The sequence below is a fragment of the Peromyscus leucopus genome, chromosome 8b (genome assembly GCF_004664715.2).
Source record: "Peromyscus leucopus breed LL Stock chromosome 8b, UCI_PerLeu_2.1, whole genome shotgun sequence".
In the NCBI taxonomy this organism is placed as follows: domain Eukaryota; kingdom Metazoa; phylum Chordata; class Mammalia; order Rodentia; family Cricetidae; genus Peromyscus; species Peromyscus leucopus.
Window position 1 is genome coordinate 63524843 of NC_051086.1, and position 72089 is coordinate 63596931.

A 72089-nucleotide genomic window follows, 5' to 3' on the forward strand; every position below is an offset into this window, starting at 1 on the left:
GATCCAGGACAATCCATACACATTAACATACATTTAAGAATTCTGGAGATGAAGATGTCTGGAGAAAGTGACTCATCTCCATTCATTCAATCCACATTTATGGTGCATGTGGTCCATGCAAGGACTATGCAGGTGTGAGATGGGACAGAACACAAGCATGTATAAACAGCCATTTACAAGAGAAGAAAATGCCTGAAGCCACAATAAACCTTTTTAAAATTTTCTAATAAAAATCATATTAAAATTGGATTCATTATACTCACACACGCACGCACGCGCGCGCGCGCACACACACACACAAAATCCACAAAACACACACTGTTAACTTTTGATTTTTTTATTTTGTTTCAGAAGGCTGGATAAAGGCACCTACACTCTAGAACTTCTTATTAACATGAGAAAAGGCACTTACTTATACAAAACAAGGGAAGGAGGAAAGGTCATGATTGTCAAAAAGGGAACATAAATCCCAAATAAATTATCTTACAAAAATATCACACTTGTTTTTCCACTTTTTTACTACTGGTAAAAACAAAAAGAAAAAATTCACATTAACAATCATCTGTACGCTGGTACAACAAGACCGCATTTTTTACATATTAAGTAAGTCAAATAAATATTTTACACAAATTTAAGTTTTAAAAAAATAGGTCAAGTATTTCCCCTATATTTCTTTGGTCCATCGAAAGACCATTTCTCAACCTGGTATTACACTGGACTATCCACTCTGCATGGGCCCATGTGCATGGCTGAGGCGAGATGCACATATGAACTGGCTAACACTGCTGTGGACTACTGTAAGCGGCTTCACCGTGAGGAATACAGACCCTCCATCCCATCCTTCTTTTTTTTGTGGGGTGGGTGGTTTGAGACAGTGTTTCTCTGTGTAGCTTTGCACCTTTCCTGGATCTCGCTCTGTAGACCAGGCTGGCCTCGAACTCACAGATTTGCCTGGCTCTGCCTCCAGAGTGCTGGGATTAAAGGCGTGCGTCACCACAGCCCGGCTCTCTCCATCCTACTTTGTCTGGCACTGCCAGGGAAGAGGGAGGATGCTGACACTGGCTGTCACAGACGCTTGCTCAGGCACTGTGAACATGCAGAAACCACTAAGCTTTCTGAGCCAGAGACTACTGAACCCAGGAACAGTCAGCGCACTCAAGGGGTGGGGGCCGGAGGAGCAACAGGACTGACAGTACTCCAGAGCCCTGCTCTCTAGCTGCCTTCTTCTGTTGTTCTTACGGCCTTTGATCTTGAAGATTTAATCATGTGACATTTTTCTGTCCTAACGACCTGCTTTAGGAAGAAGAACAGTGGAAAAGTATGCAGTTTTAAAGCTAGTTTGGTATTTATGCTAAAAATAAAATTGAACTATGGTTTTGTCCACCCCATTCAGCTCACTTCTTACTGAAATATTACTTTTTTTGGGGGCGGGGGGTGAGACAAGGTTTCTCTGTGTAGCCCTGGCTGTCCTGGATCTTGCTCTGTAGACCAGGTTGGTCTTGAACTCACAGAGATCCACCTGCCTCTGCCTCCTGATGCTGGGATTAAAGGCTGCCGCCACCGCCACAGGCCCCTTACTGAAATGTTACAATGCAAACCCAGCCACGCTCTCTATTTCTGGTGGTCCCAGAGGTAAGTTCACCTTTTAAAAGTCAGACACAACTAAACTAGGCTGAGGATAGGGACGCTCACCCCAAAGCTGAGGCCTCCCGATGCTAGAACACCAGCACCTTCCACCCCGGGTAGAAAAAGGAGCATCCGAAGTACAGAGAGCCACAGGCCTGGTCAAGCAGCCAGTCAAACACCACCTCCCTGTTACTGGAGCTAATGGTCACCCGGAGCTTGACGTTTCCGCCTTCACTGTTAGCGGTTCCCAGAGTCACAGCTTCAATGTCAAATGTGACAGTGGATCCAGAGGTAACTGCAGGCAACTGATTAGTCATTTCTTTTCCATTGACAAAAACTGCACCTGAAACGTTAAGAGACATTCACCTGTGAGCAATGACTGAGAGAATCAAAACTGACTCCTATTTCAGAAAAGGAAACACTCCAGAATCGGGTATTGATAATGAATTAAAATAGAGATTAACTCCCATTCCCACAGCCAGAGGACAACTGTGGAGTTGGTTTTCTCTTCACACCTTCATGTGGGTTCCAGGATCAAACTCAGGTTTTTGGATTTGCATGGCAAGTGCTTTATCTACTGAGCCAACTCACGATCCCTAACTTGTGTGCGTGTATGTGTGTGTGTGTGTGTGTGTGTGTGTGTGTATGTGGTATGTATGTCTCTATGTGTGTATGTGTGTGTGTATGTGGTATGTGTGTGTGTATGTGTGTGTGTGTATGTCTGTGTGTGTGGTGTGTGTGTATGTCTGTGTGTGTGTATGTGGTATGTGTGTGGTGTGTGTGGTGTGTGTGTGGTGTGTATGTCTGTGTGTGTGTATGTGGTATGTGTGTGGTGTGTATGTCTGTGTGTGTGTGGTGTGTATGTGTATGTGTGTGTGTGTGTATGTCTGTGGGTGTGTATGTGGTATGTGTGTGGTGTGTGTGTGTGTATGTGTTATGTGTGGTGTGTATGTCTGTGTGTGTGGTATGTGTGTGTGTATGTCTGTGGTATGTGTGTGGTGTGTATGTCTGTGTGTGTGTGTGTGTGTGTGTGTGTGTGTGTGTTCTCATAGCAGAGCAGGACTGTTGGCTGTTCTGCTCCGTTGTGGGCTGGCATGGTGCCTTCTGTAGCAGTAAGGGAGTCCTTGGGGAGGGCCTTCCATCCGGCCCAGTCCGAGTGTCTCACCATTTGTGCTGATGCACACAGCTTGATCCCGCTGCAGAGAGTCGCAGCCGTTCTGCTTCTCCGCACACACTCCTATGCTGTCTCTTCTGTCGGGCTGTCCCACAGTCTCAACTCTACAATTGAGGGAGAAAGGTCATTTCATCTCTCTCTTGTTGAAATGGAACGTGAGACTGGCAAGACAGTACCCAGCACCTACACCAGGTAACTCCCAGCCGCATGCAGCTCCAGTTTCAAAGGATCCAATACCTTCTAGTCTCTACAGGCTTTTGCACACATGTAACAGACACAGACACACACCACACACACAGACACACACACACGCAGACACACACACACTAAATCTTAAAAGCTAGTTCCAGGACAGTTAGGGCTACACAAAGAAACCCTGTCTCAACAACAACAACAACAACAAAGAAGTCAGGCAGTGAGTTATCTACCACCACCTCCTGGTTTCTCTTCCCACTGTAACAGTGTGTGGGGAAGAGTCCCGCTGGGTGACATTCCCATGTCTGTAATAAGAGTCCACCTCATCAGTCAATGTACCTCTAGGGGTATCGCTGTAGCAAAACACAAAATTCCAGCCCAGCTGCACTCTCCCTGGGACTATGGAATGTCTCTCCACAGAGCATATGGAGGAACAGACGAGATTCAAAGATCCTAGTTAAAAACAATTAACTTCATTTCTGTTTTGTGTTGAGATAAGGTCTTACATAGGTAGCCTAATTGACCTTGAACTCATGATCCTCCTGCCCCAGCCTCTCTGGTACTGGGAGGAATTATCATGTGTGATGTGCCTGACTCAAACACTAATTTTTTAAAAATAGTATTTTTTATTTATTCTTTGAGAGTTTTATGCAAGAATCTATTTAATCATAACCATCTTTCTTCCTGCCTCTAGCTCCTTCCAACACTATCCTCCAACATGTTCCCTCTCAACTTTCCTATTTTTCTTTTTCTTTTAAATATCCCAGAGTCCAATGAGTGCTGCCTGTCACCTGGGTGTGGGACCACCCACTGGAGCAAGAGCCACCTACCAGGGACCCCCTAACATAAATACACCTTCCATAGCAGCAGCTTCTCCACTGCGCTCTTCTAGGTAATACTGAATCAAGCTGGCAGTTTGGGTATTTCTCTGGTTCTGGAGATGGAGCTCGGAGTCTTCTGTATGCTAACTGCCCATTGTACCACTGAGTATACCCCCAGTCCTAGACTACTTTTTGAATATAAGAAGCTAACACATATATCTGGTAATGGCAGAAATGAGTTCTGTACACAAAAAAAAAATCTCCTTGAGCTTAAAACAGGGTGAGGATGCCGGGTGGTGGTGGTGGTGGCGGTGGCGGCGCACGCCTTTAATCCCAGCACTCGGGAGGCAGAGACAGGCGGATCTCTATGAGTTCGAGGCCAGCCTGGGCTACCAAGTGAGTTCCAGGAAAGGCGCAAAGCTACACAGAGAAACCCTGTCTCGAAAAACCAAAAAAAAAAAAAAAAAAGAAAAAAAAGGGTGAGGATGCAGCTCAGTGGCAGAGGCCTTGCCCTCAATATGTTAGGTCCTGGGTTTGATCCCCAGTACTGCAAAAAGAAAACAGCCAGGTAAGGTTGGTAGAGTAACTGACCAGCCCCCCATACAAACATAGGGTCTCTCTGTGTAGCTGGAGCTGTCCTGGAACTCACTCTGTAGACCAGGCTGTTCTCGAACTCAGAGATTCTCTTGCCTCTGCCTCTCCAGTGCTGGGATTAAAGATGTGGTCGGTTGGTGCATTCTTGTAATATCAGTATTTAGGAGGAGAGTTTGAGGCCAGCCTGGGCTACATAAAAAACAATGTCTCACCGGGCAGTGGTGGTGGTGGCGGCGGCGGCGGCGGCGGCGGCGGCGGCGGCGGCGGCGGCGGCGGCGGCGCACGCCTTTAATCCCAGCACTCGGGAGGCAGAGGCAGGTGGATCTCTGTGAGTTCTAGGCCAGCCTGGGCTACCAAGTGAGTTCCAGGAAAGGTGCAAAGCTACACAGAGAAACCCTGTCTCGAAAAACCAAAAAAAATCTACGTCTCAGAAACAAAAATCAAGGGCTTGTGAGAAGGTTCAGGGCATGAAAATGGATGCCTTCCGAGTCTGAAAACTGAGTCTGATGCACAGAATTTAGGATGTGGAAGCCGAGAACCCACTCCTGAATGCTGTCATCTGACCTGCACAGGCATGCCATGGCATGAGTGCACCCCCCCACACACACACACAGACACACACACAGACACACGCACGCGCACACACACACACACACACACACACACACATCTAACCTTCACAGGCATGCCATGGCATGAGTGCACCCCCCCCACACACACACAGACACACACACACACACACAGACACACGCACGCGCACACACACACACACATCTAACCTTCACAGGCGTGCCATGGCATGAGTGCACCCCCCCAACACACACAGACACACACACAGACACGCACACACACATATCTAACCTTCACAGGCATTCCATGGCATGAGTGCACCTACATACACACACACACACACACACACACACACACCCCAAACATATGTACATACATCCATACACACACTTGTACACACACAATAATAAATAAAACAAGCCAGGTATGGTGACACACACTTGTAACCCTAACACCAAACAGGATTGCTGAAAGTTTGAAGCCAGCCTGGGATACACAGTGAGTTCCACTCCGACCAACCTAGGCTATAAAGTAAGACCTTTACCGAGGGGTGTGGAGGATAAAGGATCTACTACAAGCAAACACTGAATCAAATTCACTCATCCCAAAGCTATTGGATGTGGTAGTACTTGTCATAATACTAGCACTCTGGAGAAAGGAAAGAGGACTGCTGCCAAGTTCAAGGACAGCCTGGGCACATAATAAATTCTAAACCAGGGTACCATAGTGAGAACCTGTCTCAAAACACAAATGAATGGCCTCGGGGGCATGGGTTAAAAACTGCAATTGGGGCTGGAGAGATGGCTCAGAGGTTAAGAGCACTGACTGCTCTTCCAGAGGTCCTGAGTTCAGTTCCCAGCAACCACATGGTGGCTCACAACCATCTGTAATGAGATCTGGTGCCCTCTTCTGGCCTGCAGGCATACATGCTATATACATAATAAATAAATTAATCTAAAAAAAAAAAAAAAAAAACCCAAAAAACTGCAATTGATGTGAAAGGACCCAAGCCTCTGTGAGATGTGCCATCCCTAAGCATGTGGGCAGGACTATGCAAGAAAGGTAGCTAAGCAAGTCAGTAAGCAGCTTTCCACTGTCCTCTCTGCTTCCGTTCCTGCCCTGGCTCCCCTCAGGGATGGAGTGGGACCTGTAGGATGCAAGAGGACAGAGAATACAGTGCTAAGAACACAGAGTTTGGAGCTACCAAGATTTGAGTCTTGACATGATCTCTGTGTACTTTTGGTTCTTTACTTGAAGAAGGAAGAAGAGCAGCCTACTTCCTAGGCTTCCAGGGTGAAGGAAGGTTGTTAGCACCAAAGGAAAAGGAAGCTTAAAACCAAGTGATGGAGCCAGGTGGTAGGGGCACTCGCCTTTAATCCCAGCACTCAGGAGGCAGAGCCAGGTGAATCTCTGTGAGTTTGAGGCCAGCCTGGGCTACCAAGTGAGTTCTAGGAAAGGCGCAAAGCTACACAGAGAAACCCTGTCTTGAAAAACAAAAACAAACAAACAAACAAACAAAAAACACAGGTGATGGTCTGGGCACATAGCTCAGCTGGGAGACGACCTGCCTGAATTCTATCCCCAGCGCAGCATATGGAGTGTGGTGGCGTACTCATGGCCTCTGCAATAAGGAGTTAGGGAGGATGAGAAGTTCAAGGCCATTCTTGACTTTACAGTGAGTTTGAGGCCAGCCTGGGATACACAAGACCCTGTCTCAAAAACAACAAAACAAACTAAAAAACAGGTGACAGAAAAGAGAAGGTAAAAAGTATATTTAAAAAGTAATAAGGGGCTGGAGAGATGGCTCAGGGGTTAAGAGCACTGGCTGCTCTTGCAGAGGACTGAGTTCAATTTCTAGTACCCACAAGAGGCAGCTCACAACCGCCTGTAACTCCAGCTTATGGGATCCAACATCTCTGGCCTCCAAGGGCACCTCCACTCGCCTGGCATATGCACACCCAGGCATACCCAATTCAAAAGCAGATAGATGATGGTGGTGCCAGGAAAAGGTAAAGAAGCAGAGAAAACAGGAACGTCCAGTAAGGACACCGGAGGCCTGGAGAAGGGCCGTCAGCAGACTCAGGCACCAAGGCAGTCAGACTCAGGAACAACTCAGCATTCAGCCAGGGACAAGGTCTCACCGGCTGCAGACGCTCTACCAAGCACCACTAACCTGTGCCCATAGCCCACACGCAGCCGAGGACAGTTGTGAATTCAGCCCAGTGAAAAATTGTACACTTCCTTAAAATATTTTTATTTAAATTTTTTTTTTTTGTGATCTCCTCCTCCCCTCTGCCCTAACAGCAGTGCTCAGTTCCCAAGTCCACACTTTCTAGATGACAACGCCAAGTCTCAATGCCAAAGGGCTGGCCACACCCGCAAGCCCTCCAGAAAGCACAGCAAAGACCAACTGGCTCAGCAACAGAGCAGTGCCTGCCAGAGTACAGCGCCCTTCTCAAGAGAGGTCCTCGAGACATCTTCATGCAGGTACACTCCCCTGCTCCTCCCATCCACCTTCCGGTTTAACAAGGGGTTTAAAAAACTCTCAGTTCACACCCAAGGGGAAAAGGACAAAAATGCAGTTGGGCTAACTGAGCAAAATGGAGTTTCGGGCACTCACTCAGCCCAGAGGGCCTAGGGAAGCTTCTCTGCAAGAGGACAGGGAAGCCACGTTTGACGGAGACCAGTAAGCAGTGGAGTCAGATCACTCTGGATCATTGCAATTAGGAAAGCCATCAATCAAATATTGCTCTGTATCCCTCTGGATCATTGCAATTAGGAAAGCCATCAATCAAATATTGCTCTGTATCCCCAGAGCGGGAATTTAAAACATCAGACAGCATTAAGATGAAGTATATGGGGAGGAAAGAGGTCCTGAACTGGAAAGGAGGGATGGGCAGCTCTGTGGAAGAACAGATGCGCTACCTGCCCAAGGTCTGAAGTTCAGCCATAGCACAAGCACCGACACCAGAGTGAGGAGGCAGCGGCAGCAAGAATGGAGACGTCCACCTTAGTGAGACTCACATTCCCTTCCTCATTAGTGAGACTCACACTCCCTTCCTCGTTAGTGAGACTCACACTCCCTTCCTCGTTAGTGAGACTCACACTCCCTTCCTCATTAGTGAGACTCACACTCCCTTCCTCATTAGTGAGACTCACACTCCCTTCCTGGTTAGTGAGACTCACACTCCCTTCCTGGTTAGTGAGACTCACACTCCCTTCCTGGTTGGTGAGACTCACACTCCCTTCCTGGTTAGTGAGACTCACACTCCCTTCCTCATTAGTGAGACTCACACTCCCTTCCTGGTTAGTGAGACTCACACTCCCTTCCTCATTAGTGAGACTCACACTCCCTTCCTGGTTAGTGAGACTCACACTCCCTTCCTCATTAGTGAGACTCACACTCCCTTCCTCACAAAAGACAGGAGATGCGACCACGACACATGCCTAAGATCACCATTTCTCTGGGTGTGGTAATGCATGTCTACCCACACTCAGCAGGGTGAGGCAGGAATTCAGATTCTGAAGACAGGTTCCCTGGATTTCAATTCCAGCTTTGGTACTTACGGCTGTGAGACACTGAATAATTAACTTCTTTGTGCCTCAATTTCCTCACTCCAAAAATGGTTAACTACACTTATTACATTAGGCCATCCTAAGAGGAAAGGCGGTTTACTGTGTAGCTCACTTGGCAGAGAGCTTGCCTCGAATTCACAAAGTCCTGGGTTCAGTCCTCAGCACGGATAAGCCAGGGCGCACAGCCAGGGCGCACAGCGCACAGCGTTTACCCTAGCTCTTGGGAAGCAGAAGCAATAGGATCAGAAGTTCAAGGTTATTCGCAGCTACATAGCCTAGGATACATGAAACCATATGCACTAGTACTTGGCACAGGGTACTTGGATAGCAACTGCAATTATTTGTTTACCATCATTCTTATCTGAGTTCTGTGGCCTGCATCTATCAAGTCTCAGAGGTCTGTTACATTCATAAGTACCTGGTTTTCAGGAATTTCACTAGTGAAAGTATTTTTTGTACACAAAGACACAAGCACAGGAGTCTATTTCAGTAAAGACAATTCACTATGTGGAGTATAAGTAGATTTTAGGTTTCAGGTTCTGTCATAATGAGTTACAGAATACCCCTTCCTGCTTTTTTTTTAAGATTTATTTACTTATTTATTATGTATACAGTGTTCTGCCTGCATGTGTCCCTGCAGGCCAGAAGAGAGCACCAGATCTCATTACAGATGGTTGTGAGCCACCATGTGGTTGCTGGAATTGAACTCAGGACCTCTGGAAGAGCAGCCAGTGCTCTTAACCCCTGAGCCATCTCTCCAGCCCCCCTTCCTGCTCTTGACGGGCAGTGTCAAAGGGTTGGTCCCCGGCTGGCAGTGTCAGGAATGGGTGAAAATCCTGTCACCATATATGCTGGCACAGGCCCCAAAGAAATAGAGCCAACCTGTCACAAACTAAAACACCAGAAGAGGAGCCAGACAACCCTCTTCTCTTTGTGAGCTGATTATCTCAAGTGTTTATTAAGGAAATGGAAAGCTAACACAGACTCCTTTCTCTCCTCTCGGCATTTTTCTGGTGATTCAATCATTCTTTCTCTATGACTTAATGGGTGAGAGGAGACGTCCGAAACAAGACAAGCATCAACAAGCATACCCTGACAGTGGAGGTCAGATCAAATGCTTTGGCTGGAGGGGACTCAGCAACACTGGCTCAGACAGACTTCCAGATGTTCTCCCTGCCTTACACAAGGACACCAGAAACAGAAAAAAAATCCCATCATCTGAGCTGGTGAGACGGCTCAGGAAATAAAGACTCTGGTCACCAAGCTGGAGGGCCTGATCTGAACCCCAGGACTTACATGTGGAAAATGAGAACTGACTCTTGCACATGTGCCCCAACACACACACACACACACACACACACACACACACACACACACACACACACTAATTAAAAGCATTTTTAAAGAAATAAAAATAGGTGCTGGGAGATGGCTCAGTGGTTAAGAGCACTGGTTGCTCTTCTAGAGGACCTGGGTTCAATTCCCAGCACCCACAAGGCAGCTCACAACTATCTGGAACCCCAGTCCTAGGTTTTTGGGTTTTTTGTTTGTTTTTTGAGATAGAATTTCTCTGCATATCATTGGCTGTCCTGGAACTCTACAGACCAGGCTGGCCTTGATCTTAAGAGATCTGCCTGCCTCTGCCTCACAAGTGCTGGGACCAAATGTGCCACCACCTCCTGGCAACAAATCTTATGGAAGGAAGGAAGGAAGGAAGGGAGGGAGGGAGGGAGGGAAGGAGGGAGGGAGGGAGGGAAGAAATTAATGAAATAATCTTGAAAAACATTCGATAATCTTTAACTCAAAACTTAGAGGAAAGTTTGCTACACTGAGCTAATCATGGGAAAAAGCAGGCACACACTCCCATCACTCAACTCAGAACTGGGCTTTGCCAAAAATAAATAAACAAACAAAACATTTGAACTCTGGCTTTCTACAAAGAACTATTTAGCAGTATGACCATAGAACACGATGCTCAGCTAAGAAGAGGGAAATGTTTCCCTACAGAGAAGCGGGCAGGAAAAGGACAATGACGGCGGTGGGAGGGGTTGCCTTCAGCTGTGTTTTAGTTATACACACGGTGTGTTCGTGTGTTAGTTCACAGGAGCAAGCTTCTTTCAGAGACTTACTGACTAACGGACCTGCTCTGCTGCTAAGGCTGTTCTTGAGTTCCTGCATCTCTGAGTTCTGGTGTTACAGGTTGGCATCACAATGCCCCATGCCTCTGATTTTCAAAAATACTTTTATGAGGTATTCTATTTATCCCTACTTACTAAGAGCAAAGAGACAAACATCAAGTCCTGAGCATTTTATATACACCACCCATTAGTCTTCCCAATTACCCCATGAACACAGATGAGAAAACTGAAACAGAGGAAAAACTGAAAGCCTTGCCAAAAACCTGGTGTGGTGGTGCACTCCTTTAATCCCAGCATTTGGGAGACAGAGGCAGGCAGAGTTCACTGAGTTTGCGCCAGCTGGTCTTTATGAGTTCTGGCCAAGTGAGACCTGGTTTTAACAAATCAAAACCAAACCAAACCCTTGCCAAATTGTCACCATCTAGAAGTGATGGACTAAAGCTGAGATTCGTCAAACTCAAACTCCTGCACACACACACCCCCCACAGTCCCTTACACTGCTAGAGACATGGCAGCCATGCTCGGTCTACTTGCCTGAAGGTCAATGTCTGTCCACAGAAGTAGGTTGGAGCACTGGAGTAGAGAACGCCCGAGGACTCAGCGTCATTTCGCAGTGCTATGTTCCTCCGACTACTCAGACTGTACCCTTCAAAGCCAGTTGTCCACTCTTCAAAAGAAAAGACATTAAAAACTAGTACAATCTTTTCAAGAGTATACTGAATACAGACAGTATTAAACAGAATTGAGTCAAAGTAATTACTTAGAGGGCTCCTGACTAAGCTTAATAAAAGATTTAGTAACAAGGTATTGGGGTTAGAGCCACAAATTACAAAAAAGATTTTGGTAAATTCCTATACTTATTGAAAAAAATCAAATGATGATCATCTTCTATCTTAAAAAAAAATCATGTTCAAATTTAATACTTTGAGGTTACCACAACCTGATTAAATAAATAATACAGCATGTATAAACATATAAGGATCTGACTGAGTTCAATCAACAGCAGCATATTAAAAATGAATAAGCAAAGCCTTTAATCCCAGAACTCTGGAGGCAGAGGCACGCTTCTGAGTTTGAGGCCAGCCTGGTCTATAACATGAGTTCCGGGACAGCCAGAGCTGCAAGAGACCCTGTCTCAACAACAACAATAACAACAACAACAACATGAATAAACAAAACAGCTGGAGGGATGGCTCAGGGGTGAAGACCACTTTCAGGGGATCAAAGTTTGGTTCAGTCAGCTCATTGCTGCCTGTAACTCGTGGCTCCCACAGTTATCACAAAACATGTGAACACAAACTCACACATATACATAAATAAATAAATAATAAATCAAATCTTAAAAAAAAAAAAAAAGGAAAACAAACTTTTAAGTGTATCTAGGTAGCCAGGTATGTGGCACATGGCTCTAGTGCAGCTGCCTGGGAAGTTGAAATAGGACTTGATTTCAAGGTCATCCTAGTCAACAAAACAAGACCCTAACTCTTCCAGGAAAAGGAGAAAAAGATTGTGTCTTCTAAAACAGCAGTGGAGGACACGGACCAATTTCAACTTTATAAGACTTTTATGAGGGTTTAGAAAAAATCAGAACCAGCTAGGCGGTGGTGGCACACACTTTTAATACCAGCAGTCAGGAGGCTGAGGCAGATGGATCTCTGAGTTCAAGGCCAACCTGGTTTACAGAGTGAGTTCTAGGACAGCCAGGGCTACACAGAGAAACCCTGTCTTGAGAGAAGAAAAGAAAAGAAAAGAAAAGGAAAGAAAAGAACAGAAAAGGAAAGAAAAGAAAGAAGGAAGGAAGGAAGGAAGGAAGGAAGGAAGGAAGGGAGAAAGAAATCAGTGTCCTAGGTAGGCACTGTTTTCAATGTGTGGTTTTGGGTGATACTCAAATTTAAATTCCAAAGATAAGAGCTGACGAAAACAATTTACATGGAGTGATCTGAGTGAAGGCAGGTTCCCCGCTCTTCTCTCAATTCAAGCTTATCCTTAGCAAAGTGGTTACGTGTGCACTCTCAGCACAGGAGGTAAACTTTCCTACACCCATTGAGCTGCAGGTGTGACAAGGAAGAGCGTACCATGAGGCACCAGAGTGGAGTGGCCTGTCTGGGGGACACTCCAAGGACTCCACTCCTGCCGGCCGTCTCCTCGGGCGCAGACTCTGAACTGATAATCAACATTGGGGTCTATGTGCAACACTATGAATTCAGTTTCAGAACCTACATACGCGTCTTCAAAATGATTTGCAGTGCATTTACGGAACTGGAGCCTGTAATCTTGGGCTGTAAAGTCATCGTCCACCTGTGGAGAAAGATTTTTTAAGTTAGCTAAAAACCATGCAACAAATGGGGCAATATGGATCACTATGAGGAAAGCGCAGGCAACATGTTTTCCTTTTGTTTTTCCTGAGATAGGGTCTCACCATATGTAGCCTTGAGTTCAAGCTGGCCTTGAACTCATGGTAATCCTTCTACTTCAGCTTCCTGGGAACTAAGATTATAGGTATGCATTATCATATCCAGTTGCTTCTGTTTTTCTCCTTCTTCTGTTTCTTTCTGCTTGTTTGTCTGTTTTGGAGAACATGTCTTACTCTTATCACCCAGACTGGCCTTGAGCTCACTCACCATCCTTTTGCCTTGCCATCCCAAATGCTATGATATTACCAGGCCTGGCTCCTTTCTTCCATTTGTGTGTGTGTGTGTGTGTGTGTGTGTGTGTGTGTGTGTGTGTGTGTGTGTACATATATGCATACCACAAAGAACATGTAAAGGTCAGAGGACAACTTGTGAGAATCAGTTCTTTCCTACTATGTGGGCTCCAGGAATTGAACTCAGCTTGTCAGACTTCAAAACAATTCCCTTTATCTTCTTAGCCATCTGACCAGCCTGCCTTTCTTTCTCCTTTTTTTTTTTTTTGTATTGATTACCCACTCTGAAGCTAGGGGTGGTAACACTGCTTCTAATCACAGTATCTGGAAAAGTAAACAAAACACTCAGTAAAGTCCAGCCTTAACTACACAGACCAAGTTCAAGGCTAGCCTGGACTACATGAGATTCTGTCTCAAAAATAGCTCAGCAGGAAGGTACGTGACACAAAGCCTGGGAGATTTGAGTTCAATCCCCAAGACCCACATTGTAGGTGAGAGACAACTCCTGCACAATGTCCTTCGACCTCCAGACGCTTGACATGCATGCACGTGTGTACACACACACACACACACACACACACACACTGTAATTAAAAAAGAAAAAAGGGCCGGGCGGTGGTGGCGCACACCTTTAATCCCAGCACTCGGGAGGCAGAGCCAGGCGGATCTCTGTGAGTTCGAGGCCAGCCTGGTCTCCAAAGCGAGTTCCACGAAAGGCGCAAAGCTACACAGAGAAACCCTGTCTCAAAAAACCAAAAAAAAAAAAAAAGAAAAAAGGGGGCTGGAGAGATGGCTCAGAGGTTAAGAGCACTGACTGCTCTCCCAGAGGTCCTGAGTTCAATTCCCAGCAACAACATGGTGGTTCACAACCATCTGTAATGAGATCTGGCGCCCTCCTCTGTATATATAATAAATAAATAAATCTTTAAAAAAAAAAAGAAAAGAAAAGAAAAGAAAAAAGGGCTGGAAAGATGGCTCAGTGTTTAGGAGCACTGAGTTCAATTCCCAGCAATCACATAGTGGCTCACAAACATCTGTAGTGGGGTCTAATGCTCTCTTCTGGCATAAGGTGTACATGCAGATAGAGCACTTATTTATTTACATAATAAATCTTTAAAAAAAAAAAAAGATGAGGGAAAGAATAGCTGAACAGAGAGGCTCATGGTTATAATCCCAGAACTTGGAAGGACAAGGCAAGGGGATCACACATCTGGGATTAGACTAGACCACACCAACTGTTTGTTTAGTTTATTATTTATTCTGGTGTAAAGTACTAGGAGGATTCATCAGGCGGTGGTGGTGCACACCTTGAATCCCAGCACTTGGGAGGCAGAGGCAGGTGGATCTCTGTGAGTTCGACGCCAGCCTGGTCTACAAAGTGAGTTCCAGGTCATCCAGGACTGTTTTTTGTTTTTTTTTGAGACAGGGTTGCTCTGTGTAGTTTTGGTGCCTGTCCCGGAATCTTGGTCTATAGACCAGGCTGGCCTCGAATTCAGAGATCCACCTGCCTCTGCCTCCTGAGTGCTGAGATTAAAGGCATGCACCACCACCGCCCAGGTTGTTTTTGTTTTTTAATGTACATTGACATTTTGCCTGCATGCATGTCTGTGTAAGGGTGCCAAATCCCCTGGAACTGGAGTTACAGACAGTTATGAGCTGCCATGTGGGTGCTGGGAATTGAACATATATCCTCTGGAAGAATAGCCAGTGCTCTTAATCACTGAGCCATATCTCCAGCGTCCAGCCAGGGCTGCTACAGAGAAATCCTGTCTCGAAAAACATGGAAAAAAAAAAGTACCAGGGCTCAAACCCAGTAGCTTGTATAGGCAAGCACTCTCCCACTGAGTCACAGTCTCAGCTCCACAGCACACCCTAGGCCAACCTGGGCAATAAGGCAATCTCAAGCTTAAAATAGAATTTTGAAAAGGAAAAATGCAAAAAATATGAATAAAGAAATATGAATAGCCAAATATGGAAATACAATGTAAAACCATAATGAGGTAGCATTTGGGCAAAAACATAAGTCTAACAATCCTTAAATACTGGTGAAAACGAAGAATAGTAGGTATTCACATCAGGTGTGGTAGCATGTACCTGTAATCCCAGTACTTGGAGGGTGAGACAGGAGGATTGTGATAAGTTTGAGGCTAGTCTGATCTACGAAGCAAGTCTCTGCTCTCCGTCCAAAACCAAGTCACAAAATCATTTAGGGAAAACATCTGGCATTATTTAATATAGATCCAATACATTAAGATCTCATAATTTGCCAGGCAGTGGTGGCACACGCCTTTAATCCCAGCACTTGGGAGGCAGAGACAGGCGGATCTTTGTGAGTTCGAGGCCAGCCTGGGCTACAGAGTAAGATCCAGGAAAAGTGCAAAGCCACACAGTGAAACCCTGTCTCGAAAAAAAAAACCAAAAAGATCTCATAATTTTACTGTAAGGTATACTTAAGAAAAACTTCCATGTGTGCATAAGGAAACACAAATAAGAACAATTACAGTGAACAACTAAAAAATAATAAGCAAGCAAACAAAAACCTGGAAATAAGCAGAGCCCTTGAGGGTTTCTGTTATGGAGCTTTTGGTGGTGATGGTAGTGGAGAATGTAGGTACCGATAGAGTCCTTGGTTGTTTTTTTTTTTTTTTTGGTTTTTTGAGACAGGGTTTCTCTGTGTAGCTTTGCGCCTTTCCTGGAACTCACTTGGTAGCCCAGGCTGGCCTCGAACTCACAGAGATCCGCCTGGCTCTGCCTCCCGAGTGCTGGGATTAAAGGTGTGCGCCACCACCGCCCGGCAAGGGCAAGAGTCCTTGTTTTAACCCACCAAAATCATCTTCAATTTTAAAAAAAATCATTTAAGGAAATAGCTTGTAGAAGCCATTTAGTGTACACTAGTACAGATATGTGTATGTATGTGTTCCTATGTATGTTCCACAGCATGATGTGGAAGTCAGGGGACAACTTTTGGGAATCAGTTCTCTCTTTTTTTTCTTACTCCCATAACAGGGTTTCTGTGTATAGCCCTAGTTATCCAGGAACTCACTCTGTAGACCTGGTCTGGAACTCACAGAGATCCGTCTGCCAGTTCTTTCTTTTCAACATGTGGATCCCTGGGATCAAACTCTCATCAGGCTTGGTGGCAAGTGCCTTTACCTACCAAATTATGTTGCTGGCCCTGAGTAATTTATCAACAGCCAAGATATGACATGGTTTCTAATTAAACTATATATAAATGAAACTTTAAAAAAAACTTTAAAAACAGAATTCTGGACAATACTAAATGTAAGGGAACTACAGAAACATTTGTTTCATCATTTTTTTTGTTTTGTTTTGTTTTTGTTTTTGTTTTTCAAGACAGGGTTTCTCTGTGTAGCTTTGCGCCTTTCCTGGATCTCTGTAGACCAGGCTGGCCTCAAACTCACAGAGATCCGCCTGCCTCTGCCTCCCGAGTGCTAGGATTAAAGGCATGCACCTCCATAACAAGCCCATACTTCTGAAATCTTATTTCAGAGTTATACAGTGTTAAACAAAAAACACTAAGATGCTGAAAATGCACTATTACCATTTGGCTTTTTGAAGAAATAAGAACGGGAGAAATCCTTTATTTGTTGAGTTACACTAAAAGTACATGCTGTGCGTGGCACTGATGTTTTAAGAACAGGCCTTCCAAGGGCCTGATGGTAGCTTGGTGGTAGAGTAGGTTTGACTGCCAGCACCACAAAACAAAATAAAACCTGAGCTCTTTATTTGACACTGGAAATTCACAGTCCCTGTGATTTTAATTATAAAAATACAGCTGTAAGCCTGTATTTAAAACCTCCTCCCTCCTTCAATAAACGGCAATTGGCATTAAAAAAAAAAAATAAGATGAACATAAGAAATTTAAAAAAAAAAAAAAAAAAAAAAAAAAAGCGGTGGTAGCTCACATCTTTAATTCCAGCACTTGGGAAGCAGAGGCAGGCAGATCTCTCTGAGTTTGAGGCCAGCCTGGTCTACAGAGCAAGTTCCAGGACAGCCAGGACTGTTACACAGAGAAATCTTGCTTAAAATAAAAAGTAAATAGGGCTGGAGAGATGGCTCAGAGGTTAAGAGCACTGACTGTTCTTCCAGAGGTCCTGAGTTCAATTCCCAGCACCCACATGGTGGCTCATAACCATCTGTAATGAGATCTGGCACCCTCTTCTGTATGCATAATAAATAAACCTTAAAAAAATATTAAAAAAAATAAAATAAAAAGTAAATAAATATATATTAAAAGCTCCCCCATCGCACACCCATACTGTTGAGGCCATTTCTGCAATTTGGTACATACCTTACACCATCGCACTATGATGCCTCCAGGTTTCTCTATTAATTCTTCAATCTGCACTGGTGGGCGGGAAGCTACTGTTCCATGCTTAAAAATGTGGTCTTTCACTATGTTGAGAATGGAATCATCCAGCTGAGCCGACAAACAGGGCACATCAACTAGCAAAGGCACTTCTGGTAAGCTAAGGAAACAAAGTCCACGTGTGTAAGACATGCTGAACTTGGAGATGACAATGCAAGGACTATTTCAGATGGTCATATGCTAGAAGAAGCCTAGAGGCCTCAGCAAATTAGTCTCCAGAAGTTGGAGGCTTTTTTGTGAGGGGTTTTCATCTTTATATTACACAAAGATTCTCTTCCCAAATAATTATAAGCAAGACAAAAAACTGTAAAGTGTGTAGTGGCATGTGCCTATAATCCCATCACTCAAGAGGCTAAAACAGGAGAATCACAAGCCAGAGGTCAGCCTGAGCTGTGTACACAGTGATACCCTGCCTTAAAAAAAAAGAAAGAAAGAAAGAAAAGAAAAATTAATAAAATCATAACTTTTGAGTTTGTATCAAAAAATCTCATTTGCTGAAATAAGATTTGGTTTCAATAAGGCATTCAGAATATCTTTTTGTTTTTTTTTTTGTGCAGAGACCATGACAATCCTCTACATATTGCTCCAATTTCATTATGAGTGCTGCTTTGAAGGCAGGCACCAGAATTTTTAGAATTTAACAATTCTATTAACTACTGGAATTGAAAAAGATCTATAATAACACTATGTCAACTATTTCAACTGCAGCCATTTGACAATAATAGTAATGATAATGGGCAGTAAAATCTCGAAACACGGGATTCTCTATTTCCTATAATCAGAATTTTTTTCCCTCAAGACAAGGTTCTCTGTGTTACAGCTCTGGCTGTCCTGGAACTCACTTTGTAGACCAGGCTGGTCTCAAACTCACAGAGATCTGCCTGCCTCTGCCTCCCCAGTGCTGGGATTAGAATTTTTAATGGTGACTTAGGGGGTGGTAGAGTGAAGATCGGGAGGAAGGCAACTTTAAGTCTACAAGGGACAATCCCTTTTACCTGTCCAACTGAATGTGTGCGGCCTTTTTGGTAAAGTTCCACAATTTATCATTCTGTTCTTCTATACCACCAAGAATGGCGATCTCACCTACAATTGAGAGTAAGAAAACTAGCTCAGTAAAAAAAGTCACATTTTAAGGTCGTTATTACACAGTAACCAACACATGTCTACTGTGGATTTCCAGCTTTGTTGCAAGTTAATTCCCAAGTGACACACAATCAAACTCTCAAAATGACTTGGCAAGTCAGAGAGAACAGAGACCAAAGTTCTGTTCTCTAACTGCAACTCCAGCTCAACAACCGATTCTACACAGAGCAGAAGGCAAGGGACATTTCCTCATTCCTCTCATCAATTCTCTAAGGTTTTTTTTGTTTGTTTTGTTTTAATTCTGTTTTTTACATTAATTTACTGGGGAGATATGTGCACATGTGGAAGTCAGGGGACAGCTTGGGGGTTTTTGTTTTTTAACATCATGTGAGTTTCAGGGACTTACCTCAGGCTGTCAGCCTTGGTACCAAGCTCCTTTACCCACTGAGCCACCTGGACAGCACTTTTTTTTTGCTATGTAGATCAGGCTGGCCTCAAACTCATAAGCTACTTCTGCTTCCAACTCCTGAGATTGCTGGGATTCCAGGGTGAGCCACCACACTTCTGGCTCTTCTCTATCAGTACTAACAGGAACAAAGTATTATCCCAAGAGCAGCAAAAGGACACAGGAGCTTAAACAGCTACCAAATGATGGCAGCTGAGGTGGTACATGTCTATTATCTTAGACTCTTGAGGCTGAGGTTTGAGACAAGCCTGTGCTACATAATGAGACCCTGTCTCAAAAAAAAAAAAAAAAAAAAAGTAGAATGATGCAGTCAGATTCTCCTGAAAACACACTATACATTGGATCAGAAATTACTCAACAGGCTGGGCGGTGGTGGCGCAGGTCTTTGATCCCAGCCCTTGGCAGGCAGAGGCAGCCTGGTCTACAGAGTGAGTTCCAGGACAGCCAGAGCTGTAACACAGAGAAACCCTGTCTTGAAAGAAAATAATAATAATAACAAAAAAATTACTCAATAGAACAATAAGAAGGAAATGCTTTATACAGGGCATGAAAATGACCAACCTCTATATCCTTTGAAATGATGACGGATAGATAGTGTTACATCAACCAAGTGCACACTGGTTACTAAAGGTTTTTTTTGTTTTGTTTTTAACTATGGTTACGTTTATTTACTTATTCATTTTGTGTGTGTGTTTGTATATGTGTGGGCATTCATACCATGTCACACATGGCACAACTTACAGGAGTTGGTCCTCTCCCTCCATCACATGATCTCAAGGTCAAACTCATCATTAGGCTTGGCAACAAGTACCTTTACTCAACGACCCATCTTGCCAGCCCTAACTCAAGTTTTCTAAGAGAATACGACCTGCGGGGGAAGGGGGAACACCATAGGGCCAGGTGGTGGCAAGCACCTTTTTTTTTTCTTCTGGAGTGCTCTACCACTGAGTTAAATGCCCAACCCCGGCAAGCATCTTTAATCCCAGCACTCGGGAGGCAGAGCCAGGTGGATCTCTGTGACGTCAAGGACAGCCTGGTCTACAGAGTGAGATCCAGGACAGGCACCAAAACTATACAGAGAAACCCTGTCTCGAAAACAAACAAACAAAAATATACAGACATATTGAACACTGCCTCAAAAGTCTCTAACACTTGGGAGGTAGAGGCAGGATGATCAGAAGTGCAAGGTCATCCTTAGCTAATAGGAAGTTCAAAGCCAGACTTGGTTATGAGGCCCTGTCTTTAATAAAGATCCCTGAGCTGAAGAGATGGCTCAGGGATTAAGAGCACTTGCTCTTACACAGAACCCAGGTATGTTTCCCAGCACCCACCTGGTGGTTCACAACCATCTGTAACTCCACTTTCAGAGAATCTGGCCTCCACAGGCACAGAGCATGCGTGTGGTACACATACACATAAATGCAGGCAAATACTTATAAAAATAAAATGAATAAACTTAATAAATTAAAAAAAACACACAGAGAAGTTTTTATCTTTTCTATAGGGGGAAGGGGGAAGAGTTTGAAATTAAAAATGTTTCTGAAGTATAAAAAAAATTCAAGCATTAAGTGCTATGACAGACAAGTACGTGCCTGAAAGGATTTATTTTCAAAATGAAAGCACAGCCCTCAATGCTATGGGTGTGTACACTGCAGCCCTGTGCTGACCTGCTTCTGGGTCTGTTTCCAAATTCAAAGCCTCAAGGGGAAGACATTCTGTGGTTCTGCTAAAAAGAATTTTCTCAAAAGCACTATTATGTCAGTAAAAAATAAACATGCCTCACTGAGGATTACAATTAGCTACACAGCAACTGGGAGGCCTGGGCCAATCCGTTACATAACTCTCGCTTGAAACAGATCTTTGACATTCACTCCGCTCCTGATGTTACTTCTGCTTAGAATCACAGCCGCCTCTTTTCCCTCTGCTTGATGAATTTCTTCAAGCCTCTTCCAACTCCCACAGAAGGCTGTCCTAAACTTCCCCAGACAGACTCCTTTGTTCTTCAGTAAGATTTTAGATCTTACTCAGCATGACTCCCACTGAATTACAACCCCAAAGAACAGAACTGTTATCTTTTTATTTAATAGACCTAACGAATGGCCTGCCCTGGACGTAAGAAGGCCAACCTCAAGGAGAGCGATAGAGATGAACAACCTAAGACTTGAACAACAAAACCTGCCTAAAAACTGGACTCTAAAAATGGCCGGGCGGTGGTGGTTGCACTCCTTTAATCCCAGCACTTGGGAGGCAAAGACAGGAGGATCTACCTGAATTAGAGGCCGGCCTGGTCTACAGAATGAGTTCCAAGACAGCCAGGGCTACGCAGTGAAACCCTGTTGTGGGAGCCCGTTCTGGGGTTCCTCATGGCTTTACCCAGCAGGTCCGAATAGAGGATGATCAGGACCATGGGCCTGAGTGCAGGTGTCTGAGATGGTCTGCACTTGGCTGTGCTGAGGGAGGAGGTCTTTTGCTCCACCCCTTGGCGTCTCTATAAAAACCCTGGACCAGAGACAGTCCGGGCCCGTTGGAATAGGTTCCAGGCCCTCTCGAGGCTATCCTTTATTTTCTATCTGTTTATCTCCGCAAGATTCTCCGCTATAAATCCTTCTATCTAATATTTCCTGCTGCTCGCACTCAAGAAAACTCTGGGAAGCTGTGGGGGTGGTGGGTAAACGCCCCACAGAATGGCGCCGTGAACAGGGACTAAAAAAAAGGGACTAAAGAGAAAGGGAAAAAAAGGGACTAAAGAAAAAAGAAAAAAAGGGACTAAAGAAAAAAAGGGGGAACAAAAAAAAAGGGGACTAAAGACAAATGAACAGGGACTTAAGACAAAGTAATAGGGACTAAAGATAAAGGAAAATAATAGTTTTATTACAGAGTTTTTAGTGAAAGTGCTGAGTCAGCCCTGCCAGTGGAAAGGCATGCCGGTGTTATGAAAAAAAACATATTTTATATATATATTTTTTGGTGAGGCAGGGGTTTTATCCTCGAGAGAAAAGGAAAGCAGACTGGAAGGATGTCCGATGCTGCAGCGAAATTCTCTTCTGTCAAAATTTTCTATCTTCTATCCCTTTCTCAATTTCTATCTGTGAAAAATAAGTAAGGTATAGGGTAGTAATATAGTTTAGGAAAAACTTAGAAGTGTAAGATTGTGTAGGAAAAAATAAGTAAGGCAACTAGACAGAAAAACTCTTCAATTTTCTAACTTTGGGGGCTTTGAAAGCAAACTGGGGGAAAAAAAAAAAGTTCTTTGCCTTTTGCACAAACTGCCTGCAAAGAGTAATTCCTTTGCAAATCTAATAAGGAGACAAGGAAACAGGCATTCAAAAAAGAAATGACTGCTTTCTAGATGGGAAACAAATTTCAGAAAATCTAGCTGTCTTACAAAAGAGTTGCTTCACCTGAAAGTTCCTTATAAGAAATCAATGCTAAATATCACCGCTGCTAATAACATCAGGAGTTAAAGCTAACGAAGTGAAAATACTAAATCCTGAAACTCAAGTGAAATGGAAAGATCCCTGCTTGGGATTTGGAAGGGTCCAGAATCCTGTTTTAATAGGGGGTTGAGGACATGTCTGTGTTTTTTCACAAGAGGAGAATGAAGCTCGGTGGTTACCGAAGCGTTTGGTAAGGAGCGTGGAACTAAGAAAAGTCAGCTCCCATGATGTTCCTATAAAGGAAGCGGAATGAAAGTGGCTCGATTAGTGTTTCTGAGGTTTTGTCACTGGTTTAATGCAAACAGTGAGGAATAAGAGTTCGGAGCTGTGCCGCTTTTGGCTTTACTAGCTTCTTTAGAAAAATACCTTATATCACCTAATAGCTGTGCAGTATTGGTGAAGAGCTTTACAGCAACTAAATAAGATAATTTCACCCTCAGCGTAAAGTTTTTCAGTAGAACAAACCAAAAGCACTGCTGTGATAGAAACGTTTGTTTGAGTTGAAGTTCTTAGGGGAGCTATTATGAATTTGGGTGAAGGAACAGCCTCTAGTTAAAAACCGTTTACCGCTGACAGTGCATCTCTGCCTGTCCAGAACTGCTGAGAGAACTCGCAACTTTGGGGTGTGGCTTTGTCCTGAGAATGTTAAAATCCCCTAGCAATAAGTATCACAACTCTATAATGACAACACTCACTAAATCCCAGTGCTTTATAACAAAACTGACTATAAACTCTAAACTTTAGAAATGATGTACGCACTTCCTGTCTAGTTAAGAGAATCTTTCTGATAGAGATGGTGATAATAATTAAGAAAGACGAAAATAAGATATGTGAGTTTGTAAAAATTCTGTCTTGTTAGATCTATGTTAAGAAATCTTTAGGTGTTTGCTAAGTTAGATATATGCTAATGGTAGCCTATATAAGTTTGTAAAATAGATCTATAGAGTTCCTTTAAGAATATAAGCTTGTAAGAAGTATCTAAGGTAGTCTTAAGACATGTAGTAATAAGCTTGTAAGATGCTAGTTGTAAATGTAAGTTTAAAATAAGAAATAAGATGGAATGAATATAAGTATATAAGAATTAATAAGAAATATATTTGCTAAAGTAGTTCTATAGTTTCCTTAAAGTATAAATAAGTAGATGTTAATATGTGAGTTTGTAAAAATGTGTAATGTTGAGTGAGTTTATGCTTAAGCACATGTTATGTGAGTTTGTGAAAAAGTGTAAATGTTAAGTGTGAGTCTATTAATGTATATGGTGAAAACACCTGAGACACAGGAGATAGTGTCCTAGTAGACTGCAAGGTAGGCAGTCTGAATGGTTTCAAAAGCTCCAGAAGCCGCTAAGAAGCTAAGAATGGCGGAGGCCAGAACCAGCGCAAGGCATCCGCGGCTGAGATCCGTGGAATATCAACGCAGCACAGAAAAACCTAAGCTAACAGCAAAAACGGTGCGGTTTAAAATATTACTATACTAAAAAGGTCTGTCTTTGAGAACAAAAGTTGCAGAGACGCTTGTTTGAACAAAAATTAACCGCAAAAAGTTTTGGTTGAAAAACGTCTCTTCATATTTGGAAGTGAAAGCCTGATACCAGAATTTATTTCTTGTTTGAACTTTTTGAACTTAAAATGAGATAAAATTACAAAAACATTTTGGTTATGGATTTCTTCAAATTTGGAAGGCTAGTACCAATATTTATCATTTGAATTTTGGTACTTAAATGAAATGAACAATAGAGATTTCATTGCAATGGGACAATTTTGAGCTTACTTATAGTAATGACCTAGGAACGGGTTTCTGGAATTGGGTTAAAAATGGAACTGTTTAAATGAAGAAATGTATTTCTACTTAGAATCAAGATGCAATTTTGTGTATGCATATATGCTTTATTAACTGGAGATTTATGAATTGTTTTGTGGAACTGTTTATGTAAAAATGGAATTACTTATGGAACTGGTTTTGTGTTACAAATGGAACTGTTTAAACAGAAAAGTTTGGGTTTTCTAACTAGACTTGAGAGTTTGCTTAAAAATTATAAAGAAAAGGAGGAGCTATGAGATTGAATTATGTTCGCAGAAACCTATTGATATTAATGCACCCTCGCTTTGTGGAATTGAGGAAATGTTTAAGTTTGATGTGAATACATCGAAGTTTTTCCTATATTCTGTTAACAAGAAAATTCAAATGACTGAGTTAAAGTTGTAAGACGGAGAAAATTGTTAACTATATATAGCACCATATATGCTAATTCTAATGGTTCTGTTAAGAGTTTGCTTTGAGTTGTAAGATTGAGAGAATTGTGACTATGTATAGCAATATTTATGTTAACCTGTTAATGGTAATGATGAAGCTAAGGGATTCTTTAAGTTTGTAGTCGCCTTAAGAGTTTTGGTTTAGAAAGGGCTTGAGGCAGCTAAGACTGCTGTGGTCACCTTGGACCTAATTCAAAAAAGAAATGCCATTTATATCATCCTCTACTCCCATACTGGGAGGTGTAACAGCTATGGAGATTGCTGTAAGCCATTAATAGTTATATTTTTATATATTAAGAAGGGGGGACCTGTGGGAGCCCGTTCTGGGGTTCCTCGTGGCTTTACCCAGCAGGTCCGAATAGAGGATGATCAGGACCACGGGCCTGAGTGCAGGTGTCTGAGATGGTCTGCACTTGGCTGTGCTGGGGGAGGAGGTCTTTTGCTCCACCCCTTGGCGTCTCTATAAAAACCCTGGACCAGAGACAGTCCGGGCCCGTTGGAATAGGTTCCAGGCCCTCTCGAGGCTATCCTTTATTTTCTATCTGTTTATCTCCGCAAGATTCTCCGCAATAAATCCTTCTCTCTAATATTTCCTGCTGCTCGCACTCAAGAAAACTCTGGGAAGCTGTGGGGGTGGTGGGTAAACGCCCCACACCCTGTCTCATCCACCAACCCCCGACCCGCCCCGTCTAAAAAAAAGAACTAAAAATGAAGTTAGGTATGATGGCTTAGCCCAGCAAACCCAGTACTCACACTGCTTCGTCAGGAGGACTGCTGAGAATTAATTCATGGCAGTCTAGACAATAATGAGATTCTGTCTCAAAAATATGAAGCAAAACAGTAAAACAAAGTTGTGAAAATAAATGTGAATTTGCATGCCAAGTAGGTGACTGAAAAGATAATGCATGCGCTGGTCAGGTGGCTCAGTGCGTAGAGGCATTTGCCACTAAGCCTGCTGATGTAAGCTCCATCCCTGGGCTACATGTGGTAGAAGCTGACCCCAACTTTGTTGGCTTTCTCTGAGAATGTAATTTTTAAAATGTAATGCATAACCCCTTCAAAAAAATTGTGAATTAAATACCATAATCATAGAAGCTTCTGAAACAATCACTCTTTGTTTTATAAGTGATCCCCATCAATACTTTGATTATACTTAGACTAGGGTCTTTAATAGCATATCTATGGTCCTGTATTATAAACTGTCTCAAGGCAGAAACATCCCAGAGACCCTTCAGATGGCAAGAAGCCTGCTAGTATCTGAAGAAATCAGCCAGGCATCAGTCTGAATGTAAGGATTTCACAGGTTCCACAGTTCCCACCTTCTCGGACCAGGTCATCTGCAGTGTTAACTCCGTGCTCTATGAGCTTCTGGCAGTCATCTAACGGTTTGATGGTCTCCTGTTCAATGGTGTCCACTTCTTGCAAAAGAGTCACCAATCGCTCATCCAACAGCTTTCCAAGGGTTCCTTTTAAGTCACTGAAATGTTGTTTGAGGACATCTCTTGTCTGTGAAGCACTCTCCTTTATCTAAAAAGAACATGAAAACTTAAATTTAGAATCTTTAAGAAAAGTTAAAGAATAAGCATCATTCATAATTTCTTAATGTACCAAACAACTACCATGTTCCACTCATTGAAAAAAACATGGCATGCTGCGATTGAACCTAGGGCCTCACACCTGCTAGACAAGCACTCTACTGCTGAATTATGTATCCACAGTGCTCACTCCCCTTTCTTCTGTTAATTAAGACAGGGCCTTACTGGGTAACCCTAGGTTGGCCCCAAATTTATAATCTTCCTACCTCCCAAGTGCTAGGATTACAGGATGTATCATCAGCCTAGATCACACTTATTTAAAAAAAAAACGGGGGGGGGGGGATTGGATAAAGCAGGGTCTTCAGGCCTGGAGCTTGCTCTGATCCTGCGATCCTCTGGCCTCAGCTTAGTAGAAAATTTTAATGTAGCCAAGCATGATAGAACATGCCTGTAATACCAGCACTCAGGAGGCTGAGGCAAAGCCTCATAAATTTGAAGCCTGCTCAGATTATATAGCAAGACCCTGTCTTACAAAGAAATTTTTTGGTCACTGAACTATATACACTTAAGATACACAGTGTGTTTTGATATACATATTCACAGTCAGCTGATACTTCCGTCAAGCTAATCAATGTAGGCATCTCTTGACATAGTTAATTATACTTTGGTTTTGGGGGACAAAAAACTATGTAGTGCTGGCTGTCCTGGAACTCACTCTTTAGCCCAGGCTGATCTACTCCATGTTTCTGTAAACTGGACCTTTTCCAGACTCCACATAAATAAGATCATATAACACTTTCTTTCTGTGTCCCCCTTTGCACTTGGCCTCTTGATGATAAGCATGTGTCATTGAATTCAACTCAGTTGCTGCTGCTGCTGCTGCTGTCATTTGTACTTTTATGAATTTGCTTTATTTTACTTTTGTGTCTGTGTGTCTTCATGTGTGCAACATGTGCATGTGGGCATACACAGTTGTCTTCCTAGGTCACTGTCTATCTTATTTTGGGGAACAGGGTCTCTCACTGATCACGGAGCTCAATGACTGGCTAGACTGGCTGAATAATAATTGAAACAAGTAGTAATTATGAAATTCTTTGCCAAGGTATTCTGTGTACTCCCTGATAATTCAGATTGCCAGGGTTCCATGTGAGACTTGCTGAGCCTGCAGCTTAGAGGAAGAGCAGGAAGGTCTTATGCTTACAATTCTCACTTGGCATAGGCACATCTGTGATACTGTCCACAATTTGAGATACACTGTCCTCAGTCCACAGAGCTCAGATTAAGACTTTTCGATCCAGGTTATGAAAGAAAGGTCTTTGTATCTCACATATATTGTCCTTCCTTTTTTCTGGGCATGATTTGACACCGGACAGCCTGGGAACTGAACCCAGGACCTCTGGAACATCAGTGCTCTTAATTGCTTAACTACCTCTTTCCCTCATTTACATTCTCTCACTTAAATAAAGTTAAATTAAAGCAAACACATGAACTGGGATGTGTCCTGGTAATAGGGCACTTGCCCTGCAGTGCTAGGTCCTGGATTCAATCTCCAGCAATAAAAAAAAAACCAAGTTCCCCAAACACACACTTTGCTTTACAAACAATAGTAGTTTCACATGACTATTATATAAACTACCCTAATTCTCTTGCCAGCTTTCTCTTGACTGGAGTGTTAGAAGTATTTACACAGACACATACACAAAATCTACCAAGAATGAACACCCCACCCCCCAAAAAAAGTTTCAAGCTGGGTGATGGCACATGCTTTTAATTCCAGCAGTGGGGAGGCAAAGGCAGTCAGATCTCTGTGAGTTCCAGGACAGCCTGGTCTAAAGAGTGAGTGCCAGTATACCCAGAGCTACATAAAGAAACCCTGTCTCAAAAAAGAAAAAAAAGCCGGGCAGTGGTGGTTGCACACCTTTAATCCCAGCACTTGGGAGGCAGAGGCAGGCGGATCTCTGTGAGTTCAAGGCCAGCCTGGTCTCCAAAGCGAGTTCCAAGAAAGGCACAAAGCTACACAGAGAAACCCTGTCTCGAAAAACCAAACCAAAAAAAAAAAAAAAAAAAGAAAAAAAAAGAGGGAGGGAGAGAAAGAAAAAAACACAAACAAAAAAAACCCCACAAAGAATGTCTAATTTATTTTTTTTCCTTTTTGGTTTTTTTCAAGACAGGGTTTCTCTGTGAAGCCCTAGCTGTCCTAGAACTCACTCTGTAGACCAGGCTGGCCTCAAACTCACAGAGATGGGCCTACCTCTGCCTCCCAAGTGCTGGGATCAAAAGCATGTGTTACAATGTCTAGATGCCTTACTATTTTTTTTTTAAGATTTATTTATTTATTATGTACACAGAAGAGGGTGCCAGATCTCATTACAGATGGTTGTGAGCCACCATGTGGGTGCTGGGAATTGAACTCAAGACCTCTGGAAGAGCTGTCCATTCTCTTAACCTCTGAGCCATCTCTCCAGCCCCGCCTTACTATTTTTATATTGTTAGTAATGTACAGTGTCAGGCTCTAGATGCTGCATTTTAATTTCTTTTTGTTGTTATTTTAATCAAGATCGCAGGGCTCAAAACTCTTAGAGAACTTGATCCCCTTCCACCTCTCCAATACCATGCCCAGCTCCATGCATGCTAGGTAAGTACTCTCTCAACTAAGCTAAACCCAAGCCCTACAGCTTATATTTTTGAAGACCACAGTTGATTTATAAATGCAATACAGGTAAAATAAAGTCATCAAGTCAGAGCACTGTGCTACATTTCAGACCTCCCTCTAAGAGGAAACTCGGCACTTGAGCCCTGGACCAGCAAGGCCCTGCCTGGGTCTTTAACAGATACAGCATATGCAGGAAGTGCACTGGTTAGGTAAAGGCAATTTCCTCTTTAGAAAGAATTCAAAAGCTCCCTCAGACATTGCAAGCCCGTGTTATGTTTGTTTTTGTTTCAGAGCCGTAGGGGGGAAAAAAGGAAGTATGTAACTATTAGCAGTGAGGACTGGGGAAGGGAGAAATCATCTAAACCCACCTCCGGTGTACTCATCATAAGTTTGCTCTTTTGTTCACAGAATACCAACCACTGCCATTTCAAACCTGCTTTTGCCTTAGATCATTTTCTTCTTCAAAAAGAGTCCACAAGTTAAAGCTCAGTCAGCACTAATCCAACCAGAGAAGTAATCAAGTACATTTACTTGGCTTTATGAAGATTTTTAAAATAGAGGCTTTGCTGCTAAGAGGATCTCCTTGTGTTTGAGGTGGTTCCAGTGGTCCAACATGTTCACTCTTATCTAACTCAAGGGCCACGGCACTGTTTACACCATGGAAAGGTAGCGCTAAATAAAACTCAACTTAGCAAGGCTTCCCTCCTCACACCTGATGCCGGAGCCATGCTCTCTCTACTGAGGTGGTTTGTACTTACAGAGTAGATTTTAAGAAGTTTCAAGCATGATGGCACACTTCTGTAATCTAAATACCCAGGAGGCAGAGGCAAGAGCCAGAGGTCTATGGATTGAGTTCCACACCAGCCAGTGCTATACTGTGAAGCATGCATTATGTGGTGCTATGGGTCAACCTAGGGTTTCATGAAGTTAGGCAAACACTCCACCAACTAAATTATACCCCCAGCTCCTATAACACACATTCCTTGTGCTTTCATAAATCATACTGTAGTTAACAACCATCAGCCTCAAATGCTACCTAGCCATCTAGGATGGTGGTTCCCAACCTGCTGGTCAAGAGGCCTATGGGTCAAATGACCCTTTTACAGGGGTTGACTAAGACCATCAGAAAACACAGATATTTATATTACAATTTATAACAGTAGCAAAATTACAGGTATAAAGTAGCAACAAAAATAATTTTGTGGTTGGGGGTCACCATAACATGAGGAACTATATAAAAGGGAACCAGCATTAGGAAGGTTAAGAACCATTGACCTAGGACAATATCTCTGTTTGCAACATCAAAGAAGAACATAAATGGCCAGCTACCACGCCTTTAATCTTAGCATTCATGGGGCAGAGGCAGGAGAATCTCTGTGAACTCAAGGCCAGCTTAGTCTACACGGCAAGTTCTAGATCAGTCAAGAGAGGAAAAAAACATAAATGGCAGGCAAGTCAAGGTCTTCAGGAAGAAACCAAAATGTATACAGTTCATATTCACTGGTCCATTCTGAACTCCTCCAGAAACCTCTCCAGGGTGAGAGATCATTAAAACTTTTTTTTTTTTTTTTTTTGGAGACATGCCCTCTCTACAAAGCCTGGCTGTCCTGGAACTCACAGAGATCTGACTGCCTCTGCCTCCCCAGTGCTGGGATTAACGGGGTGCTGTCACCACCACCCCTGCAAGATCATTAAAACTGACAAAGTATTCACTAAAGCTGGATTTAAACTTACAGTAACTTTTAAAAGTTAACAAGATGGTCGGGCGGTGGTGGCACACGCCCTTAATCCCAGCACCCAGGAGGCAGAGGCAGGCGGATCTCTGTGAGTTGGAGGCCAGCCTGGGCTACATAGATCCAGGAAAGGCTCCAAAGCTACACAGGGAAACCCTGTCTTGGAAAAAAAAAAAAAGTTAATAAGATGATGAGCTCACAAAATACTACTCACTGACACAAAACAATACAACTGACATACTTTCTTGCAGAGTTTAGCTATAAAAAGGTTTTAAAAAAATGAGGCTGGAGAGATCACTCAGTGGTTAAAAGCACTGGCTGCTCTTCTAGAGGACCCTGGTTCAATTCCCAAGCACCTACATGGCAGCTCACAACTGTCTTGTAATTCCAGTTCCAGAGGATTCAACACTCTCACACAGACATGCCTGCAGGCAAAACACCAATGCACATAAAATAAATATAAGTCACTTAAACAGGTCATAAAATGTATGTAAAACTTTAATTAAGACATCCCTAGCCGGTGGTGGTGGTGGTGGTGGTGGTGGTGGTGGTGGTGGTGGTGGTGGTGGTGGTGGTGGTGGTGCAACACACCTTTAATCCCAGCACTCAGGAGGCAAGAGGCAGGAGAAACCCTGTCTTAAAAGACATCCCTAGCCAGACTGGATTATACACGTTTATAATCCAGCACTTAGGAAGTAGCTATAGGAAGATAGAGTTCAAGGTCATCCACAGCTACATATTAAATTCAAGGTCATCCTGGGCTATAAGAGACTTAGTTTCAAAAGATTAGAAAAGCTGCAACATATATTTGCTGTCAGCATAATACCATTAATTCAGCAAGGTAACTGGAATCTAAACTATCATCTTTAAAACACCCATTTTTATGACTTTATAGAAGAATTTTTATCCTCCAGCTTTAATCTAAGAATTTATTTCCTCAATTGCTTTGTCAAATTAAAATCGAGACTACCTTTAAAAACCATTAGGTAACTGAGGACCATATGTGGGTCCATGGTGCTGCTGCATCCACAGTCTGTGGCCCATGTTGCCACCAAGTGCCTCAAGGTCTGGTCACCCCCCCCCCCCAGTCCATGTTGGTGGCCAAGGGACATGCTATAGCCAGGGTCATGCAGATCTGAGTGGGCTGTGCTGCTACCTGATGCCATGGTGATGTCCGGACCCAAGCTGCAGCTGAGGGCCATGTCTGGGCCCTACTGCAACCAGGGTCTGTGTTGATGCCTGAGATTCTGTTACCACTGAAGGCCACGTGGATGCCTGAGATGTGGGGCCATGTCAGTGTCTGAGGGCCATGCTGCTGCTGGGGCTGTGCCAATCTGAGTGGTCTGTGCTGCCACCTGGGGCCATGGTGACACCCAGACCGGACTGCTGCCAAGGATCATGTCTGGGGCCATGGTCCCACTGCAGTCGGAGTCTACGCTGCCAACAAAGGTTGCATGGGGTCAGGACCCCAACCTAAGGCCTTGGTGTCTGGGGGCCCTGGGAACCATGAGTGATGGAATCAGAGGGCCAAGCTGAGCCTGCCCTGTCCCTTAATGGACCATGCAGCAGGAGAGCTGGCCCCAACCCTCATGGGAGAGCTACCCTTTCACCCAAGCATTCAGGAGAGATAACCCCACCCCTCGCCTGGGGGATAGGGGGCGGGTGCCCTGGTGGCCTAGACTAACCAGCTCAACTATCTATCACCTACAGCTGGGCCTGCGGTTGGCCAAGCATACATCTACCCCATCTAGGACCTGCTGGAGCTTGTGAAGGGACTGGTCCTGTGGAACGATAATCACAGGATCTCCATCACTTGGGGAGGCCTCCAGATATCAGAGAGGAGTTTTGGTGAGGATCCAGTGATGATGGTGTACCAGAAACCAGAGGCCTTGTACCAGACAATGTGACTCACTGCAATGAACATTCACAAGTAAAGCTGATTGGACAAAAGGGTACACTGTGTGACACACGGGCTCCCAATACCACCAGGACAAATGAAGAGGTGTTGGAGAAGTGGGAAAGATGGAGGGTGGAAAGAGGCATTTTGTTGTTTTATTTTGGTTCCTTTGGTTTTTTTTTTTGTTTTTGTTTGCTTGTTGTTTTTAATTTTCATGGGGGGGGACTAAAAGGGGGAGGAGAGGATATGGAGGAACTGGGAGGTGAGTGGAATTGGGGTACACGATGTGAAATTCCCAAAGATTCAATAAAGAAATTATGTTAGATATAAACAACAACAAAAAACATTAGCTAACGAGAACACACAGGGGCTGCTGGCAGATAATTCCATCAATAAAGTATTTTATGCCACAAGTGTGAGGACATGAGTTTGGATCCCAACACCAATGGAAAAGGTAGGCACAGAGGTGTCCATCTGTAACTCCTGCACTGGGTAGGGATGGAGGAGGTGAGAATTACAGGGGCTTGCTGGCCAGCCAGTCGGTCCATCAGAATTAGTGATCTCCAGGTTCAGTGAGAGACTCCTGTCTCAAAGAGGGCAGAAAGCAGGCAGGCAGGCAGGCACTGACATCAAGCTCTGGCCTCCATGGCATCTGTTTACATATGCTCATGCACTCACACACACACACACACACACACACACACACACACAACGATGACACACAGCAAGGCATAGGAAAGTGCTCTACCACTGAGCTACATACATCTTCAGCTTTGTTTTTGTTTTAAGACTGGGTCTTAGATGTAGCCCTGGCTAGGCTAGTCTGGAAATCGATATACAGACCAACTGGCCTTAAATGTAGCGTTCCTGTAGGAACGACCCACCACGCCTAGCTTCGTTGTTCACTGTTGTTGTTGGGGGAAAGGAACATGCAAGCTTAAAAAAAAACTTTTTTGAAGCCCAGCAGTAGTGGCACATGCCTTTAATCTCAGTACCCAGGAGACAGAGGCAGGTGGATCTTTATGAGTTAGAGGCCAGTCTGAACTACGGATTGAGTCGAGTTCCAGGACAGACAGAACTACACAGAGAAATCCTATCTTGAAATAAATAAGTAAGTAAATAAGTAAATACTTTTTTTCAAGGCAGGGTCTCTCTCTACATAGCCCTAGTTATCCTGAAACCCTCTATGTAGAGCTGGCCTCCAACTCACAGAGATCCACCTGCCTCTGTCTTCTGAATGCTGGAATGAAGGCATATGCCACCATGCCTGTCTTTTTTGAAAAGTTGCAAAAAGAAAAAGTACATGACATGATAGTTTGCTATCATAGCACTTCCAGGAAACTGAGGCTATGCTACTTCTACCTCACTCTGAAGTCTGACAACTGTTTTGGTACTTTTGGAGGTACTGATGCACCATGAAAGTGGCGTGGTTACCATGGTAGAGAAGATAAATGGATGAGAAGGGGGAAAGACAGAAGAGGGTGATGTGGGCAAGAAGGGATGGAAGGGGAAAAAGAAAGATTGAGCATTTGGGCCTCTAATGGAGTCCTACTAATTAATACTAAGGCTCTGAAATGAGACCAAAAGAAAACCAAAGGAACCAAAACACTCTTACCTTGGAAACTTGCTGTAACCTGACAGCAGTATCAAGATCTTTGCTGAGTAAAACCAGAAGTGCCTAACTCAATCCCACTTAAATCCCAGAACTGTTTTTTGGATTTGTTTTTCTTTTGGGGGGCAGTGGTGGGGTGGTGGTGATAGTGGAAAGAAAGTGTCTTACTATGTAGCCTTGGCCTGGAACTCATTATGTAGCCCAGGCTAGCCTCATACTCCTAGAAATCCTCCTTCCTCAGCCTTAGTGCTAGGATTATGAATATGCCACACTAGAGGACTAAAATCTTTGCTTCTAAGCTGTTGAAATTTTGCAGGTTATTGTGCAGCAGGAGATAACCAAACCATATGATGAGACAGATGTTTAACTCTTGATTAACTGCATTAATGAAGAGAATGTATATAATCAAGATTACAATCTAAGAAGGAGCTCTGCAAAACTACACCCACACTTATAAAGGCTTTCATTCACATGTTTACTGAGGTCTACTATGTGCCAGAAATTAGAGTTGTAGAAATGAATAAGGCATGATCTTGACCTCAAACAAACTCATTCTCCTGGGCACAGTGGCACATGCCCACAATCCCGGCATCCCAGAGCCTGAGGCAGGAATACCACACATTTCAAGCCAGCCTACCTCACAAACAAAAATGAATCTTCATTTTGGGAAAGAATATAGAAAGTTTCCCACACCAATAACTGTAATAAAATATATTAAGTTCTTATATAAATAGGACAGCCAAGACACTGCCACCAAGATTCAAAAAGGGCATTTTGTTGAGGAAGACCACAGCAGACATTTAAAAAACTAAACTGGAGCCGGGCGGTGGTGGCGCACGCCTTTAATCCCAGCACTCGGGAGGCAGAGCCAGGCGGATCTTTGTGAGTTCGAGGCCAGCCTGGGCTACCAAGTGAGTCCCAGGAAAGGCGCAAAGCTACACAGAGAAACCCTGTCTCGAAAAAACCAAAAAAAAAAAAACAAAAAACTAAACAAAGAAGCAAAAGTTGTCATTTAAATAACAATATTTAGTAGTTTTTATTATTGTGGCTAATAGTAATTAACTGAGAACATCCCATGTCCTGGGCATTTTGCTAAACATTTTAGATATCCCTTTAAAATTTGTATTTATTATTATTCTGTCTGTGTGTGATGGGAATAGGCACATGCGCCACTGTGTACATGCAAAGGTCGGAGGGTAACTTTGTGGACTTGCTTCTCTCCTTCTGCCTTTATGCATGTTCCAGTGATCAAATCCATGTCCTCAGGCATGTGCAGCAAGCATTTTACTTGCTGGGCCATTTCACTGGCCACTGTACTTCTTTACTTTTTTTTCTTTTTTTGGTTTTTTTAAGACAGGGCCTCTCTACATAGCCCTGGTTGTCCTGGAACTCTCTCTATAGACCAGGCTGGCCTCAAACTCAGAGATCACCTGCCTCTGCCTCCTAAGGGCTGGGATTAAAGATTATGCCACCACACCCAGCTGTACTTCTTATTTTAATTCCCATTTTGTTCAGTTAAAGTAAGCATAATTTTTTATCTGCATTTACATATAAGGAAACAGACAATCAGGAAAGTCAGATTTCAGTAGATCTCAAAAAAAAAAAAAGGGTAAGTATAACAATTAGACAGCCCTCAATAATAAAAGATTATCCCTACACTTGATAAACTTTCTAGAAAGCAAATTAGCTTATCTTACCAGTTTGAAAATAAGTGCAGTTTTTCTCTATCAAAATTATATGTATGATGCGGGCTGCAGAGATGGGTCAGTGGTTAAGAACACATGCTGCTCTTGAAGAAGACCTGGGCTCAGTTTCCAGCCCCCACATGGTGGATGGATAAAAGCTGTCGGTAACTCCAGTTCTAGAGGATTAGAGATCTTTTTCTGGCCTCTCCAGGCACTTGCATGCACACGATGCACAGATATGCAGGCAAACACCTACATACATAAAATTAAAAAAAAAAAAAAAAAAGAACCATAATAAGGACTGGAGGGGTTGCTTAGCAACTACAAGTACTTGCTGCTCTTCTGAAGTGCCTGGGTTGAGTTCCTAGCACCCATAATTATTTGTAACTCCAGTTCAATAACTTCAACACTGTCTTCTGGCGTTGGTAGATACTGAGTGAATGTGGTGCAGACATTCATCTTGGCACACACACTTTCCTCATAAATAAATAAATAATTTTAGAAATGTATGTATATATAGGCTGGGCAGTAGTGGCAAATGCCTTTAATTTAGTACTTGGGAGAAAGAGGCCGACAGATCTCTGAGTTCCAGGCCAGCCTGGTTTACAGAGTGAGTTACAGGGCAGCCAGGGCTACAGAGAAACTCTGTCTCAAAAAACAACAAGAAGAAAAAGTATGTATATATTATAATCCATATTAAAAACAAGCTATAAGCAGTTTGCAGAGTGTCATATTTAAAGGTTGTGGGCTGGAGAGATAGCAAAGTGAGTAAGAACACTTGCTGCTTTTGCAGAGGACCAACATTCAATTCCCAGAGCACACATGAGGCAGGTCACAATCACCTGTGGATCCAATGCCCTGTTACAGCCTCCATGGGTACCTCCTGGCTGGCCTTAAATTCTCTATGTAGACCTGGATAACCTTGAACTCACTGAGATCCCCTCAACTCTGCTTTCCAAGTCCCCGGATTAAAGGCATGTGCCACCATAACTGTCTTAAAATAAAATAATAAAATAAAGATCATTTTTGAATTGGTAATGCATATCAGCTGGTAGGACATTTGCATAGCATATAGAAAGTCTGGAAGTCCAAGCTCCATCCTCAGTGCTGCATAAAACCAGGCTTGCACATCTGTAATCCCAGCACTGGAAGGCAGACATAGGAGGATGAGAAGTTCAAAGTCATCTTCAGCTACACAGTTAGTATGATGCTACACTGGTTTACATGAGACCCTACCACAAAAAAACAAGTGTCAGGGGCCAGGCATGGTGGCTCACGCCTTTAATCCCAGCACTCAGGAGGCAGAAGCAGAGGGAGACTGATCTCTTGTGAATCTGAAGCCAACCTGGTCTACTTAAAGAGGTCTAGGCGAGCCAGTGATACACAGTAAGACCCTTTCTTCAAAAAACAAAAAACCAAAATTATTTGTGAAAACATAACTGAAAATTAATAATTGTGAGTACAAATGCATCTTTTGTACACCAAGTTGTATGTGGCTCACCCCCCCTCCATTCCAACTACTTAGTTTTGCCTGCAGAATTCTGCTTATATTTTGACATACTTGTCAATACATTTCATCCTACTATCAACAAAAACTCCCTAAGTATTTATTTAATAGTTATCTATTTACCTCTGCATGTAAAAGTATATGGAAAGCAATATATTGTGGTACTGGAGCTCAAACCCAGAACTTTGTACTCTACCACGAAGCTACATCCCAAACCTAGATTTTTTTTTTTTTTCCTCTGTATAACAGCTCTGGCTGTCTCAGAACTCAGAGATCCACCTGCCTCTTGAGTACTGGAATTAGAGGTGTGTGCTAACATATCCAGTAACCTTTTTGTTGATGTTTTTTGAGAAAATATTCTAAATAAATGCTTACACTGCTAGCCAAAAGAAAAACATTAGATACAGTTACATACAGAGCAGTTTCTTACCTCTGTAGAATATACATTGATAGATATATCAAAATGTTAACTAGGCTGTCTACAACTGTAATTATGACTTATTTTCAAATAACTATCTGTTCTTAGCTTTCCCTGGATCTAGATTTAATGTTTTCTTAGGATACTATAACAGTATTACTGCTGCACCAAATTACATCTAAACAGACTCCTATACTGTTTTCAAAATGGTAACAGAAGGGGAAGTGAGAGATAAAAGCAGCAATAATAGCTTTCTTTCCTTCACTGAGCTACTAAGACTTCCTGTCTTGGTTTTCTGAAATAACCTATGTTTTTCTTCATGAGTCTTTAGTTTGCTGTGTGTTTTCAACTCCTGTGGAAATAAAGATCTATACAGCACCTGGTCTTACAAAGAAAAAATACAACAAGGATACTAGTTAAATGGTCAAAAAGTAGTCTAAAATCAACTCTAAAACAACACAACTGAGCTAAGCCCAATCCTGCGTCAGACACAGTTACTACCAGGCTCTTCTGAGCCCGGAACACAACTCAGCAGAGACACGGCCTCAAAACAAAAGCAGGCAGGGTGCCTGTGGCACTGTCTGTCTGTCTGTCTGTCATCATCGTCCCAGCACTCTCGACATGGAGGTAACAAGATCTGAGGCCAGCCTGGGCTACACACCGGATTCTAGGCCCATCAGAGATACATGTGACCATACTTCAATGACCAACCAACCAAAGGAAAAAAAAAACAAAACACAAAAGCAAGTTATAAATAAAAACACAGTAAATATAAACTTATTCACTGACTGGCCACATTATAGATATTAAAAATGCTAGCCAGAGTGGTGGCATGGACCAATAATACAAACTATTCAGGAGGCAGCTGCAGGAGAATGGAGAGCAGGAGTTCAAAGCCTCCCTGAGGGCTATACTGTTACAAAAAGACATGCTAGTTAAGCATTGGCATAAGATCATCAGTTATTCATCTGGATGTTGATGTAAGCCCTTAGTCCCAGAAGGGGTTGCAGAGGCAGGAGGATCTCTGTGAGTTCAAGGCCAGCCTGGTCTACATTGTGAATTCCAGGACAGTCAGAGCAATACAGAGAGACTCTGTCTCAAAAAGACAGAAATTAAAATAAGATCATCAGGTATTCCCTTGCATTTTTTTCATAATTATCTAATATACAAATGTGTGATATTTCAAACACTATTTTGAGACAGGGTCTCACTAAGTCCCTCAGGCTAGGGTAGAACTTTCTATCCTCCTCCTCTTCTAGCCTAAGTCCTAGGATTTCCAAAATGCACCACCATGCCATAAACAACATTTTAATCTTGGAGAAAAAACACAGCAACTTAGGAAAATCCACTTAGTTTAAACACATTGTAAATCAATGAAGGTCTACTAAAATGATAACGTACTCTGAGTACATGTGTCTCAGTCTTTAATATGTACTCTTTAAAATTTATATATATATATATATATATATATAGATAGATAGATAGATAGATAGATAGATAGTAGGTATGTGTATGTGAGCGCAGGTATTACAGAATGAGTGTAGGCACTGTGGAGGCCAAGGGCATTGCATCCCCTGGAGCTAGAGTGGTTTAAGCCACTTGACATGGATGCTGGGAACAGAACCTAGGTCCTCTGCAAGAGGATACACTCTAAATCACTAAGCTATCTCTCCAAACATTTAATGTGTTCTCTTACCCCACCTAGGGATTCAATGGACCTGGTCTGAAGCCCAAGGTTCTGTATTCTTTTCAAGATGAAGTCGCTATTGCAAGCCATGGACCACAGTTAAAATAGCAAGCACTCAGGGGTCACTACTAGCCAGAGCTGGGTAGAGTCTTCACTAAACGGTACCTCAATTAGGATCTCAGCATATACTACTCTGAAGGAGCAAAAACTTGTTAATGCCCGGAGGCTGAAGAAATCACCCTACTAAAGACACAGGAAAGGCAAGATACGTCATTTTAGAGGGTGTGCTGTAACCACACACAGAACTAAAACACTGGCACTTCTCACTGTAGACACTTTCTGGTATCTCACACTGACCCTCCCTCCCCATCAGTGAGTTTCTGAGTCTGCAAAACTCAAGTGTTAGGCCTAAGACTGTAGCATTGTCCTCAAGGTACTATGCTGTCAGGCTTGGGTGGATGGCTGGCATCCTTGATCTTTGATCTCTACTTACACGCAGAAATGATACTGTTCTAGAAATAGCACAAGTGATGAGAAATACAGTGGGAGTCAAGTCCTAAAATGAACACATGACGACGCAGGTTCCTCTTGCTAATTTTGTTTTTAGGGCTGATAACCTACTTATCAGGCACCAGAGACGGGAATAAATTCATGAAGGATTATTTCTCTGACCTCAGTATACAGGACTTAGAAGTTATCTCTGATACACAACAAATATTTACTGAGTGAATGAACAAGTGAGCACTTACAGAGAGTGGGGTTTCACTTCTTTGGTATTCACTCCTTAGTACCAAGGATTCCAGGGAAGTGTAGAAAACTATTCTTAATGATTTCCACATCAGAATAGGCTGCTGTGACATTATCCACTTTTCTGACAACCAAATATATCTCTAGTCTTTAACTTACTTAAGCAGTAAGATAAGCTGGGTGGCAGGTTGGTCTGTATTGGTGGTACTTCAGAGGTGGAGGCAGGAGTTAAGATAATATTCAGCTAAAAAGCATGTTCAAAGTCAGCTTAGAAACATGAGAATTTGTCTCAAAAGAGCAAACAAACAAAAACCAAAACAGTAAGTTAGAGACAACCCTAGCATTCCTACACAGAACTTCCTTTTCTCTAAAAACAGAGGGTAGGGCCTAAACTTAACCACAGAGGAGAAACTGCTACATGTTTTTGACAGAATAATTTAAAGATTTTTATCCTTCTTCCCTCAGACTTTCATATATGCCATTTCTTAACAATCGACAAAAATTATGAGAAAATTTTAAACAGTAAGAAACCAAAGAAAAGATAAAATGTATGCCAAGAATTTATGAAACAGTTAAAACAAATCTCAAATGAAAAAGGTTCCATGTGATCTAGTAACTGGTAGGTATGTTCTAAAACAAAAATTGAAAACATGTCCACACAAAAAACTGTGTGTGTGTGTGTGTGTGTGTGTGTGTATATATAAAAATAATTCATAATTGTCAAAAAGTAGAATAAACCCCTTTGTCTACCGACTGGTGAATGAATAAATAACACAAGATGTATTCATATCACAAATATTATTCAGCCATAAAAGGGCTTAAGTACTAAAAAATGCTACCATACAGATGAACCCTAAAAATATACTTTTTTTTTTCTTTTTTTTTTTTTTTGGCTTTTCTGAGACATGAGTTTCTCTGTATAACTGTTCTGGACATCACTCTGTAGACCAGGCTCTGGGATCTGCCTGCCTCTGCCTCCCACATGCACATGCTGGGATTTAAGATATGCTACACAGAGAAACCTTGTCTTCAAAGAGAAAAAAAGAAGAAAAGAAAAAACAACAACAAAAAGTCAAAAGCAAGTAAAAAATATACCCAGTCCAGGATCCCTTCTTCTCTGCTATTCTCATCCTTCCTAAAACAAACATTTTTTTCTCAAAATCATATTTGATATAATTAATCTGAAAATGACTGGAACGCTATAAATATTCTAACCACCAAACAAAGGCACCTGTTTATCTTGATAATATTTTTGTAACATAGAACTTTCTTAAAGCTTGACTTGACAGAAGCCGCCTTCTACAAACCCGAGGGCCAAGCACAATGAGTTAGAAGCAGCTGTGGTAACTCACAACTGGAACAAACGCGCTCCAGTTGATAAAGGAGACTGACACTAGGACTAGTCAGAATGTGATGTCACCAGGAATCCAAAATGTGATGGATGTGCTCTTACTGTTTCATGTGTCAAGCATGAGACCACGCCTTTCAAAAACAAAAAACGAAAACCATACTAAACCACACTAATTATAGGAATATGTTCTGTATTTAAATTACTGGATTCGAAACTTAACTGCTCAAGAGGTAGAGCAGTTTTCCAGCATGCCTAAAGCCCTGGGTTCCATGCCCAACACAATGGAAAATAAATAATAAATAAATGTAAAATGAGAGAACATAGGTTTAGATTTTTTTCAGTACTGTGGATCTAGTAGACAAGTGTTCTATCACTGAGCCGCATCCACACACCTAGGTTTAGAAACTGAAATGTTTAACTATCTAGGGTGCAGATCACACTAAAAAACACTACACACACACACACACACACACACACACACACACACACACACACACACACACACACGAAATTAATAAGTACAACGCCCGGGTGCTAACTTCATTCTTCTAGTGCCAACCCTAATGCTCATAATTGCTGGGGCAGTTCAACAACAGCCATGCTCATGTATGAGATATTTGGACTGGCTCAAACGTTAGTCATTTATTAAGGGGTACTTGAGCCAAGAGTGGTGGAACATGCCTGTTACCTCAGTACTCCAGAGTCTAAGGCAGGAGGATTTCCAGTTTGCTGTCAGCCTGGGCTACATAATGAGTCCCAGGACAGCCTTGGCTACTTAGTAAGAGCTATATTTAAAACTACAACAATAAAAAGACAGCAAACAGGGTGGTGGCAGCCCCTGCCTTCAATCCTAGCACTTAGGAGGCAGAGGCAGGTGGATTTCCGAATTTGAGGCCAGCTTGGTCTACAGGACATGTTACAGGGCAGCCAGAGCTACACAGAGAAACCTTGTCTCAAAAAAACCAAAAATTAATTAATTAATTAAAGTTAGAGGGGGCAGAGTGGGAGGTGGATATGATAAAAATACTCTGTACGCATGAGCTTCTCAGACTAAGCAATATTACACAAAAAGAGGTAATTTAAACTTTTATTTTTTAATAAAGCCCTAGATTTTGAAAATTTCATTTCAAAATAGTAGAATAATGCAGATGCTGTCAAAAGAAAATCCAAATGTGTGCACTGGAAGACCTTGAAAGTGTTCACCAAATCAGGTTTAATCATATGTCATATCCAGATCCTGATCCCAGTTTTTGACTAAAATAATGATGCCTGGCCTACACCAGCTCTACAGAGATTCAAAATATATAAACCCCAAAGCGTATGGCGAATTCTTAGATGACGACATTCAAAGACACTGTTAGCACACTATTTCACCATTTTCAGGTTCTACACAGCAGCACGGGAGTTACCAGTGTGGTGATACGCATTTGTAGCAAGTCAGGCCTAGAGAAATTCTAATGGAATTCCATTTACTCAAAAAGCATTAACTAAGCACTTAACAGTAACCTGAGGATTATCTGCCTTATCTAGCATTGGCAGAGGGTTATATCTTTTTCTGTATACGTTTGAGAGTGGAGAGGAGCCATGTGGCTTTCTTGTATCTTTGCTGGCCCTTTCCTTGTTGGAGAGATAACTGCACCACTTGAAAGTATATTTAGCTTCTCCTTTTAGAAGTCCTTTCTTTAAATCTGTTTTTCCACTTCCCTTCACTTTTGTATGCCCTCCCTGAAACGTCTTGTTTTCCTCCTCCTGCCCTCCAACACCCTTCACCTAAAGTCCTAGCCCATCTAGAGATTACTCTCAATAATTTTTCAAGGCATCTGCGATCATGTGAGATGTTCAAGTATTAACCCCATTCATTCGGCATTCAAGTTGCTGCTGCTCAACCTCCCGGTTTCTCCTTACCTCTTCCCTCTCCGGGTCTCCTCCTTTACTAAGTCACTGCCCTGGGGCTTTCTAAACTGAGTATCTATCTAGCACAGGTTTCCCCTCACTATACCCTCTTCTTCCCGGCTCTCTTCGGTCACAACTCTGGGATCCTTCGGATTCTGCTCCGGTGGCTCAACCTCCGACGCCACCCTATTCCCACCAAGTGCCCCGCACGGCGGCTTAGCAGCGCTCCCCGCACCCTTCCTCGGTCCCCCAAACTTGTCTTCCCCTCAAGACCTCTGCAGCATCCACCCACCTCACCATGACCCGTCTCCAACAGGTCGGCGTCCCGCCTGCCCGGAGCTCAGAGCCTCGGGGTGCCCCCGGCCGCGCGCGCCCACCCTCCGGCCCGCGCCCTCCAAGGCCCGCAGCGGCCCTCCGACCTGCCTCTGCGCCTCCCGCAGCCCCTGTAGCCGCTGGCCCAGCTCCCGCCGGTAGCTCTGCGCCGCCTCCACGTTCTCGCGGGCTTCTTGCAGCAGCACCTCCGGCTCCGGCTCCATCGCGCCCTTCATCCGGCCGCGCGGCCCGCCGGGTTCCCGACTGTGCCGGGCTCCGGCGAGCGAGCGGCCCCGCGCGGCCTCGAGCAACGGAAGCGCCGCCCCGCCCCGCCCTGCCCTGCCCTGCCCTGCCCGTCACGCCCCGCCCCCGCCGCTTGATTGACAGGCGGCGGGGAGGGACGCTGGCTCTAATGGCGTCCTGGTCCCAGCGAGTCGGACCTGTGGCGCCGCTTGCCTAGCGACTCCGGTCTCTGTGCTGCGCCCGCCCGGAGGCTTCCTCAGGAAACAAGTGGAGGCATTAGTAGAAACACGTGAACGCGTCGCTAAGTGCTTCCCTCTTCTAATCTCACGGCGCGACGTTATCTGTCCTGCACAGAGGAGGAAGTGGAGGGACGCGGGGGAAATCTACTCTCCCTCCCAAGCTCAGTGCATGATCCCCAGAGCCGAAGCTACAGCTCTGGCCCTTAAATCGTCATTGGACTACCTCCCTAGTAAATGCCAGCTGAGTCAGGCATTTGGGGAGGATACTGTGACCCAGGCGCCACCACCTAGATACTTTAAGGAGGGAGGTGAGAGAGAGGCCAAAGAGATGACCAGTACAGGGATCCTGGCCGAAGTCCAAGGCGGGTGTTGGCACACTTTTTCTGGAAGGTCCGCTAATAAATATCCACTTGGCATATGCTAAATTGTGTGTTTCAATGTGTTAAGTAAGTGGGTGCGACCATGTGCAGTAAAAACTTGTCCCTGAGGAGCAGCATGACCCTGTAGTCCCAGCTACTGGAGAGGCTGGGGAGTGAGGCTTGCTTGGAATGGCCATCTAGGGGCCAGCTTGGACAACAAGGCTGTAAAAATAAACCTTTGAACCCTGAAATTTAGATATGGAGTAATTTTCACATGTCACAACATGATCTTTGTATTTCTTTTTCTCTATTTATAAAAGCAACAGTGATCTGTTGAAAAACCCATACACAACTGGCTGGATTTGAGTCCTAGACCACAGCTAGGTGACCCATAATAGACCACAGCAAGGTGACCCATAATAGACCACAGCTAGGTGACCCATAACTCAAGGTGTCAAATGTGTAAATTGTCTTTACCAGGACTAGATACCGTCCAGGACTGTCTCAGGGTTATGCAATGAATCTGTATTAGAGGCCGGATCTCAGATGTTCTGGGCCAGATTACTGCTCTTTTGGACCCAGGGATATTCGCCTATAATTCCGGCTATTGGGGTGGATCAGGGGTTCAAGATATTTCTCTGCTTGCTACATAGTGAGTCTGTGGGCAGCCTGAGTTATACAAGACCCTGTCAAAAGGGAGGAAGAGAGGAAAAAGAGGAAATAAAAGAACGCTGGAAGGTAGGCGGCGGTGGCACATGCCTTTAATCCCAGCACTGGGGAGGCAGAGGCAGGCGGATCTCTGAGTTCGAGTCCAGCTTGGTCTACAGAGCAAGTTCCACAACAGCCAGAGCTACCCAGAGAAACCCTGTTCCAAATAAATAAATAAAATGAATAAGAAAGTAAATAGAAAGGAAGCCTTTTTGAAAGAAAAACAGGAAGAGTGGCCGGGGGACTGGTTTTATCCTAACGATAAGATAGCCTGGCTCTTAGATCATTGCTAATGAATTAAAGCATTGACTGAGAAAGCAGAGAGCGGCAGACGAAGCAGGAAGAGCAGTGCTGTCCCAGATAGGACAAAATGGAAAGGACAGACTCGAAGATAAGAACAAAGGCGGCGGCTCTTTAACAACAAGCAGATGAGTGTTGCTGGGAAGACAGGACCGCGTGCCGTAGGAGAAGGTGAAGACTACAGAAAAGGAACTGGAGAGACGCCTCCATGCTTAAGAGCATTGGCTGATGTGACTCTCAGCACCCACGTGGCACCTCACCACCATCTGTAACTCCAGTTCCAGAGGATCTGATGCCCTCTTCTTGCCTCCACAGGTATATATAGATACATATGTGTGTGTGTGTGTGTGTGTGTGTGTGTGTGGTGGTGGCGGCGCACGCCTTTAATCCCAGCACTCGGGAGGCAAAGCCAGGTGGATCTCTGTGAGTTCGAGGCCAGCCTGGACTACCAAGTGAGTCCCAGGAAAGGCGCAAAGCTACACAGAGAAACCCTGTCTCGAAAACAAACAAACAAACAAACAAAAAAGTCCATTAAAGAAGACCAGGAAAGACTGGAGAGATGACACAGTGGTTAAGAGCACTGACTGCTCTTCCAGAGGACCCCAGTTCAATTCCCTGCACCCAAATGGTAGCTCATTACTGTCTATAACTCCAGTCCTGGGAATCTGATGGCCTCTTCTGGCTTTTGTGGGCACCAGGTACACATGTAGTGCACAGACAGACATGCAGGGAAAACACTCATTAAAATAAAATAAATAAATTTTAAATAAAATAAATAAATTTGAAAATAAAATTTTAAAAAATTAAAAAAAAAATAAATAAAAAGAGCCAGGGTCTACCAGGCAGTGGTGGTGCACGCCCTTATTCCCAGCACTCGGGACACAGGCAGATCTCTGAGTTATAGGCCAGCCTGGTCTACAGATCTAGTTCTACAACAGCCCAAAAGCTCAAGTGAAAAAAAAAAAGCAAAGACCTAAGAGTTCAGGATAAGGTGTATTGCCTTAGCCAGGCATGTTGACATACCTGTAATTCCAGTATTCAGAATGCCAAAGTACAAGGATCAGTTGAGGCCAGCCTGGGCTGCATAGAATTCAAGGCTATCTGAACCACCAGTAAATTCCTGTTTCAAACAGCCAAGAGTTATGCTACTAATGTAGCTCAGTGATAGAGGCTTGACTAGTGTCTTAATTACTGTTCTTTTGTTGTTGTTGTTTTGTTTTGTTTTTCGAGACAGGGTTTCTCTGTGTAGCTTTGTTCCTTTCCTGGAACTCACTCTGTAGACCAGGCTGGCCTCGAACTCACAGAGATCGGCCTACCTCTGCCTCCTGAGTGCTGGGATTAAAAGTATGCGCCACCACTGGCTGAAGCCCTGCTGTCCTTAACCTTACAACATAAATTCCCGAAGAGTGAGCGGTCTTGTCCCTAGAAGTAAGAAAGGAAGAGAGTTCAGAGGCAGTAAGGACAGATGTCAGCTGGCCATAGGACAGGGCTTAGATTACGAGGATCCAGAGGCATCGATGGAATCAGTCTTCCCAAGGAAGTGGGACAAGCAGGGGAATGTATTGACACCAAAATGACAAGAGAAAGGGATTCTGAAGAGAAGGGGGACGGTGAGAGGGGAGGAGGGGCACTGTGAGTCTAGATACCTCTAAGCACTGGGCACAGTTCAGCACGAGCCGGGGATGTGTAAGGCCCTCGGTTTGGTTAACCCTCAGCACTGCAGAACAACAACCAGAAAGAGGAACTCCAGGGTGGCTCAGCAGTTAAAAGTGCATCCTGCCCTTGCAGAGGAACTAAGTTTGGTTCCCAGTGCCCATGTATGGTGGCTCCCCATTCTCTCGTTTCTCCAGGGGAAGCTGATGCCCTTAGCCTTCTCAGGGATTTTCACTCATGTTCAAATACCACACACAGATGCACACTCTACACATAATTAAGAATAGTGACGATAATTAAAAAAAAAAAAGTTGGTTATGATGGCACACACCTTTAATTGTAGCACTCAGGAGTCAAAGGCCAGTGGATTTCCGTGAGTTCATGGCCAGCTGATGTATATATATGGAGTTCCAGGGCAGCAAGGACTACATAGACCCTGTTTCAAAAACAACAAACAAACAAACAAACAACCCACCACCAAAAGGAAACATCTCTAAGCTATAGCTTCTCTCACTCTCTCTTTCTCTCTCTTTCAAGCAGCCCTGGCTGTCCTGGATCTCACTCTGTAGACCAGGCTGGCCTCGAACCCACAGAGAGCCACCTGCCTCTGCCTCCCGGCTACTGTCTCTTTTATTTATTTTTTTAATTTTAAAATGACAACTGTGTCCGGTTTAATTACAAATAAGAAAAGGATCACCATGTGGCTACATCTCTTCATTCTCATGAATCTCCCCAACTCCCAGATCCTCTTGACCCTTTTTAAGTATGAATAACCATAGTTGGTTAGGTCAAAACCTGACCTTGATTTGGTCAAAAACACCCTTCAAAGATGTTGATTATAATTCAAAGAGATACAAAACTTAGCACCTCTGTAATATTAAAATAAAAACAAAACAAAAAGCAACCAAACGACTTGATTTTTTTAAAAACCCAAAATACGCGTAGCTGCCTGAAGAGGAGATCTTGATCCTTTCACTAAACATTCTTCTCATATCCAGAGGAGGCCATCTGGACAAAAGACAATTTTGTCCATTGTCATTACTCATTTCCTCTCCGGTTCTTCTTGTGGCTTTTCTTTGACCTTTCAGGAGACTTTGAGTGACTCCTATGTCTGTGACTACGGTGGTGACCTGGGGATTTAGAGCGGGGTCTGTGTCATCTGTCTCGTGACCTGCTTTGATGGCGTCGTGGACTCTTGCTCCTATGGCTTTCTCGGCGTGGGGAAGGGCTTCTTCTTTTGGGGGATCTACTTCGCCTCCTGGGAGACCAACTCCGACTCCTCCTGTAGTGCAGTGCAGGAGAATGTCGTGGCTTGTCCAAATCTCAGTAGCTTCTTCGTCGATGGTCAGGTGATGGTACTCTTTCCAGCTTCTCATCTTCCTCTTCCTCCTCTTAACTGGATTCCACGTCATCCATGTCCTCTTCTAGAGCACAAACTCGGGGCTCCAGTTGTTCAGCTTCCTCCAGCACATAGCATTTCTGTAGCCGGAGCAAAATGGTATCACAGATTCTCTCACTGTGCAGAAATTCATCAATGAACTCATCTACATGCATCAGTTCAAACTCCCCATTCCGGTTCTGGCTCTTGTTTTTCGATAGTCATTGTACAAAGGCTCCAAGTACTTGTAGCAATCAATTGCAGTTCCTGTCAGCCTCGTGTAAAGTGCCCCCAACATCTGGACATACTTGAAATCTTCATTTTTTATGAACTCAACAATGATATCCTTCTCAGGTTGAATCTGAAGCATCTTCAAGGTTAAACACAGAAAAGGAGTTGGCTTTATGTTTCCACCGTAGACACGACCCACAAACCTTAACTCCATGGCTTTGTCGACTACAAAGTTCAGCCGTAAGTCCAAAGCACTCTTCTTTCCCAGTACTTTGATTCATAGATCCGCGTCCGAATGATCTTCTCCACCAGATACTGAGGGTTGGTGCCATGGATGCTGTGGGCATCCTTGACCGTACAGTTCGCCATCTTAATCTTAGAACGCTTTTGAGTCTATTTCCTACTTTCTCTTTTAATTGACCCACCACGAAAGGAAAATGTACAAGTGCATGCTTGTAAAGGCTGGATCATATGGCTGGCTATGCAGAAGCTCACACTCACACCCAAAATGTTTAAAGAGCAAAGGGATCAAAAACAGCAATGAGCCCTCTACTTGCTTTCCCAGTCGAGCGTGGCAACACATACATAAACAAAAATGCGTGGCATGATGCATCAGGTACAGTGGAAGCTCTGAAACCTTACATTTGAACCACACAATTGTGACTGAGGTGGAGGAAGTAGATGTGCAGAGATTTTCGAGAAAGTTTCTTAGAGAAAGCAACCCCTAGGCTGGATCTTGTGGATCTTTCAGGGTTGGCTACCTGTGCTTTTCTTCTTTCCTTTCCAAAATCTATCAAATAATAGAAAGGAATTTAAAGGTAGAATTATGAATAGGAGAAACACTGGAGAATGAGAGTATGCAAAAAGACTATCAGAGAGGTCCGGAAATGGTGGGAAATTGGGAAGCAGGTGGAAGAGGCGGCGTAACTGCTCTTGTCAACAGAAGGAAGTTGCAGCCTAATCTACAGAGAGGAACCACTCACAAGTGGGCCAACTACCATCTGAAGATGCCTGAGAAACTCAGGCTGGGTTTTTTTTTTTTTTTTTTTTTTTGGTTTTTTGAGACAGGGTTTCTCTGTGTAGCTTTGCGCCTTTCCTGGAACTCACTTGGTAGCCCAGGCTGGCCTTGAACTCACAGAGATCCGCCTGGCTCTGCCTCCCGAGTGCTGGGATTAAAGGCGTGCGCCACAACCGCCCGGCTGAAACTCAGGCTGGAAGAACCCAGATATATATATTTGAGATAGCGTTTCATGGAGCCCCGGCTAGCTTCAAACTAGCTGTGCATTGAAGGATAATCTTGAACTTCTGATCTTTCACCTGTACTTCCTAAGTGCTGTGACTACAGGTGTGTGCCACCACACCCGACTAGCCCCAGATAATGCTTACCACTTTAAAATAAATATATATATGTATTTATTTTTATGTGTATGAATGCACCACCATTCTTGACTCCATAATAAAGATTCTGAGATTTATCTTTGTTGTTCATATATTACTAGTTATCTTTATTATTATTAGACAGAATTTCACTATGTACCTCTGGCTGATCTGGAAGTACTGATTTAGCCCAGGCTAGCTTACAACTCATGCTACCTCAGCTTCCCAAGTGGTGAGATTACAGGCATGTGCTATTGTGCTTACCTTTTGGGGGTTTAGTTTTGTTTTAATGTTATTATTTTTAGGGGGCTGGAGAAATGGCTCAATGGTTAAGAGCACTGGCTGCTCTTGCAGCGGACCTGGGTTCAAGTCTCATCTCATAGGCTCATAGTTATCTCTAACTTCAGCTCCAAGGGATCTGATGCCCTCTTCTGACCCTCATGAGGACCAGGTGCACACATGTTGAATATTCATACAATAAAAAATAGATTTTTAAAAAAGTTACTATTTTTAAATATTTTATTTATTTATTTGTTTGTTTATTATTTGTGTGGGGGGTGAGTGTGTCTTTGTGTCTTAGCATCTTTGTCAGTTTCTGTTTATTTCTTTGAGGGAGTGTCTCCTTAAACCTGCACTCAGGGCTTCTCAGGCTGGAGGCCAGATCTGCATGTCTCTGTTGGTCTCAGAGCTGGGGTTACACAGAATGCCATACCCAGAATCCCCAGGTGTTATATGGGTGCTGGATGGCAATTCCAGTTTTCATGATTGTGCAGCAAGCACTCTTAAGACTGTGCCATTTCTCCACATCGTGCTTGACCTATGTGCTTTTATTTTTAAGTTTTAAGTTTATTTATTTTTCTTTTTTTAATCCACCCCCCCCCAGAGATTCTCTGTAGCTTTGGAGCTTGTCCTGGAACTTGCTCTGTAGCCCAGGCTGGCCTCGAATTTACAGAGATTCACCTGCCTCTATCTCCTGAGTGCTGGCATTAAAGGCGTGCGCGCCACCACTGCCCAGCTTATTGATTTAGTCTTACTTTTTGGCAGTGCTTAGGATTGATCCCACTACCTCATGAATGGTAGGTATTTTTCCAATAAACTACCTCCCTAGCCCTTGTTACATTTTATTGCTGAGAAGGATTCCACTGTATGGCTATGACAGGGTCATGTCACAGAGTGTTTACTAACCTATCTGACGAAAGGGTGAAAGGAGAAACTATTGTGGGTGATGTTATAGAGCAGTTAAGTCTTTAACTACAGTAGCAGAGTTTTACAAATGCTCTTTATGATAGTTAAATTATGGGCTGGGTATGTAGTTCAGTAACACAGCACATGCTTTTCATACCTGAGGGCTGGAGAGATGACTCAGCTGTAAAGAGCTCTTGTTGCTTTTGCAGAGGACCTGGGTTTGGTTTCCAGCACACACACGGTGGCTCATAACTATCTGTAACTCCAGTTCCAGGGGATTTAATGTCCTCTCCTGGTCTCCACAGGTACCAGGCAGACACATGATATATATATATATATATATATATATATATATATATATATATATATATATATATATATATGCAAAACACTCATACACACAAAATAAAATAATTTATTTTGGTTTTTTGAGCAGGCTGGCCTCGAACTCAGAAATCTGCCTTCATCTCCCTCCCTAGTGCTGGGATTAAAGGTGTGAGTTCACCATCGCCACCACCACCTGACTCTTCTACCTCTTCTTAACTCCTATTTACTTATTTATTTGACAGGGAACTTTCTATGTAGACCACCACCACCTGGTTCTTCTACCTCTTCTTTCTAATTCCTTCCTTCCTTCCTTCCTTCCTTCCTTCCTTCCTTCCTTCCTTCCTTCCTTTCCTTCCTTCCTTCCTTCCTCTCTCTCTCTCTTTCTTTCTTCCTCTATCCGTTCCTTCTTTCTTTCCTTCCTTCCTTTCCTTCTTTCCTTACCTATCTATCTGTTTATTTATTTATTTGATAGAATCTCTTGGCTAAACTGGAACTCTCTATGTAGACCAGGCTGCGCTTGAATTAAAGGCGTGCACCACGACTTCCCGGCTTCAAAAATATAATTTTAAAGTCTAAGTCTTAATTCGGCCACCAAATGACTAGGTAACCTTAGACAAATCACATCCTCAATAGTCATACTTGGCTTGTAGGACTGGTTCCGTCACCTGCTGATTCGCCAAACGAAGTAGTTTGGTCTTCGTGGCTCACCGTAGGCGCAGCCTCCCGAAGCAGTCACAGGCTCCGCCCCCTGCGTTCCGGACGGCGCGAAAACCCAATTGACAAGAACTCCCGCCGAAGCCCCAAGGCCTGACCGGCGTTCGGTGTGCGGCGCCCACTGCGGCCCGGGGCTCGAACGCTGAGCCTGGAGCGTCTACCTCGGGGGCGCCGTGCCCTGTTCCGCCGCGCCCGTGGGCCCGCGCTCGCGCTTTCTCGACGTCTCTGTCTAAGCCTGGCTTGACGGCCCTGGGCCCAGCCTCCCACTCGCGTCCGGCCCGTGGGCTCTGGGGGACCCGTTGCGGACCCCGCGGTCCCGTAGCTTGCTCCACTGGATCGGCCTCCTCCATGGCCTCCAGCCAGGCTGGGCCGGACCGCTGGAGGTCCTAGGATCCGGGGCTCTGGGAGGCAGGGATCATGGTGGGGGTCCTGACCATGGCGGCGGCTGCAGCTCCCCCTCCAGTAAAGGACTACGAGATTGAGGTGAGGTCGAGGATCTGTCAAGTTCCTTTCTGCCTGTGTTGGGGAGTTTCGGCGTGGAGGTGGTGGGAGTCCTGTTTGCTTCTGGGACGGGAAAGGAGTGATGTGTTGATGATCCACAGCTATAATTTTGGGCGGGATGGTTGCCTCGGTGTGTCATGGTAAGCTCTCACTGGAGTTTTAAGAAGATTTCGGGTTCACTGTGAGCCAGGATTTAAAAACCACAGGTCTCGGGGTCCTGAAACATCGGTGGAATGACATGTCACCGAGGATCTCACGTTCAAGTTCTTTGTTCGTGATGTGGAATCATAGAAAGGCGAAAAAGATAAAAGCTTTTAAGTTCAGTTAGTCTGTACAAATACCTGTTCTAGGAATTCCATTTAGAATGCCACTTAAGAATCAAGTGAGGTACTTAAAGTCGGTTTCTCGTGGCTGCAGAGCTTAATGTAATGTAGTTAAGAGCCTCTGTGGCACGCTAGGTGTTCTGCATTTACCATGTTTCAGACAATACACTAAGCTGGGGATAGTGCTTAATGCGGGAAGCCTTGGGTTCCAGAAAGAAAACAAAAATACACTAAGCAACCGTAATGGTATCCTATGCCGTTAGGTAGTGGCTAGGATCTTATAGTATACTTATGGCTGATATCTATGTGTAGATACAGAAATACCCAAGCTGAATTCGGATCTACTGATCCTCTTGTAACCATTTTCCAAGTGCTGGGATTACAGGCTTGTGCCTCTCCATAGCTGCTATTATGGTTATTTTTTTAAAATTATTAATTTATTTTTATTTTATATGCATTGATGTTTTGCCAACCTGTGTGTCTGTATGAAGGTGTTAGATTCCCTTGAGCTGGAGTTACAGACAATGGTGAGCTGCCATGTAGGTGTTGGGAATTGAACCCGGGTACTCTGTGAGAGCAGCCAGTGCTCTTAACCACTGAGCCATCTCTCCAGCCCCTCCTATGTTTTTTTTTATACACCATATCTCAGACTGGCATTCTAATTAATGTGTTCTGGTGCCTTTGAAGTGAGCTAAGATGTGTGTTCATTTAAGTCCTCTTTTTTGTTGTTTTTTGTTTTGTTTTTGTTTTTCATGGCAGGGTTTCTCTGTGTAGTTCTGGCTGTCCTGGAACTCACTCTAGACCAGACTGGCCTGGAACTCACAGAGATCCTCATGCCTCTGCCACCTGAATGCTGGGATTGAAGGCTTATATCACCACCACTGGCTTGTTTTTATTTCTTGTTACATTTATGAATTTGCGTTTGTTTTTTGGTGGTGTGGAGATCAAAGAACAACTTGTAGGAGTCAGTTCTCTTTTTCCACTCTGTGGGGCCCAGGACCTGAACTCAGATTGTCAGCTTGGCAGCAAGCACCTTTATCTACTGAATCATCTCACTGTTTTGGTTTTTAGACAAGATCCCATGCAGCCAAGGCAGGTACAGCCACACCCAGCTTATATTTCTTTGTAGCATATTTAATAGTTTTTAATTCTAACTTTCCTAAGAACTTGGTAATTTTAGCAATCTTTCTCACATGAATATTTTTAAAGTGATTTATTTATTTTTATTTTATGTGCATTGATGTTTTGCCTGTATTTATGTCTGTGTGAGGGAGTCAAATCCCCTGATGTTGGAGTTACAGACAGCTGTGAGCTGTTGTGTGAGTGCTGGGAATTGAACCTAGGTCCTCTGGAAGAGCAGATAGTGCTCTTAACCTCTGAGCCATTTCTCCAGTGCCATCATATGAGTATTTTTACTTTCTACTACTCTTCAGTCATTGTGCCCTGATTATGGCACAAGAAATTACTGATTATTTCATCCAGATCCTGTGTTTACAGAGTCAGTCAGCCATGCTTCTTCCCAGGGGAAGTTGCTCGTTTGTGTGCTCACTGCTCCAGAGTCACAGTTCTGTTGGGTAGATCCTACTCATAGAATCACATAGAGCCATGGGAACAAACAAGAAAGGAAAATGAAAAAAAAAAAAGAGAGAGAGAGACTAAAATGAAGTTTCCTATCATTTTTCTCTTTAATTAGTTCAAAAAATATTCTAACTCTTAATTTTTAGAATCAAGTAACTGTTTTCTGCTGCAGAATATGTACATCATTTGCTAAATTAAGTGAATTATTTAGCCTGTCTCAGGTGTAAAGGACTTTGGGCATTGAATTATTTGATTTTGGCATGGCCAGGTTTATCAATCTTTGGTTTATGGTTTCTGCTTTTGGTACCCTTCTTATAAAGTCTATTTTATAATAATGATATTTACTCTTTAATATGGTTAGGGCTTTTTTTTTTACATATCTTTACATAATAACCCTATGATAAGGTGAAAGATGATTGAGTTCCAGGACAAAGCTACAGTGAGACTTTGTCTCAGAAAAACAAATAATAATAATAAATAAAACACCATACCTGATCTGTGAGAAAATCTTACATCTGGACCTAGTGGTGCACACCTTTAATACTAGCACTCTGGGGCAGATGCCAGTGGATCCCTGTGAGTCTGAGGCATGCCTGGTCTACATATCAATTTCTAGGACAACTAAGGATATGTTGAGAGACACTGTCTCAAAGAACAAAACAAAACAATTGAAAAACAGGCCAAATTAATTTGGTTTGTTTGAGGCAGGGTCTTGCTGAGTAGCCCAGACAGGCCGATCTCAAATTCACCATCCACCTGCCTCAGCCTTCTTGTACTGGAATCAGAGGCATGCATCACCACACTCAGTTCATTAAGTTACATTTAAAAATAAAAAGTAATTTACTTAAGGTTTTCATACTAGTAGATGTCAGGGCTGATACTTTAACTTCGATCTGACTTGAGTGTCTGTCTGTCATGTGGTGCCTTGGACACTATCTCAAAGCTTTATAGAAAATAATAATAGATCTTTTCTAATTCACTTATTATTTTAACCTATATAGTTTTGCTTGTATTTTACCTCATTTATCTAAATGCTCAGAATTTGTCCCACTATCGTCTCTTACTCTTTTGCCTGTTAATTTGAATGTTATTTTTATCACTTAAATTATTTTTAAAAATTATTTTGCTACATTTGTTTATTGTATATGCAGGGGTCAGCATATGTGTGAAGGTCAGAGGGCAACTTGTGGGAAGAAGTGCTCCCTTTTTACCGTGATCCTGGGGATCAAACTAGGTCATTGGGCTTGGCAGCATGTCCCTTTGCCTGCTGGGCCGTGTCAAGGATCCCCTGTGTGATTTCTTATGCAGCCTTGTCTGGTTTCGCTTTTTGGACACACTCCATTGAGCTTCTGCCTACTTGTGCAGCATCAGTACTATGCTCTTAACCACGATAGCTTTGTTAATTCGTTTGAATTTTCTCAAAATAAAGATCTCCTCCTTATTGTCTTTAAAAATAATGTTTTTGTTATTTTGGCAGATATATTTTATCAAATGAACTGAGAAGTTAAAGATTGATAGTAGGATGGAAATATAGCTTAGAAGTAAGTTTATTTAGTGTTGTAAGGCTTGGGGTTGGGTAAAGCAAAAGACAGAAAAAAGTTGAGGGCTGGAGCAGTAGCTCTCTTGGCAGAGTGTGTCCCAACAGGGAGTAGGGTGTGTATAGAAACGAATGGAGTTTTTTTTTGTTTGTTTGTTTGTTTGTTTGTTTTGAGACAGTCTCATTATAGAGACCAGGCTGGCCTCAGCCTCAGAGACATCTGCCTGCCTCTGTCTCCTGAATGCTGGGATTAAAGGCATGTGTGACCATGCCAGCCAGTAATTACTTTGTAACCAGTATAGTAGTATGCATTTTCAGTTACACAATTTACTGATGCATTTTCTAGCTAACTCACTTTCATCATTTTGTTTTTATATACATATGTCTTAGTCACAGTTTTTTTTTTTTTTTTTTTTTTTTTTTTTTTTTGCTATCAAGAAATACAGTGGCCAAGGCAGCTTTTAAAAAGAAAACATTTAATTGTGGCTTGTTTACAGTTTCAGAGGTTTAGTCCATTATCATGGCAGGGAGCATACTCATGGTGCTTGGAGCAGTAGCTGAGAGTTACATCCTGATCTGCAGGCAGAGAGAGAGAGAGAGAGAGACAGAGAGAGAGACAGAGACAGAGACAGAGACACTGGGCCAGGCATGGGCTTTTGAAACCTCAAGGCCCATCCCCAGTAATACACTTTCTCCAAATAATTCAAATATTTGAGCCTATAGGGCCATTCTTATTCCAACCACCACAACATATTTGCTTAATTTAGTGGATTTCTAGGTCAGGTTTAAGGGTCTTTATAAGTAGTTTATGTTATTTAGACTTGTTTCTTTGAGTTCTCTTTCCTGTAGCCCAGGCCTGAAACTCTGTGCAACCTAGGAGGGCTTCCCATTCACTGTAGTTCTCCTGCCTCAGTTTTCAAGGCACTGGGACTATAGGTATGAGTCACCATGCCCAGCTTTTGTTTATACTTAAAACCTATAATACACATGGAAACAAAAAGAGAAATAATGTCCTTCTAAAGACAGGCTTAGTCATTCTAATCTAATAAATCCAGAACAGTAAGATATCTCCTTACTCCAGTAGCAAAGTTGATTCAGGCCATTCACATGTAGTCAAGAAAACAAATACGGTCACAGAAAATCAGACCAGTTAATTTGCCCTATGCTACCCTACAGGTTTCACAATTGAAATCCACCTGTACTCTAAGATAAAACCATGAAACCTTTAGAAGATACATGCATGGCCAAAAATGGGTTCACTATTGTTAGTGAGCCAGCAGCTGGATGAGTCCCGTCACACTCAAGATGCATCAAAAGTCTGTTTGCTCTAGGGATATAGAGAGCAGTGTTAAATCTATGTGTTGATTCATGTTCAAGTAGAGTCTACTTCTAGAAGTTGGTTATTTTTTTTTTCTATTTTTGACATTGGTTTTTTTGTTTATTTGGTTTTGTTTTTTCAAAAAGTGTCTTATGTAGATGTGACTGTCTTCAAACTCAGTAAATTCACTTTGAGCTTCTGCTGCTCCTGCCTCTATCTCCTCAGTGCTGTGATTGCAGGCACATGCCATCATGCCTGGTTTTACTTAGTGGTGGGAACCAAATCCAGGGTTTTGTGCATGCCTAGGCAGTTATTCTCCCCAGCCTTAGTGATGACAATGAAAACTGCATTTGTATTGATGGTATCACCTGGTTCGTGATTGTCCACCTTGAGCAGTATGCTCTCTTCCTAGCAGCCAGTGCCTTGCCCAGTCTTCGTCAGCCATACGTGGACGCATTGTAATCTCTGTTTAGTTCACCTGGGTGTAGGTATCATTGCTGACTGCAAGTGACTAACACAAATATGACTGTCCTCAGTGTCATAAGCACCTTGATTCTGTGAGGGTAATACTTGTGACTTGTAGTAGACAATTAAAACAGTAGACTTGTGGCAAGTATTCTTTTGGTGGTCCTGGGCTTCTTAAATATACTATTTCTTAGAGATACTTAGAATGGTGTGTTTATTGTTAACCAAAAAAGTTAAGCAGAATGGATTGTTTGTTTGTAGGGGCCCTACCCTGTGTTCAGTTCCACATTTTTATGTATTCATTATAGATTCTGTGAGATAGAAGGTGCTTTCTAAGGTTATAGAGGGTAGATAGGGCATGGTGAGTCACATCTTTAGTCTCAGCATTTGGGAGGCAGAGGCAGGCAGATTTCTTAAGTTTGAGGCCAGCCTGGTCTACATAGTGAGTTGCAGGGCAGCTGGGGCTATATAGAAATATACTGTCTCAAAAAAATAAAAATAAAAATAAATAAAGTAAAATAAACAGAGGAGAGTAGACATTTGTGCTTTCTTATGAGTTTAGTTTTGTTTCAATATAAATTTTTTGTTTGTTTTGTTTTGTTTGAGCTAGAGTCTCACTATATTCCCTGGCCTAGAGCTTGCTATGTAGACCAGGCTGGCCTCAAACTCATAGAGATCTGCCGGTCTCAAATTCCCAAGTGCTGATCAGTATAAACTTTGTTGTTTTTTGTTCATTTGTTTCTGAGGCAGGGTCTGGCTACCTGTCCAGTAACCCTGACTGGCCTGGAACTCTCTCTGTTGACCAAGCTGGCCTCCAACTCACAGAGATCTTCTGCCTCTGGCTCCTGAACACTGGGATTAGAGGCGTGCACCACCACACCTAGCAATACAAACTTATGGAAGTATAGTATATATACATATGGTATAAAGTATACAAATTGGGAATATAACTTGATACAACATTAAAATTTGATTGTAGGTTTAACATTAAAAGTCATTTTCTTTCTAATGTGTCACTTTTCACCTAGAGTAGCCTTCCTGAGCTGGGGAGATGGCTCAGTGTAAGAATGCTTCCATGTACAAGTGTAATGACCTGAGTTCAAATCCCCAGCAAGTCAGGTATGGCTGTAGAGGCCTATAACTCCAGTGTTATGTGGAAGCAAAGTCAGGAGGATTGCTGGGACCTGCCAGCCACCAGCCTAGCTCCAGGTATAATGAGAGACCCTCTCCCAAGGAATAGGCTGAAAGTGATAGGGAAGGACCCCTGGCATCTTTCTCCAGCCTCTGCATGCATCCTTGTACACACATGTGTGCATATGTCACACACACTTCACATGTATACACACAAATAAAGTAGTCTTAGCTGTTAAATGTGTTTATAGTTGCTATTTCATATTATTTTACCTGAAGTAAATGTGTTTCCCCCCTTTTTAAATTGCTAGCCATGCAAAAAGCGGAGAAAAGATGATGACAGCTCTTCCTGTGAAACAATCACCAAATATTTATCACCAGTAGGAAAGACTGGAGACAGAGTTTTCTCTCCACCAAAACCCAGTAATATTCTTCATTATTTTAGAAAGACGTCACCCACAAATGAGAAGTCGACAAAAGAGTGCAAGATAAAGCCATCTCCATCATCACTTGTTGGCAACAGCAAAGACTGTAAAACACCTCTGGAAGTGCTCTCAAATGTGGAAGTTAAGAAGAAAGGAAAGAGAATTAATTTATCTCATCAACTGAATGATATAAAAATTGAGTCGTCGGTGGGAATTAGTGGTGATCGTAAGGAGGACTGCGGTTTAAGTGATTTTGTGGAAAGCAGCACTGATGTTTTCCTTTACAGAAAACATGTAGAGGTTCTTACAGAAAGCATTCAAGACAGCAGAAACAAGCCAAATACAATGACCCCCCCAAAAAAGTCCCGGAAAGTAAATCCTAAACAAGACACCACAAAAAATGATGGCAAAATGTTGAGAAAAAGGAAGCACAGCAAACTACTAGATCTGTCTGAAAGTTTACCCTTGGCAGACGAAATAAGTCTGCTTAAGAAAGGTGGCAAAGACATTAAACAGACGAAACCTTGTGTGGCCGATGAAAATGAGAGGACTGCAAATCATGTGGACCCCAGGGCTTGTGCAACCAAAGTAGCTGATTTAAACAAGAGTACAATAACGGTCTCTTATGAGGAATTTTTAAAAAGTCACAAGGCAGCTAGAGTGGAAGAGATACCTGACCCCGCAGTGCCAGCTTATGTTCCTTCTGGACCTGGTGAAGCAGTCAAAAGTGGTTCTGAAGGTGAATCAGAAAGCTGTGAGTTATCTCCACACATACACCTTAAGACAGTTACTGTTCTTGCACAAGTTCACCCCACTCCCCCCAAAAAGAAAGGGAAAATACCCCCAATGTTCTTGAAACAGAAACAGCTTGATCTGGAGAGTAGCCTTTCTGATCCAGAAAATGAGCAGACAGTTCAGAAAAGGAAATCGAATGTTGTGATCCAGGAAGGCCAGTTAGAACTGGCTGTGCTGGAAGCCGGGAGCTCTGAGGCTTCAGTACCGAAGTGCAGCGTGGAAGAGAGACAGCAGTTCATGAGAGCATTCAGGCAGCCGCCATCAGAAATGCTCAAAACTGGACTCAAGAAACCTTTGGAGAAGCAGAAAGACCCAAGTGAAAAATCTGTAGATGAAGACGATGATAACAGTTCTGAAAAAATCATAGAAAATGCTAATATCCAAATAGTTTCAAATCATGGTAGTTCACAGACACACACTGATAAAGCAAGTTTTCCTAAGGAGAAAAGTAAAAAGTCAAAGAAAAAGGATAGGAAGACAATAGGCACTAGGACCACTCCAGGTGGAAACAGAGAAGAAAACATGCAAAAGGAAAAAACATCGTTTTCCTCAAAAGATAAACCAAAACAAAATAGCCTTCGAAGGAGTTTAAGACAGAAGTCAGAAGTTTCCAAAAGCAAATCATTACTTAACAGTGAAAGTCTTCTTTGTGAGGATACAGCACACAACTTTCTAGAAATGTCTCCATGCGACAGAAAAAAATCAAGAAAACACAGCACACCAATCAAGGATATGGTCACACATTCCCAAGCTGAGCCTGAAAACAGGCTGCAGAACGTTTCCACACCCAAGCCAACCAGGAGATCTCTAAGAGGTAGCAACACGCCTGCCACAGTCACCCTTAGAGGTACTGAGTCTGAGGATGCCCAGGACACTAGTCCAGTGAAGCCTTCCACTCCAAAAGCAGCCAGCATATCAGAAAAACACAGCCTGTACACAGCAGAATTAATAACAATACCCTCTGATTCGGAGAGCCCCATTAGGTAAGTTGAAACATTCTACATGTATTATTAATTGGGAAGGGAAATTCTTCAAGCATTGTAGAGTTTATTTATTTTCTAGAATGCAGTTTATTTATAAATAGATTTTTAATGTGTATACAACTCTGAGGATTGAACCTCATAGCTTATTAGGTAAGTGATCTACCACTGAGCTAGATCCCTGTCCTTTTCATTTTGAGACAAGGTATCCTAGGTTGTCCAGGTTGGTCTTGATTTTCAGCCAGACCTTAAACATGCTCTTCCTCTCTGTACTCTCCCAAGTAGCTGGGATGACAGACCTGTGAAAACCACCAAACCTGGCTTTTGTTTTGTTTATTTTGAGATAGGGTCTTATTCAGTAGCTCAGGCTGGTCTGGAACTCAGTATGTAGCCTAGAATGCTTTCAAACTTGTGGCATTCCTCCTGCCTCAGTATCCTGAGTGCTGGGATTTCTAGTATGAGCTACTGCACACAGGTTTATTAACTATTTATTCAGACACGTTCTTTCTCTATACAAAGTTAGTCTAGGAATCAGAATCCTTTTCCAAGTGCTAGGATTGCTGTTGTGTACCACTACACCTGGCTAATACAGCTAATTTAAAGTCTGTTTCAGAAGAGTTACAGAAACATTTCAGATGAGTTTAAATTCTTTTTTTCCTTTGGTTTTTCAAGACAGAGTTTTTCTGTGTAACCTTGACTATCCTGGAACTCACTCTGTAGACTGAGATGGCCTTGAACTCTGCCTCCCAATTGCTGGGATTAAAGGCACATGCCACCACCGCCCAGCTAGTTCTAAACTCTTATTTGTCACAGTTGAGTAATAGTACTCAAATATGAAATTAAAAATAAATCATATGGCCAGGCGGTGGTGGCACATGCTTTTAATCCCAGCACGGATTTTCGTGAGTTTGAGGCCAGCCTGGTCTATAGAGCAAGATCCAGGAGAGGCACCAAACCTACACAGAGAAACCCTATCTCAAAAAGACAAAACAAAAATATCATAAGAGTGTTTTTTATTGTTGATTTTTGTTGTTTTGAATCAGGATTCTTTATGTAGGCTTGGCTGTCCTGGAACTCTGTAGACCAGTCTGACTTCCAACTCAAGGAGATTCCCTTTCCTCTGTGTCTGTGGTGCTGAGACTGAAGACAGGCACCACCACACCTAGCTGAGTGTTATTCCTTAGGTACTGACCAGTACATGTTGGAGCATATTCTTGCATACTGGGCCTGTCTAATATTACAGTGATCCAGGGACTAGTTTTAATTTTCTTCAAGAAGTATTATTTTTCTCTTTTTGTTTCTGTTTTGCTGTGCTGAGTGGGCCTTAAACTCAGGGCCTTGCTCATGCTAGGCAGGTGGACTTATCTCCCTCCCTTCCTTCCTTCCTTCCTTCCTTCCTTCCTTCCTTCCTTCCTTCCTTCCTTCCTTCCTTCCTTCCTTCCTTCCTCCCTTCCTTCCTTCCTTTTCCCTCTTCTGTCCCTCTTTCTTTGTTTTTTGTTTTTTGAGACAAGGTCTCCCTTGGATGGCCTAGAATTTGTTATATAGACTAGGCTAGCCTTGAATTCATGAGTGATCCTCCCACTTCTGGTTCCCAGGTGCTTGAATTATGGGTATCACCACACCTGGTAAGGCTTATTATTTTCGGGTTGGGGGAGGTGACAGGGTTTCCCTGTGTAGCTCTGGCTATCCTGGAACTCGCTCTGTAGACCAGGCTGGCTGGAACTCAGATTTCCACCTGCTTCTGCCTCCCAAATTTTGGGATTAAAGGTGTGTGCCACCACCTCTGGGCAATGCTTATTGTTTTTATTTTTTGCAAGCAAGCAAGATTTTATTGAAAAGTAAATTCTCCACAGCATGAAGGGGTCCTGAAAACGTGTTGATTAGGCTTATTTTTTTTTTTTCTTTTCTTTGGTTTTATTTATTTATTTATTTTATCTAAGACAGGTTTTCTCTGTGTTCCTGGCTGTCCTGGAACTTGCTTTGTAGACAAGGATGGCCTGGAAATCATAGAGATCTGTCTGCCTCTGCCTCTCGAATGCTGGGATTAAAGGCATGCACCACCACCACCACCACCACCACCACCACCACCACCACCACCACCACCACCACCTCTGGCTAGGCTTATTAAATGAAGTAATAAATGATAAACCTTGGGGCTGGCAATGTAGCTAAGTGATAGAATGGTTGCTCAGTATGTACATGGTTCTATCCCCAGCACCAGAAATAAATTAAAAAGTTTGGCTTATTATTGAATCAAACTGATGACAATTATTTTTCCTTTTTAAGTTGGAATACTAACTGGTTTGTTTTTATATTTAAGATCCTATACATTATTATGAAAATATTTATAAATGTCATTCTTTTCCAGAATGAAATTCACTAGAATTAGTACTCCAAAAAAATCTAAGAAAAAATTCAAGAAAATGTCTAAGAAATCTGAAACAACTGAGGGAGATCTCACTTCTCAGAAGAGAAAGGTAATAAAAGTCCTGAAGTCCTGAAGGTGATACTTAAAAGACCGGCAATAATACTGGAAGTCATGTCAAAGAGGATTCCTATGTGTTATAAGTCCATGAATTACAACCTATGCCACTTATTCTCTGTTTCTCTAGCTAGTTTATTAAGATGTTAAAATATCTCATTGTAAGCCAGGCGGTGGTGGGGCACACCTTTAATCCCAGCACTAGGGAGGCAGAGGCAGGCGGATCTCTGTGAGTTCGAGACCAGCCTGGTCTCCAAAGTGAGTTCCAGGAAAGGCGCAAAGCTATACAGAGAAACCCTGTTTTGAAAAACCAAAACCAAAAAAACAAACAAAAAAAACATCAAAAAAAAACCAAAAAAAAAAAAAAAAAAAAACTCACTGTGGGCTCAAGCCTGCTGCCCTGAGTCTGATGATAAACACACACACACACACACACACACACACACACACACACACACACACACACACAAATAGTGTATACTATGTGATTGTATTAGCTTTGTCTCTTTGGGGGCTCAAGGGGACAGTGCTGGGATGTGTAAGACATCCTAGGTTAAGTGTTCTACCACTAAACTTTATCCTCTGCCCTCTTCTTATTTTTTTACTTTATGAGACATAGTCTCATAAAGCTGGCCTTAAGCTCAGTATTCATAGAAAAACAGGCAGTTTTGAATGTGTGATTGGCCTGCCTCAGTTTCTCTATGTGTTTTTTAAACGTTTTTCTTTATTTTTATTTTCTGTGTATGGGTGTTTTGCCTGCTTGTATGTCTGCACCATATGTGTGCAGTACCTGAAGAAACCAGAGGGGGGTTCAGATTGCCTGGGACTGGAGTTACAGATGGTTGTGAGTCACATGGGTGCTGGAAATTGAACCCTGGTCTCTGGGAGAGCAGCCAGTGCTCTTAACTGCTGAGATACCTGTGCTGTTATCTACTGAGCCACCACTCCAGCCCCTCCCTGTGTGTTCTTAACCCCTTTTATGAAACAAGTTCTCCCTATGTAGACCAGACTGGCTTCAAACTCACAGACATCCACATCCACCTGCATCTACCTGGAGGGCTGAGATTATAGGTGTGTGCCACCATACATGGCCTCTAGTGTTGTTCTTTTTTCTTTTTGTTTTTTCCAGATAGGATTTCTTCGTGCAGCCTTGGCTGTCCTGGAACTCACTCTATAGATCAAGTTGATCTCAACTCACAGAGATTGGACTGCCTCTGTGTTGAGATTAAAGGCGTGTGGCACTACTCCCACCTCTCAGCTCTATTCTTAACTCTTTCTTTCCTATCATATCTAATTAGATTCTATAAAATCAATGTCCATGTATTATATTTTTCCTTTATATTATCTAATGAGAGCCTTGCATACAGCATGTGCAGTAACTATTTGTATTTGAAACATAATTCACCATAGTTCATTAACTAAAATCAAAGAATAGAGCCGGGTGGTGGTGGTGCAGACCTTTAATTCCAGCACTTGGGAGGCAGAGGCAGGTGAATCTCTGTGATTTTGAGGCCAGCTTGGGCTACAGAGTGAGTTCCACAAAAGAAGCCAGAGCTACACAGAGAAATCCTGTCTCAAAACCGCCCCCCGAAAAAAAAGAATAGATTGTCATCAAGGTGGTGAGAAAATCAACCACCAATTCTAATGTAAATTATAGACCCTCTTCTGAATTTTTGTTTTGTTTTGTTTTGGTTTTTTTCTTTTTTGGTTTTTCCAGACAGGGTTTCTCTATGTAGCTTTGCGCCTTTCCTGGAACTCACTTGGTAGCCCAGGCCGGCCTTGAACAAACAGAGATTCACCTGGCTCTGCCTCCCGAGTGCTGGGACTAAAGTCATGCGCCACCACCACCCAGCTCGTTTTTTGTTTTTTTCACGACAGGTTTTCTCTTTTCTCTATGTAGTTCTGGCTGTCCTGGAACTCGCTCTGTAGCAAACTCACAGAGCTCCTCCTGCCTCTGCCTCTGAGTGCTAGGATTAAAGGCGTGTGCCCCCACTGCCTGGCTAATGTTTGGTTTTTATGAGAGAGAGAGAGAGAGAGAGAGAGAGAGAGAGAGAGAGAGAGAGAGAGAGAGAGACTGTCTGTGTGTGTGTGTGTGTGTGTGTGTGTGTGTGTGTGTGTGTGTGTGTGATGTGTTTGTATGTACAATACTCTTACCTGCATTCGTGGCAGTGTGCCACACCACCACAGTGGTGTCAGTCCTTGCCTTCCACCTTGTTTGTTATAGGATCTCCCATTTGTTACTGCATGGTCTAGACTAGCCAGCTTGTGACTCCTCCCATTTCTCTGTAGGAACGTTGGGATTATAGACTGGTATATAGCAGCTACCATGCCCAGCTTTACATAGGTTCTGGGTTCAGTTATTTGTTTGTTTGTTTGGTCTTTTTGAGACAAGGTCTCACTGTGTAGCTCTGGCTATCCTGGAACTCACTTAATATAGATCAAGCTGGCCTCAAACTCACTGAGATCTTCCTGCCTCTGCCTCTTGAGTGCTGGGACTAAAAGTATATGCCCCCTGGTTCTGGCTTTTTTTTTTTTTTTTTTTAAGATTTATTTCTCTATTATGTTTACAGTGTTTTGCCTGAATGTATACCTGCAGGCCAGAAGAGGGCACCAAATCTCTTTACAGATGGTTGTGAGCCACCATGTGGTTGCTGGGAATTGAACTCAGGACTTTTGAAAGAGCAGCCAGCGCTCTTAACTACTGAACCATCTCTCCAGCCTGGTTTTGGGTTTATATGCAGATACACTTATAATGACAGTTATAGGTTTAAAACAATCAGACCAGATGGTGGTGGTGCATGCCTTTAATCGCAGCACTTGGGAGGCAGAGCCAGGCTGATCACTGTGACTGTGAGTTCAAGACCAGCCTGGTCAACAGAGCGAGATCCAGGACAGGCACCAAAACGACAGAAACCCTGTCTCTGAAAAAAAAAAAAAATCTGACTAATTATTACTAAATAAATTTGTATTTGGGCTCCTTGGTAAAATTTGAATAATCATTTCCTGGTTGTTATTAATGTGATTGATGTAAATATTTTTTTCTATTATATATTTCTGGTTTTTTGTTATCAAATATGAAATTCTTGCTGTGATCTGAATTAATAGTTCAAATTTTTGTCTAGGCAAACAGTACTTCAAAAAATGTATCAAAAGCTAAACAACTGATTGAGAAAGCAAAAGCTTTCCGAGTCAGTGGATCAAAGGCTGAAGAAACAGTGGTGCCCTTGAGGCGTTCCTCTAGGCACCAGACACTTCCTGAAAGGGAGAAGTCACCAGAGACAGATGTAAGTATTCCAGTATCTGTTGATACAGTTGTTATTGTTTCGTTATTAGGAGTGGAAGGAGGAAACCTTTATAGAGGTGTAAGGTATAGCCTGGTCACGGTGGACATTCTGCTTTAAAAGCCTTTGGCTTACGGGATATAGTCTAGTCTCAGGTTACTCAAGGTATCTTGTAAACTGAACGGATTCTTCCCATTCCTCAAGCAGTTCTTTACCACAGTCACACTGAATTTCATTTCTCCCCGATAGCTCACTTTCACTGTTTATTTTCTTGCTTTGAAATTCACATTCCAAGTACTGTCTTCTACCTGAGAATTCTCTACTCGACTTTTACTATGCTGCTAAAAGCCACTGCCTCCTATTTTTTAAAAATAGTTTTATTGAGATATAATTCACATGCTGTACAGTTGGTCATTTAAGTGTACAATTCAAAACTGAAGGTGTTATGGCGCATACCTGGAATTGTAGCACTAGAGAGGTAAAATAGGGGAACAGAAGTTTGGGGTGATTCTCAGGCTATGTGATAAGTTTGAAGGCACCCTGTCTCAAAAAAAAAAAAAAAAAAGTATGCAGTTCAGTGTCTGAGTACATTCAGAGTTGTAGTTCTACTAGAACCAATTTTAGAAATTTTTCTGTTTTTTGAAACATGGTCTTACTATATAGCCCAGGGTCCCTCACATTCATCATCCCTTTTGCCTGCGCTGGGATAGTATGTTTAGAACGTCTCTACCTCCAAAGAGGACACCGTTCCCCCTTGCTGCTGCTTTCCAGTCCTCCCATCTCCCTGTGACAACTACTCATCCTCTTTCTAGTTCTACAGATTCTCTCTTCTGGATAGTTCATAAAATATTGTATGATATACTACGGGAGACCACTATCTACTGAGCTACATCCCCCGCCTTCTATGATATCAAGTGTCCCGTTTTCCAGTGCATCCATGCTTTATATGCTATCTACCCATTAGTGATTTAATAGCCACTTCAGTTATCTCATCAACCGAGGCAGGATTAACAGTGCTTGTGTTCAAGCCTCCTTGTTTTGCTTGATAATGGCTCCACAGTATAAGAATAGTAATGCTGGCAATTGCGTACACAAAGGAGAAGTAGTGGGAAAGGTGAAAATCCTTCACTTAGGAAGGAAAGAAGCTGGGCGTGGTGGTGCATACCTTTAACCTGAGCACTCCAGGAAGAGGCAGTTTGAGGTCAGCCTGGTCTGCAGAACAAGTTCCTGGACAGCCAGAGATAGACTGTGAGATGCCCTATCTCAGAGAGAGAGGGAGAGAGGGAGAGAGAGAGAGGGAGAGAGAGAGATGCTGAAACTGCAAAAATCTGTAGTAAGAATCCTTTATCTGTGAAATTATGAAGAAAAAGGAAATTCCTTCAGTTTTATTGTCAGACCTCAATCTGTAAAAGGTGTAAAAGTTGTGGTCAAAGTGTGTGTTATCAGGTATGTATGTATGTGAAAACAAACCAGCTCAGAACTGTCTGAGGCTTAGGTATTCACTGGGGTTATCGGAATCTCTTATGGACAAGGGAAAGTACTGTATTAAAGTGTTGTTTTTTCTTCCTTATTTTGTCTTAGGATTCTGTAATACTAATAGATTCAAGTCCAACTTCTGTAAAGCAACCAGAGAAAAATCAGAAGAAACTTAAGAATTTGAATGATGTACTAGGAAAAAAACTTAACAAGCCTTCTAAAAATGTCCCTGGTAATTGGATTTAATACGGTTTGATGAATAGTAGAGTGTTTGGGGGCAGTTAATTCTGAGATTTCCGGTGCAAAGTTATGTCCCATAAAATAGGAAATTTAGGTGTCTTGTTGGTTTCTTTTCTTTTCTTTGAGACAGGTTCTCAGAGATCTGTCTGCCTCTGCCTATGAAGTGGTGGGATTAAAGGCATGTCTAGCTTTGTTTTGTTTTGTGGGTCAGGATTTCCTATCACCAGACTAGTTACTTACTGTGTAATTGAGGCCAGCCTTGAACTCCTCATCTTCCTGTGTCCACCTTCAAGTGCTGGGATTATAGTGTGTGCTACCTTGCCTGCCTAATTATTCCCATTTTGATAAGTAAAGTTTTGAGGTAGAGCCCTAGCCTAGTAAGTGTAAGGCCCTGGGTTCTGTCCTCAGCTTGCGGGGTGGGGGTGCGGTGGTGGGGTGGTGGGAGGGGTGGGGGATGGGTGGGTTTTTTTTTTTTTTTTCTGAGCAAGTTTTTCAAAGAAAAATTGAGAATCTTATTTTTTAAACTTTGTTTTGGGACATATATCAAATTTTTCTGTGTTCATTAAAACATTTCCTTATAGCTGGGTGTGGTGGCACACTCTATTCATCCCAACACTTGGGAGCAGAGGCAGGTGGATCTTTGTGAGTTTGAAGCCAGCCTGAGCGTGGTCTATAGAATGAGTTCCAGGACAGCCAGAACTACACAGAGAGACCCTATCTTGAAAAAACAAACCAAACCAAAAAAATTTTTCTTACTATTATTATTATTGTGTTTTGTCTTTTTAAGACAGAGTTTCTCTGTGTAGCCTTGGCTGTCCTGGAACAGCTCTGTAGACCAGGCTGGCCTGGAACTCACAGAGATCTGCTTGCCTCTGCCTCCCAATGCTAGGATTAAGGGCGTGCACCACCACTGCCTGGTACATTTCCTTATTTTTTTTTTTTTAATTTATTGATTGATTTGTGTGTTCCCATGTGAGGATGTAAGACAATTTCAGGTGTGAGTCCTCACCTTCTACTGTGGCTTATACATGAGCTTCAGTTCAGGGATACAGCCTGGTTTGTCACTCTCTACCTTCTGAACCATCTGTACAGCCCTTAATTTTTTTAGTAAGATTTATTTATTTTTAAAGATTTATTTATGTATTGTATGTTTGAGTGCTCTATCTGCATGTACAACTTTATGGCAGAAGAGGGCACCAGATCTCATTACAGATGGTTGTGAACTACCATGTGGTTGCTGGGAATTGAACTCAGGACCTCTGGAAGAGCAGCCGGTGCTCTCAACCTCTGAGCCATCTCTACAGCCCCAACTATTTATTGAAACAGGGTCTCTCTTCACATCCTACCTGGCCTGGAACTCATTATGTAGAACAGGCTGGCCTTGAACTCAAGACAGCCTGTCTTTGCCTTCCAAGAGCTGAGATTAAAGGTGTGCACCACCTTGCCCAGCTTTATTTTTATTTTTTAATTTTTTTGGTTTTTTGAGACAGGGTTTTTCTGTGTAGCTTTGCGCCTTTCCTGGAACTCACTCTGTAGCCTAGGCTGGCCTTAATGGACCCCGGCACACCACCACTGCCCGGCTTTATTTTTATTTTTGTCATGTGTGTTTGTGTCTGTGTATGTGTGCTACTTGTGTGTGGTGGTGAAGAGGCCTGAAGAGAGCTTCTTTCCCTGGAGCTGGAATTACAGAAGGTTGTGAGTTTTCCAATGTGGGTGTTGGTTACCAAACTCAGGTCCTCTGGAAGAACTCTGTGTACTCTTAACTGCTAAGCCCTCTCTCCAGCCCCTGTTTTGTTTGTTTTTAATATTAAAACATTTAAAATGTTTAGATATTTCCCTAGACACACTAAACAAAATTTTAAGATGTACACTATAGGATTCTGTAGTTAAAAATGAAAGATTCCCAGGGGGTTCCAATATCACCAAGTTGATGAAACATTATTATACAGCATTTTAATAATTAAAAAGTTTTTAAAGGTAACTGAAGGTGAGTGGGGATGCTAAACATTTAATACTAACCCAAGTATTGATTTTTCTAAGGAAAAATGAAAATTGCTCCTTTATTTCTTGCCAAAAAGACTAAGAGAACAGCCATTCCTGTCCTTGATTTGGATGAAAGCAGGTCAGTCCAATACAAATATATAAATATTTTATGGAATACAAGTTTTATTTATTTGTTTACTTTAATTATATGTCAATGACTATTTGAAATCTATTTTACATGTGCATATATGTGTGGTGTATATATATATATATATGTAGCATATTTGTGTGTGTGTGTGTGTGTGTGTGTGTGTGCAGTTATTCATGTGTGTGTAAATGGAGGTCAGAAGCAGATAACAGGAGTCTTCCTCCATTACCCAGCTTTTCTGTGGGTGTTGGGCATTGCAGCTCCAGTCTCCACACTGACATGGCAAGTGCTTTACCCACCTGAGTCTTCTCCCTAGCCCTCTGGTGAAGTTTTAAAACATGCTATTGATGATGCTTGCACTACTGTTGAAGGTCTTGGGGTTTTGTCAAGGCTTTGGGGCTATTTCACATAAAGTAGCAGAAGAATTAAAAACAAACTCCAAAGTATCAAGCTTTGTTCATGACCCTCATTCAATAAAATGTCTACAGTGTATCAGCCACTATTTTTGGCACTAGGAATATTAAGAGAAACACAGTGCCTATCCTCATGAGGCTTATAGTCTCCACAGGGAATACAGCTTATAAACATCAACTGGCTTAAATGAAAAATTGACATTGTGCTTAGGAAGGGCACAAAATATTATTAGTTTATATTAGAGAGATTTTTTTCTGGTCATTTCGCTGACAAAATGATACCTGACCTCTGAAGGAAAAATA

The 72089-nt window shown here is 42.8% G+C and overlaps 2 protein-coding genes and 1 pseudogene across 2 annotated transcripts in view; 1 reads left to right on the forward strand and 2 right to left on the reverse strand.

Annotated features, from left to right (window-relative positions):
* Positions 1–920: 920 nt before the first annotated feature.
* Crlf3 (cytokine receptor like factor 3) lies at positions 921–44314 on the reverse strand. Its single transcript, XM_028866946.2, has 8 exons — positions 44104–44314; positions 26286–26493; positions 18724–18811; positions 17651–17828; positions 12770–12992; positions 11229–11361; positions 2792–2904; positions 921–1969 (listed from the first exon to the last, which is right to left on the reverse strand). Exons 1-8 carry the CDS (start codon positions 44230–44232, stop codon positions 1716–1718), a joined length of 1326 nt encoding a protein of 441 aa, XP_028722779.1. The 5' UTR covers positions 44233–44314; the 3' UTR covers positions 921–1715.
* Positions 44315–48536: 4222 nt separating this feature from the next.
* On the reverse strand, positions 48537–49504 carry LOC114691602 (annotated as a pseudogene).
* Positions 49505–53113: 3609 nt separating this feature from the next.
* Positions 53114–72089, forward strand: part of Atad5 (ATPase family AAA domain containing 5) — a 54767-nt gene continuing 35791 nt past the window's right edge. Inside the window, exons 1-6 of the mRNA XM_028866947.2 lie at positions 53114–53193; positions 59875–61766; positions 64132–64240; positions 67368–67529; positions 69108–69234; positions 71283–71364. Of these exons, the coding sequence (XP_028722780.1) occupies positions 53128–53193; positions 59875–61766; positions 64132–64240; positions 67368–67529; positions 69108–69234; positions 71283–71364 (2438 nt within the window). The 5' untranslated portion in view covers positions 53114–53127. The remainder of the gene's footprint in view (positions 53194–59874; positions 61767–64131; positions 64241–67367; positions 67530–69107; positions 69235–71282; positions 71365–72089) is intronic.

Coding starts and splice junctions, on each gene's coding strand:
- Crlf3 (XM_028866946.2), bottom strand. CDS start 44,232: ATGAAGGGCGCGATGGAGCCGGAGCCGGAGGTGCTGCTGCAAGAAGCC. Junction 18,812..26,285: donor AGATGACCTGGTCCGAGAAG/GTGGGAACTGTG, acceptor TCTCAATTGTAG/GTGAGATCGCCATTCTTGGT. Junction 1,970..2,791: donor TGTGTGCATCAGCACAAATG/GTGAGACACTCG, acceptor TTAACGTTTCAG/GTGCAGTTTTTGTCAATGGA.